Genomic DNA, 72,089 nt, shown 5'->3' with positions numbered 1-72,089 from the left:
CTTAGTGCAAGGAGGTGCACTGCCAGAGCCCTGCAAAATGACCTACAGCAGGTCACAAATGTGCATGTGTCAGCATATGGTCTCACACTATATGTGAACTGATTGCCCCCCATCTATCTTCAGAGCTCGTGCTGCTAGGCGACCTAAATTTGAACATGCTCAACACCCCAGCCACCCTACAATCTAAGCTTGATGCCCTCAATCTCACACAAATTATCAATGAACCTACCAGGTACCACCCCAATTCCGTAAACACGGGTACCCTCATAGATATCATCCTAACAAACTTGCCCTCCAAATACACCTCTGCTGTTTTCAACCAAGATCTCAGCGATCACTGCCTCATTGCCTGCATCCGTAATGGGTCAGCGGTCAAACGACCTCCACTCATCACTGTCAAACGCTCCCTGAAACACTTCAGCGAGCAGGCCTTCCTAATCGACCTGGCCGGGGTATCCTGGAAGGATATTGATCTCATCCCGTCAGTAGAGGATGCCTGGTCATTTTTTAAAAATGCCTTCCTCACCATCTTGAATAAGCATGCCCCATTCAAGAAATTTAGAACCAGGAACAGATATAGCCCTTGGTTCTCTCCTGACCTGACTGCCCTTAACCAACAGAAAAACATCCTATGGCGTTCTGCATTAGCATCGAACAGCCCCCGTGATATGCAACTTTTCAGGGAAGCCAGAAACCAATATACACAGGCAGTTAGAACAGCCAAGGCTAGCTTTTTCAAGCAGAAATTTGCTTCCTGCAACACAAATTCAAAAAAGTTCTGGGACACCGTAAAGTCCATGGAGAATAAGAACACCTCCTCCCAGCTTCCAACCGCTCTGAAGATAGGAAACACTGTCACCACCGACAAATCCACTATAATTGAGAATTTCAATAAGCATTTTTCTACGGCTGGCCATGCTTTCCACCTGGCTACCCCTACCCCGGACAACAGCACTGCCCTCCCCTCTGCTACTCGCCCAAGCCTTCCCCATTTCTCTTTCTCCCAAATACAGTCAGCTGATGTTCTTAATGAGCTGCAAAATCTGGACCCTTACAAATCAGCCGGGCTAGATAATCTGGACCCTTTCTTTCTAAAACTATCTGCTGAAATTGTTGCCACCCCTATTACTAGCCTCTTCAACCTCTCTTTCGTGTCGTCTGAGATCCCCAAAGATTGGAAAGCAGCTGCGGTTATCCCCCTCTTCAAAGGGGGGGACACCCTTGACCCTAACTGCTACAGACCTATATCTATCCTACCCTGCCTTTCTAAGGTCTTCGAAAGCCAAGTCAACAAACAGATTACCGACCATTTCGAATCACACCACACCTTCTCCGCTATGCAATCTGGTTTCAGAGCTGGTCATGGGTGCACCTCAGCCACGCTCAAGGTCATAAACGATATCGTAACCGCCATCGATAGGAAACAATACTGTGCAGCCGTATTCATTGACCTGGCCAAGGCTTTTGACTCTGTCAATCACCACATCCTCATTGGCAGACTCGACAGCCTTGGTTTCTCTAATGATTGCCTCGCCTGGTTCACCAACTACTTCTCTGATAGAGTTCAGTGTGTCAAATCGGAGGGTCTGTTGTCCGGGCCTCTGGCAGTCTCTATGGGGGTGCCACAGGGTTCAATTCTTGGACCGACTCTGTTCTCTGTTTACATCAATGATGTCGCTCTTGCTGCTGGTGATTCTCTGATCCACCTCTACGCAGACGACACTATTCTGTATACTTCTGGCCCTTCTTTTGACACTGTGTTAACAACCCTCCAGGCGAGCTTCAATGCCATACAACTCTCCTTCCGTGGCCTCCAACTGCTCTTAAATACAAGTAAAACCAAATGCATGCTCTTCAACCGATCGCTGCCTGCTCCTGCCCGCCTGTCCAACATCACTACTTTGGACGGCTCTGACTTAGAATATGTGGACAACTACAAATACCTAGGTGTCTGGTTAGACTGTAAACTCTCCTTCCAGACCCACATCAAACATCTCCAATCCAAAGTCAAATCTAGAATTGGCTTCCTATTCCGCAACAAAGCATCCTTTACTCATGCTGCCAAACATACCCTTGTAAAACTGACCATCCTACCAATCCTCGACTTCGGTGATGTCATTTACAAAATAGCCTCCAAAACCCTACTCAATAAATTGGATGCAGTCTATCACAGTGCCATCCGTTTTGTCACCAAAGCCCCATATACTACCCACCACTGCGACCTGTACACTCTCGTTGGCTGGCCCTCGCTTCATACTCGTCGCCAAACCCACTGGTTCCAGGTCATCTACAAGACCCTGCTAGGTAAAGTCCCCCCTTATCTCAGCTCGCTGGTCACCATAGCAGCACCTACCTGTAGCACGCGCTCCAGCAGGTATATCTCTCTAGTCACCCCCAAAACCAATTCTTCCTTTGGACGCCTCTCCTTCCAGTTCTCTGCTGCCAATGACTGGAACGAACTACAAAAATCTCTGAAACTGGAAACACCTATCTCCCTCACTAGCTTTAAGCACCAGCTGTCAGAGCAGCTCATAGATTACTGCACCTGTACATAACCCATCTACAATTTAGCCCAAACAACTACCTCTTTACCTACTGTATTTATTTATTAATTTATTTTGCTCCTTTGCACCCCATTATTTCTGTCTCTACTTTGCACTTTCTTCCAATGCAAACCAACCATTCCAGTGTTTTTTTAGTTTTTATTTTACTTGCTGTGTTGTACTCACTTCGCCTCCATGGCCTTTTTATATTTTTATTTATTTATACATATATCTGTTTGCCTTCACCTCCCTTATCTCACCTCACTTGCTCACATTGTATATAGACTTATTTTTTTTCACTGTATTATTGACTATATGTTTGTTTTTACTCCATGTGTAACTATGTGTTGTTGTATGTGTCGAACTGCTTTGCTTTATCTTGGCCAGGTCGCAATTGTAAATGAGAACGTGTTCTCAATTTGCCTACCTGGTTAAATAAAGGTTAAATAAAAAAAAAAAAAAAAAAAAACAAGGGGTCTGAGGATCTCATCTCGGTACCTAATGGCAGTCAGGCTACCTCTGGCGAGCACATGGAGGGCTGTGCGGCCCCACAAAGAAATGCCACCCCACACCATGACTGACCCATCGCCAAACCGGTCATGCTGGAGGATGTTGCAGGCAGCAGAACGTTCTCCACGGCGTCTCCAGACTCTGTCACGTCTGTCACATGTGCTCATGTGCTCAGTGTGAACCTGCTTTAATCTGTGAAGAGCACAGGGCGCCAGTGGCGAATTTGCCAATATTGGTGTTCTCTGGCAAATGCCAAACGTCCTGCACGGTGTTGGGCTGTAAGCACAACCCCCACCTGTGGACGTCGGGCCCTCATACCACCCTCATGGAGTCTGTTTCTGACCGTTTGAGCAGACACATGCACATTTGTGGCCTGCTGGAGGTCATTTTGCAGGGCTCTGGCAGTGCACCTCCTTGCACTGCTGGGTTGTTGCCCTCCTACGGTCTCCTCCACGTCTCCTGATGTACTGGCCTGTCTCCTGGTAGCGCCTGCATGCTCTGGACACTACGCTGACAGACACAGCAAACCTTTTTGCCACAGTTCGCATTGATGTGCCATCCTGGATGAACTGCACTACCTGAGCCACTTGTGTGGGTTGTAGACTCTGTCTCATGCTACCACTAGAGTGAGAGCACCGCCAGCATTCAAAAGTGACCAAAACATCAGCCAGGAAGCATAGGAACTGAGAAGTGGTCTGTGGTCACCACCTGCAGAATCACTCCTGTTTTGGGGGGTGTCTTGCTAATTGCCTATAATTTCCACCTTTTGTCTATTCCATTCGCACAACAGCATGTGAAATGTATTGTCAATCAGTGTTGCTTCCTAAGTGGACAGTTTGATTTCACAGAAGTGTGATTGACTTGGAGTTACATTGTGTTGTTTAAGTGTTCCCTTTATTTTTTTGAGCAGTGTATATCAAATTAACCTGAAGATTTACTCAATGTCCCCCTCTGGTGGCGAAGAAGTATAATACACCTAAACTAACAAAACCGGGCTAATAAACTGGCTGGTGTTCATGAATTTATAAAACATGTACTTTATACATTTATCATAAATGACCTGCATTAATGAGACACACAGTGTGGATGCACGATCAGTAGTAGACAGGGTAAAAATAGCACTCCTAAAGAAGATGCATTTTCCAGTTAGATACCAACTTGAAAGAGGGAACTTTAGCATATAACCCACATGGAAAACTGAGATTTGGCAAATAACATATAAAGAGAGGCTTACTTGACACTAAACCAACAACAGTAGTTCCTAAAACATAAATTGCTAATGTATGATTTAAAACGTGGATTTTATGATGTAATGTCAACTTTATACATTTCTATCCCAGGACCACATAATTTTCAAATTCTCCAAAAATCTGCTGTGGATTACCCAGAATCCAATACCTTTATCACTGAGTGTATTACACCGAGTGTAATGTAAACACACGAGCAGCTCAGCGGTCTGAGGCACTGCATCTCAGTGCTAGAGGCGTCACTACAGACCCTGGTTCAAATCCAGGCTGTATCATAACAGGCCCATAGGGCAGCTCACAATTGGCCCAGCATCGTCTGGGTTAGGGTTTGGCCGGGGTAGGCCGTCAATGTAAATAAGAATGTGTTCTTAATAACTGACTTGCCTAGTTAAATAAAGGTTAAATATATTTAAAACATGTAGCTTCATTACACTGTTACACTGGCATACAAACTCAGTAGCACAGAGTAGATCATCCATATGACCTTGGGAAATAGTGCATTGTGGGTAGTTTAGAAGATTTCCCGAAATAAGTTTTTTTTTAAATGTAATAACGCAAAAACATAACTGTTTGTACTTATAGGTAACCATATCGTGACTACAACTAGCTTACTAAGTCTTTAACCACACTGTATTGTTACACTGGTGAGTAAAAACTAATGCTCCCTACACTTTAACTTGTTGTCTGAAGATAAAATATACATTTTACTCAACTGCGTTACCCATTCCAGTCAGCAGATGGCGGTCTGCGACTTTAAGGTTATGCTGTTGGTGTGACGTATAATCTAGTGGACGGAACGCGTCTTTCAGCAGCAGCAACAATAGTTAGTCAGACACCTCGGTAGCTTGCTAGACAAAGTAGCCGGACCAATATAGCTCTTTAGACGCTTTAGTGTATATTAGCCACTGTGTTTTAAACCCACTTCTGTCGCCTAGTTAGTTATCCGATTTAATTTCACATTTACGGTGTTGTTATTAGTCAGCAAGCGGGCTTGTTAAGTTAGCATTAGCCTTGCTAGCTAACATCCCCGACCATGCGGTCACTAAACTACTCCCGTGCAAAAGGAGAGGAGGTTATCACAGTAAAACAAGAAGTAGAGGATGAGGCCGTTACTGTGAAAGAAGAGGAAGATGCGTTCAGGGTGAAAGAGGAGGAGGATGTTACAGTAAAAGAAGAGGGGGATGCAGTTTATGGAGTGAAAGAGGAGGGAGAGATGACTGTTACATCGAAAAAGGAGGAGGAGGGACCTGGATATCTGGGCCCGGTTTCCCAAACGCATCTTAAGGCATCCAATGGTTCTAACGATGAATTTAGCCATAAGATGGTTTTGGGAAACCGTTCCCTGATTAACACTAGTAAGTACTGTCTTAAAAACAGAGGCACAAACTCTGCAGTTGTTGAACTGATGTTTGGTGTTAAAGGGGAAATCTGCAATTGCTACATCCATATTGTGACTTTTAAATTATTTATTTATAGCCATTGATTCTTGAAGAATATAACACATGCCTCATGAGCTTAGTTCAACTGTTGTACCCCATCAGAACCCCAAATAAGCTTTTTTTACTCTAATGTTTAGAAACAATGTAAACCAACATATCGCCTCAACATGGTTAAAACTATAATGTTGATATCATGGATGGTCTGTCTATGAATTTGAAAGTAGTTACATTTCTCTTATTACCAAAACAGTGGTGGAATGATTTTTTAAAACCGCAACAAAATGGCTGCTCAGAAACTTGGTTTGGTAAACAGCTGAGGGATGGGGGCTGGAGAAATGTAACCAGTCTCAAATTCATAGAGAAAGCCATTGTAGCAACCTTCAGGCTATCCCCTGAATTCACTACACTATGAATACAAAGACTGGCCATCCATGAGGTCAAAATTATTGTTTTAAACAGAATTCTAGGCTATATAGTATATTCTAGAATTCATCCATGATGTCATAATGGTAGTTTAACCAGGTTTCTAGGCTATATAGTATATTCTAGAATTCATCCATTATGTCATAATGGTAGTTTAACCAGGTTTCTAGGCTATATAGTATATTCTAGAATTCATCCATGATGTCATAATGGTAGTTTAACCAGGTTTCTAGGCTATATAGTATATTCTAGAATTCATCCATTATGTCATAATGGTAGTTTAACCAGGTTACTAGGCTATATAGTATATTCTAGAATTACCAGTGTATATTTCCTGTGGGGGTCAAATTATTAGAGCTGTTGATAAGTCATTGTATAATATTCAGCTAATTTTTTTTATGCCCTTACTTTAAAGGCAAGACATACCTAGATGCAATTACATTCATGAATTGGTTTGAAACCTTTGTTTTAAACCCTTCTCAAAGTTGTTGCTTTAAGTTGTCTGATGCTTTAAGCATGCTGTTTAAGCATGCTGTTTGATTAAATAATTACAGATACACAAGTTACTCGAGGGAGCCAGTCATCAATATAACCGAGAAAAACTCTTCCCTCCCGCTGCTGCTGGACTTTGTAAATACTGTCGTTATGCTCCTGAAGTTTTCAGTAATTAACTACACCAGCGGTCGTCAAACTTTTCCATTTAGAGTGACAATGTATCTGACCATTTCTACCGATCTGCGTGCCAGTTATGATTTTCATATGCACATTTTTGTGGAACAGTTTCATTTAATTTATAATAGTATCTCAAAATCATTGTCTGTGATTAATCTACATTCTATCTAAATCTAAATGAAAATTTTACAAATCTAAAAGTAACTTTTATTGCCAACTATGTAAAAAAAATAGCCGACATAAAAAATAAAAACATTGCATTCTGCAGGTAGAAAATATCCTGATAAAAATAAATATCCTAGAAATCACATTGGCTGCTCATGGCCTGTCTACAACAAACTTGAAACATTGTATTAACTATCAACTGGGTCCCCCAAAACTTGTGATGGCAAGCTTGCGACATTGTATAAAATATTCTGGGCCCTCAGAGTTTCCCACGTCAGTGAGTTCAGGACAGACACAGCTGTAGGCTATTTGTGCAAAGGATAAGAAGTAATCAGGTATTTTATGACATTTCCACTGGATCAGAGAATTACATTTTTTCCTTTCATGCCGAGTGGAAATATTTTACGAAAATACTTGAGGAACTATTGTCGTATGCAATTGATTTTGATTAGACTTTGTTTACTTGCTGTTTGAGGTGAGGTGAAGAAAAAAAATACTTTGAGAAGCTCCACAGCTCATTAGTGGTGGTGCGTTAAGACAATGAGAAATACTATCAGACATCCTCAAATGGGCACATTTATAGGCCTACATTTGCACACAGTCCAGGTAGATTAGTCCTACTTCTATATGCGTAGTTAGGTGTGCGTCCTTACTCAACATTGACAGGAGTGTTTCAAACAAAAGACAATGAATAAATTGACTAAACTGACGCATCTTGCGGGGTCAGGTCTGGGTGATCTGCCAGGGGCCGTTTCATTTAGTATCCGTTTGGGTCGGTTGGGGAATGATTGGATTTTCCCATGGTATGTTTTACTGAAGTTGACTGACTGAAAGGGAGTGTAACTTTATGACTATTGTTGGGTTCGGGCTAAACTTTGAACATTGAGATATTAAAGACATGATAGATCAGACGCAGAGTATATAAAGGAGTGAGATCTGTAGAAAGACAGAGTGGCTGTGGAATGTGCTGGGTGGACGGGAGGAGATCACAGGATTGCTTTAGGGGAAGTGGATGAACATCTGTGGATTAGGCGAAGGAGGGGTTGAGGTCAGGTCAGATCACCTGAAGGGAGTAATAAGGGTTTAGTATCCTGTTACCCTCTTCCTGTTGAACCAGAAGATGTAAGGATTGGAGAGGAGGATTGTCCAAAGTGGGGTATATATACTTGTGATGGTGAGAACATGTTGTTGTCTGAACTACAGCTCTAACGACCCTTTGGGATGAATTAAACTTGGTTAACCTCTCTTGTGTATGTGGGACGCTAGCGTCCCAACTCGACCACAGCCATTGAAATAGCAGGGCGCCAAATTCAAAACAACAAAAATCTCATAATTCAAATTTCTCAAACATACAAGTATTATACACCATTTTAAAGATAAACTTCTCGTTAATCCAACCACAGTGTCCGATTTCAAAAAGGCTTTTCGACGAAAGCACACCATTAGATTATGCTAGGACAGTGCCAGGACAAGAAAAACCACACAGCCATTTTACAAGCAAGGAGAGGCGTCACAAAAAACAGAAATACAGCTAAAATGAATCACTAACCTTTGACGATCTGCTTCAGATGACACTCCCAGGACTCAATGTTACACATGTATGTTTTGTTCGATAAAGTTCATATTTATATCCAAAAGCCTCAGTTTAAATTGGTGCGTTATGTTCAGAAATACTTTGCCTCCAAAACTCTCCTGTGAAATTCCAGAGAGCCACATCAAATGACAGAAATACTCATCATAAACGTTGATAAAAGATATAAGTGTTTTACATGGAATTAAATATAAACTTGTTCTTAATGCATCCGCTGTGTCAGATTTCAAAAAAGCGTCGAAAGCACATTGTTCAATATTCTGAGTACAGCGCTCAGAGACAAAGCAAGCCATACAGTTACCAGCCATGTTGTGGAATCAACAAAAGTCAGAAACAGCGTTATAAATCTTCACTTACCTTTGCTGATCTTCGGTGGAATGCACTCGAAAGACTCTCAGTTCCACAAGAAATGTTAGTTTTGTTCAATAAAGTCCATATTTGTGTCCAAAATCCTCCGTTTTGTTCAGGTGTTCCCTTCACTATTCCAAATGCACCAGGCGCGCTCAGAACATCAATACGAAAAGTCAAAAAAGTACCATCAAAGTTCGTAGAAACATGTCTAACGTTGTTTACAATCAATCTTTAGGATATTTTTATCAAAAATCTTCAATAATAATCCAACCAGACAATTGCGTATTACAGAAGAATTACAGAAGAAAAAGAAAGTAGGGCGAGCATCACGGGAATTTGCGAGAGTGCACTAAGGTTCTTCAGGAAGCCCCCTCTTCAAACAGCTCTTATTCTCTCATTTTCCACAATAGAAGCCTCAAACAACGTTTTAAAGACTGTTGACATCTGCTGGAAGGCTTGGGAAGTGACCCCATAGACACAGTATATTAGTAAGTCATTCAATTGAAAAACTACAACCCTCAAAATCTCCAACTTCCTGGTTGGATTTCCTCAGGTTTTTGCCTGTCATATGAGTTGTGTTATACTCACAGACATTATTTTAACAGTTTTGGAAACTGTAGAGTGTTTTATATCAAAATCTACACGTTATATGCATATCCTAGCTTCTGCACCTGAGTAACAGGCAGTTTACTTTTTGCACGCTTTTAATCCTCTTCGAAGGGGGTGACACTCTAGACCCAAACTATTACAGACCTATATCCATCCTGCCCTGTCGTTCTAAAGTCTTTGAAAGTCAAGTTAATTATCAAACAGATCACTGACCATTTTGAATCCCACCGTACCTTCTCCGCTGTGCAATCCAGTTTCCGAGCTGGTCACAGGTGCACCTCAGCCACGCTCAAGGTACTAAAGGATATCATAACAGCCATCGATAAAAGACAGTACTGTGCAGCCGTCTTCATCAACCTGGCGAAGGCTTTCGACTTTGTCAATCACCGTATTCTTATCGGCAGACTCAACAGCCTTCGTTTCTCAAATGACTGACTCACCTGGTTCACTAAATAACAAACTAACAAACCTCCAAATGAACTTCAATGCCATACCTGGTTCATCAACTACTTCTCAAACAAGAGTTCAGTATGTCAAATCGGAGGGCCTGTTGTCCGGACCTCTGGCAGTCTCTATGGAGGTACCACAGGGTTCAATTCTCGGACCGACTCTTTTCTCTGTATATCCCAATGATGTTGCTCTTGCAGCAGCATAGCCTTTATGTCATTATTATAGATGATGTCCCACACCGTAGCAGCATAGCCTTTATGTCATTATTATAGATGACATCCCACACCGTAGCAGCATAGCCTTTATGTCATTATTATAGATGACGTCCCACACCGTAGCAGCATAGCCTTTATGTCATTATTATAGATGACGTCCCACACCGTAGCAGCATAGCCTTTATGTCAATATTATAGATGACGTCCCACACCGTAGCAACATAGCCTTTATGTCATTATTATAGATGACGTCCCACACCGTAGCAGCATAGCCTTTATGTCATTATTATAGATGACGTACAACACTCCTTCCGTGACCTCCAACTGCTCTTAAACGCTAGTAAAACTAAATGTATGCTCTTTAACCAACCGCTGCCCGTAACCACCCGTCCAGCATCACTACTCTGGACGGTTCTGACTTAGAATATGTGGACAACTATAAATACCTAGGTGTCTGGCTAGACTGTAAACTCTCCTTCCAGACTAATATTAAGCATTTCCAATCCCAAATTAAATCTAGAATCGCCTTCCTATTCCGCAGCAAAAGCCTCCGTCACTCACGCTGCCAAACATACCCTCGTAAAACTGACTATCCTACCGATCCTTGACTTCAGCGATGTCATTTTTAAAATAGCCTCCAACACTCTACTTAGCAAACTGGATGCATTCTATCACAGTACCATCCGCCAAAGCCCCATATACCACCCACCACTGCGACCTGTATGCTCTCGTCAGCAGGCCCTCGCTACATATTCGTCGCCAAACCCACTGGCTCCAGGTCATCTATAAGTCTTTGCTAGGCCGCCTTCACTCAGCTCACTGGTCACCATAGCAACACCCACCCATAACACGCGCTCCAGGAGGTATATCTCACTGGTCACCATAGCAACACCCACCCATAGCATGCACTCCAGGAGGTATATCTCACTTGTCACCATAGCAACACCCACCCATAACACGCGCTCCAGGAGGTATATCTCACTGGTCACCATAGCAACACCCACCCATAGCATGCGCTCCAGGAGGTATATCTCACTGGTCACCATAGCAACACCCACCCATAGCATGCGCTCCAGGAGGTATATCTCACTGGTCACCATAGCAACACCCACCCATAGCATGCGCTCCAGGAGGTATATCTCACTGGTCACCATAGCAACACCCACCCATAACACGCGCTCCAGGAGGTATATCTCACTGGTCACCATAGCAACACTCACCCATAACACACGCTCCAGGAGGTCTATCTCACTGGTCACCATAGCAACACCCACCCATAGCACGTGCTCCAGGAGGTATATCTCACTGGTCACCATAGCAACACTCACCCATAACACGCGCTCCAGGAACTATATCTCACTGGTCACCATAGCAACACTCACCCATAGCATGCACTCCAGGAGGTATATCTCACTGGTCACCATAGCAACATCCACCCATAGCACGTGCTCCAGGAGGTATATCTCACTGGTCACCATAGCAACACCCACCCATAGCACGCGCTCCAGGAGGTATATCTCACTGATCATCCCCAAAACCAACACCTCTTTGGCCACCTTTCCTTCCAGTTCTCTGCTGCCAATGACTGGAACGAATTGCAAAAATCGCTGAAGTTGGAGACTTATATGTCCCTCACTAACTTTAAGCATCAGCTATCTGAGCAGTTTACCGATCGCTGCAGCTGTACACAGCCCATCTGTAAATAGCCCATCCAACTGCCTACCTCATCCCCATGCTTTTATTTACTTTTTTTCTATTTTGCACACCAGTATTTCTACTTGCACATCATAATCTGCACATCTATCACTCCAGTGTTAATTTGCTAAATTGTAGTTACTTCGCTATTTTGGCCTATTTATTTCCTTACCTCCCTACTCCATTTGCACACACTGTATATAGATTTTCCTGTTGTGTTATTGACTCTACTTTTGTTTATCCCAAGTGTAACTCTGTTGTTTTTGTCGCACTTCTTTATCTTGGTCAGGTCGCAGTTGTAAATAAGAACTTGTTCTCAACTGGCCTACCTGGTTAAATAAAGGTGAAATATATATAATTTTTAATCTTAGCTTTATTGACAACACTCAAATTGATATTGTCATTAACGCGGTTCTTCAATAATTACACATCATTCTTAATACTGTAGCTGTTTAATTAGTCACATGTTCAACTATCATCAGCTGATCCAGGAAATCATTTTCTGAATGACAGTCACATGACAAACATCACCACATGCAACAACAACCAAAGTGCTTCTTCATTCATTACTCTGGTAAAGACAGTTATGCCGTGCTCCACGTTGGATCCAACATCCCTAACAAATTTGTGTTTATAATGTTATTGTCTGCTTGATTTACAGTAGGGTCTCGTTAGTCTGTTTGGACACAGATACTTAGCTCATAATGTGTAGAGAACTGTTCCTTGATGGATAGGCTGTTGTCCAACACACAGAGCTATTTTCCTTTATTTGTTGTTTGATGACATTATGGGTCCTACAGTAGGTCTATGTTATTGTTAGGTGAAGTTATGGGCCAATTTGGCAAACCCTCATTGTCAGGCTGATGAACATTTTACTGGTTGAAGTGTTTTTTAAGTACAAAGCGGTTGATTTGCGATGATGACATAAACATTATATTAAACAGGACATTCAAACGAGCGTTACAATTATAATCCAAAGTAGTGTGAAATGCACTCATAAGCAACCTGGAAATGGAGGTTACTTCCCTGAGTTTTCCCATATTCACATTCAGATTACATTGTGAGAAACTAAAATCTTTGCTCACCAGTTTTGCTCCAGGCAGATATACTACATCCATAACTATCGGTTTCCTCATTACCAGATATACTACATACAATTTTATTAAACACAGAAAGGGGCCTATATTGGAGACCAAAAGTCGTCTGGCACACTGCTTAGAGTTTCAACAACATGAATAACTTATTTCTAGTCTACAATCTTAGTTGTTACTACTAATGTGAAAACAAGACAAAATATGACTATTGTTGCTCATTTTAAGACAAATGTCAAATCATTACATTCATTACAGACATCAATTGTTGTACAACATCATGGCTACGCTGTTGGCATCACCTTTTACAGTGGATTTCTGCTGTTGTGGGCCCTTAATCATCTGACTTTGTTGTTCACACAGGAGAGATACGGGACTATTGTGGGTCCTCTGGGAAGCCTCAACAACCTCATGATGCTGACAAGGCAGAGAAGAGTCTCTCCAGATCAGGACTCCTCAAGAAACACCAGCGGAGACCCACAGGGAAGAGAACTCACTACTGCTCTGACTGTGGGAAGAGATTCACCTCATCAGGCTTTAAAATTCATCAGAGAACACACACAGGAGAGAAACCTTATAGCTGTGGTCAATGTGGGAAGAGTTTTATTACATCTGGCCATCTTATTGTACACCAGAGAATACACACAGGAGAGAAATCTTATAGCTGTGATCACTGTGGGAAGAGTTTTGGTCAATCTAGTACTCTGACTCTACACCAGAGAACACACACAGGAGAGAAACCTTATAGCTGTGATCACTGTGGGAAGAGTTTTGGTCGATCTTACCATCTGACTCTACACCAGAGAACACACACAGGAGAGAAACCTCTCAAGAAACACCTGCAGACACCCACAGGGAAGAGAACTCACTACTGCTCTGACTGTGGGAAGAGATTCACCTCATCAGGCTTTAAAATTCATCAGAGAACACACACAGGAGAGAAACCTTATAGCTGTGGTCAATGTGGGAAGAGTTTTATTACATCTGGCCATCTTATTGTACACCAGAGAATACACACAGGAGAGAAATCTTATAGCTGTGATCACTGTGGGAAGAGTTTTGGTCAATCTAGCACTCTGACTCTACACCAGAGAACACACACAGGAGAGAAACCTTATAGCTGTGATCACTGTGGGAAGAGTTTTGGTCGATCTTACCATCTGACTCTACACCAGAGAACACACACAGGAGAGAAACCTTATAGCTGTGATCACTGTGGGAAGAGTTTTATTACATCTGGCCATCTTATTGTACACCAGAGAATACACACAGGAGAGAAACCTTATAGCTGTGATCACTGTGGGAAGAGTTTTATTACATCTGGCCATCTTATTGTACACCAGAGAATACACACAGGAGAGAAACCTTATAGCTGTGATCAATGTGGGAAGAGTTTTATTCAGCTAAGCAACCTGATATCACACCAGAGAATACACACAGGAGAGAAACCTTGTTGCTGTACTCAATGTGGGACACCAGAGAATACACACAGGAGAGAAATCTTATAGCTGTGGTCAATGTGGGAAGAGGTTTGTTAGGTCTGACCAGCTGACTCAACACCAGAGAACACACACAGGAGAGAAATCTTATAGCTTTGGTCAATGTGGGAAAAGTTTTAGTCAATCTGGAGATCTGACAGTGCACCAGAGAATACACACAGGAGAGAAAACTTATAGCTGTGGTCAATTTGGGAAGAGTTTTTCTTCTTCTAGCTATCTAACTATACACCATAGAACACACACACAGGAGAGAAACCTCTTAGCTGTGACCAGAGATAATCTGATAAAAGATCTCTGATCAAATATCAGAAAATGTATATATGGAGTTGTTTCATGATATCAATGAAATAATGTCACAATGTAGAATGTTTTTACATTGTAGTAGGAGTATTTTAATGTCTCAATGTAGAATGTTTTAATATATAGTATATTAATATACTCTGCAGTCAGAATGTCACAATGTAGAACCCTAAACATTTTCCCCCTTATCAATTGGTTTCAACATGATATGGATATTAGGCTCATTGGGGGAAATCCAGGCTCTGAATTGAAAGAGTACTATTTATGTGATTCAACACAAAGTGACTAACAAAAAAAGAGTTGTCCTCTAACCAGTGATGTACACATTATTTCCAGAATCAACTGATTTCAACATGATATCGATGAGTTATGACAAATAAGTGTTGTGTTCCTTTGTTTAGTGACCCCTACATTTCAATGCATCACTCCAATATGTAGCTGACTGTCTTCTGCAGGTTGTCCTCTAACCAGTGAGGTAAAAGATATCTCCCATTTCCATGTTATTTAGTTGTTGTTAGTTTCAACAGCACCTACAACCTGATTTCCCCCCTAATCGATATCTGTGATTTATTGCTACTTGTCAAAACAACAGTGTTTCTGGTGCTTGTGCAGTTTATAAGGAGCTTGTTTTAAAAAAGACAATTATTGTGGCAGATGTTTGTGTATATACCACATGTTAGGTTTTCAATTTATCCCAAACTGTTTCTGCATATTAGTTATTGATTTGGACACGTTAAAACTGTGTTTTGACATTTGGGCTATCCCACCTAGCAAAATGTAATTGAAAAGCTGTTGAAAATAATACTATGCAATCAAATATTTCATATTTACATTTAGTAATGAAAATTATTCATGCAACCAACTGACAATTTTTTGGTACAATTATATTGACATTGTTGCCCTGTTTTTAGAAAATCAAGGGTCATTTTCACATGTGCCAAACCAAATGTACTAGAGCATGACATTGGGTACTGGGCCCCGATCCAACAACATGCCTATCTAGTGAACCCTGAGAAGAGAGAGAAGCTCCACAGTGAGGTGGAAAGTTACTACGGATATTGCAGGAGTTTCCTCTTGAAATCAGACATGTCCGTGGTGAGGACAACCTGGTTGCTGATTGTCTCAAGGGGGGCAGTCAAAATGTTTTGTGTTTTGCGTTTAGCCAGTGCATTGCCATGGATCACAGTTTATTTTTACTGCACGTTTTTCCGTATTGGAGACGAGTTTTGTTTGGGATCGTTCCAAGGGGACGAGAGTTCTAGAAGCTGGTGAGTTTTAGGAAGACGAGTTCTAGAAGCTAGTGAGTTTTAGAGAGAAGAGAGTTCTAGAAGCTAGTGAGTTTTAGGAAGAGGAGAGTTCTAGAAGCTAGTGAGTTTTAGGAAGAGGAGAGTTCTAGAAGCTAGTGGGTTTTAGGAAGATGAGAGTTCTAGAAGCTATAGAAAGAAAAATCTTTGTGGGAATAATAAAAAATAAATATTGTTTTTAATTGTTGTTTGCCAGTAGACAGACACCATGTTTATATTGGTGACGGTGAAGCATTGTAGTTGATTATAATGTGAAATGGAAGTTGTTTTCTGTTGTTGGTGAGCAAACTCTTAAGGTGTTAGTTAGTCTTTGGTTTTTCCATTTATGTTTTGAGGTTGGACTTTAGCACGTCTAGCTCGTTAGCACGTAGGACGCACTGATTGGTGTCACCTCGTTAGTCAGTATGTGTTACACCTGTGCTGGCTTGTCCATCTCGTTAGTGGGAAGGTGTTTCACCTGAGCTGGTCCAGGTTCTATTTAAGAGTGTCTGGCCCAGTGCTCCAGTTGTCTTGATAGATGTGGAGAGGCAACACCTTTAGTTGTGTCACCTTTTTGGTTTGCTTCCTGTCTTTAAGTTTGGTGTGGGTTTTTCTCTTGTTTTCCTCTTCTTGGGCAGATTTAGTGGGTCTCATGGTGTGTGTCTTTTATGTCCCAGTTGTTGTTACTAGTCAACTTTCAGTGACACCCCCATAGTATCTTTCAGAACCACTCCTAAAAAACAAGCTTGTATTTTGGGTTGGGTTGGATATAGCCTCATATTGTTTATATTTTAATCATTTCCTTGCAATGTTCATTAGTCTTTCAGTTGTTATTCTTCTGTTTTTTATCCTCTTATGTTTGTTGTGTACTAAATATTTCATTTTTTTTCTTAGTTTTTTCCTGTGAAGCCATTGTGTTGCATCCATGTCTGACATGTGCTATATAAATAAAGCTTGATTTGAACAAATTAACCCAATGACTGACCAATCAACAGACTCTTGGTCCATCTTAGTATGAAAATCAGTATCAATCCCACTTTTCAAGCCTGCTGAAGGTGTGGTGGAGTGGTAAACACCACCCCCGGCTCTACCAGGGGCTTGAGGTGGTCTCCCACAGCTCTGCTTATGTCATGTTCTGTGGCCTTGCTGTTCCATTTCTTGACTGCCCCTGCAACACAGAAACACATTTAGTCATATTATATAAAACACTCAAAGTAATGGATATGGAGCATCTATGGCCTCAGTTACACCTGGCACCTAAATGTGACTAATGCCATCTGATCACTCCAAGCTGCATTCGGTTCAGATCTACCAGGATGGGCCTTTGACACAGTCTGGATGCAGTCAGGCCACCGAATATAAATAAGCAATATACAGAGATGGGGTGAATGAGTGGGGAAAAGTACATTCTACACAAATGACCTTCATAATATCAAAGAACAAATGTGGACAATTTGCACTAATGTAAATAAACACAGATGATGGAACATATTCTCTTTTGCTTAGGTGATGAACCACTAAGGGGACATAAATATTTACCATCTAAACCATGTGTGACCTCTCACCTCTCTGGCTGTAGAAGTGTTCTTCCTAACCAGTCCCTCAACAGCTCTCCGACTGGGCTCCACCCTCACTGGGTCTTCAGAGGAGAGGAAGGCTGAGGAGGGATGGAAGGATGACTGGATCAGTCAGTCAATAAAGCGTAGAGCTGCTGTCTGACAAAATCACTATTTTAGTAGTTCATTAAAGTAAATAAGGCTTTATGACTGCTGAATACCAACTATCAAACACTTAGATCATGTATTTTCAGGTAGCGATACATCTTTGGGACGTCCCTAGCCCGTTGAAGTTGACATTTAAAATGGTTAAGTTAGGGGTCAGGGTTTAGGGTAGGGATGTCTCAAGAATCCCTAGAGGATACCCTAGAGTTAACTTGTCTGAAAATAAAATCTACATTTTACTCAACTGCGTCCAGTCAGCAGATGGACTAGATGCCGCTTAGGCCGCCCGTTGTGACTCCGTCAAGAATTCAGCAGAGCAAGTTTGTATGAAGGTCTGGTTATTAAATGGGTACATAGTTCAATAGTAATATCCTCTAAAACTCTCTTGGGACAAACTTTGCTGCCCTGTTTCCAGTTGTCCACATGGCTGGGAGAACCTATTCAAGTAAGTAAATAGATTTGGAAAATGTAAAAACAACGATGTATAATTAGCTAACTAGCTACAGTGCAGGCTAACTCAAATAAGCTGCTAAATGAGCTAGCTAGTTGGCTAGCTAGTTATCTAACCAACTTCAAATACTGTATAGATAGATAGCTAGCTAAGTGAATTAAATATCATCAGCTACCTAACTTCATATTAGCTATCTAACTTGATGTATTTATCACTGTAAAAAACAAACTCCAAATGCATTTGTAGGTAGCTAGTTAACAGCCATGGAGGAGGGTGAAAGGATAGCAGCCCCAACTGTCAGTGAGAGAGGAGGCTATTCTGGATAGGGCAGGTACTTTTGTGTAGTTCCTGTCCCTAGAAGTGAGGACGGAGATAATAGTAACATAATATTCAGTGTGGTGTAATTTGACTATAATGAAGTGTGTTTCTTGTGAGGTATTCTGTCCTCAGATAAAGAGCGCTATGAAAGCCAGTCTACATATGAAGAGGTCCCAATGAAGAGCAGTGGTTCTCAGTCCTGGGGACTCAAAGAGGTACATTGTTGTTTTTGCTTCAGCACTGCACAGCTGATTCAAATGATCAATTCATCATCAAGCTTCAAGTGGTATTTATGTATTCATTTGTGATGCCATCCTTGATATGATCCTGTTATTGTCACCCTGCTACACATGTACATATGTGTGCCCATGCATCTATCAATCCAATGTTATCATGATTTGTTATCAGGGATATTATACTTTAGTAATCCACAATGACCTGGTGATGTAACAGTCTAATAATTACATTGTCTTCCATATTCCTACAGATACCTTGTAACTGGAGATTCCTTCAAAACATTTGCCTACAGTTACCGTGTAGGGCACTGCAAGGTTGGGTGACCAGGGTCATCTGGGACTGCCTCCTGGAGGAATTGAGGCGTGTGAAGGCTACCTGTGTCCTGCGTAACTTCATGAGGATGGACACGAGGACCAGGAGGGGATCTGCAGCTCGCCGCCGTGTGCCAGAGGAGGAGTCTGCTGCTCTGCAGGATGTTTCAAGGATGGGGTCCAACAACGCTGCAAGAGAGGCAATCCGTGTGCAGGAGATCTTCACCTCCTACTTCTTTAAAGAGGGTGCTGTTCCCTGGCAACACCATAGACTACACTATGCTCAACCAAAGGCTCATTTAAGAGGGTGCTGTTCCCTGGCAACACCATAGACTACACTATGCACAACCAAAGGCTCATTTAAGAGGGTGCTGTTCCCTAGCAACACCATAGACTACACTATGCACAACCAAAGGCTTTTTTAAGAGGGTGCTGTTCCCTGGCAACACCATAGACTACACTATGCACAACCAAAGACTCTTTTAAGAGGGTGCTGTTCCCTGGCATCACCATAGACTACACTATGCACAACCAAAGGCTCTTTTAAGAGGGTGCTGTTCCCTGGCATCACCATAGACTACACTATGCACAACCAAAGGCTCTTTTAAGAGGGTGCTGTTCCCTGGCAACACCATAGACTACACTATGCACAACCAAAGACTCTTTTAAGAGGGTGCTGTTCCCTGGCATCACCATAGACTACACTATGCTCAACCAAAGGCTCTTTTAAGAGCCATTCACATTGCAATAGGAGTATTCTTCCATTTACCTAGCTATGTCAACTGCAGTTATTCAATTCACAGTTTCTCTCCCTTTGATTTCTACTTCTCAGGTGAGGGTGCTGTTTAGGTAAGGGTGTGATGTCTGTGCAAAAACAAAACAGGCTATTTTAAATCACCCATATTGAAAAAATGTAGAGCAATTAGACACTCTATAACCCACACCTACACACTCATGTATCAATCTGATTGATGGATTGTGTTGTGCAGTAAGCAGGCTCAGGTGTATAACTGTGGCTCCTTCCACCTTCAAAGAATAGGCAAGAGGGCCAACCATGGAGAATAGTAAGACACTTCATTATTTCTATAACTACGCTATATTGTTTGTCCTTGTGTGTCCGTTCATGTTTTTCAGCATAAACTACTCTGCAGCCACTTAGTGTGGTGTGGACACCAGGTGAGGCCACACACAGATTCCTGTTGAACACTGTGGCTTTAACTACCTTATTTTCTCAATAACAGTCTCTCTCCTTCACTTCATCCCTCTCTCCGCTTCTCCCTAAATCCTCTAGGTTATATCAGCTGTGTCGGTGAACCCCTCCTGCATCTGAACTGGCTACATAGAGGGCATAGCATGGTCAGAGGTGAGAGGTCACTTGGTCAGGTCAACAGGAAGAATTATTAAAGATATGCTTTACATTGAAATACAGATGGATGTAGTAGTCCCAGAGTTAATGATCCAAGGTCAGTTTATATTATACAGGAAGCATTATTAAAGAGATGCTTTACATTGAAATACAGATAGATGCAGTAGTCCCAGAGTTAATGATCCCAGGTCATTTTATATTATACAGGAAGTATTATTAAAGAGATGCTTTACATTGAAATACAGATAGATGCAGTAGTCCCAGAGTTAATGATCCAAGGTCAGTTTTGCATTTCACCTCCTGATTGATGACTAACAATGTTAGAATAAAAACTAAAAACACAAGGCTTAAACATGCTCTCTCTCTCCATCTGTCTCTCGTCTGCAGATATGTTTTGATGTGAGAGGATGCCAACCCCCAGTCCCATCATCACCACCTCACCTGCTTTTAAGATAACCTTTAGGCCGACTAGAGACACTGTTATGTAATTGTGATGAACTGAGAGAATATTTATGTAGCACTGTGATTCATTAATCATGTGCTGCCTTCCCTGCTCCTATGTGCTTACCTCTTTCCCTTTCTGTCTTTTACACCTCTCTCTCCACCTCCTCTTTCTTCCTCTGTTTTTATAATTCACAACAGATGTGCATTGAAGTACAGATTGAACTTGTATTTATAACACTTGGATAATGAGCTTTTCAATAAAGCGTTTCACATTCTCTACTGATTGAAATGAAGTGTAATGTGATGAAATACTCCACCTATCCTGTGTTTATCAGATCAATGCAGATGAAGGGCATTAGATGTTGAGATGAACCGGTGTTGGAGTATTTACATGATGCATAGGAAGTGTAGTGTACTGTTTTTTAAAAATTATATTTCTGTATATATGAATTAACTAGTTAAATCCTGTTTCTAGTCTATTAGTTACAATGTGTAACCATTGATGTCCCAGGACCAAGATTGGTAAACACTGTTGAAGTGTATAATTGTAATACATACATGCAGACACAGCGTCATTCAAAGACTGGAATTTGATTCTCCTGGTATTGGATATGACTGAAAAATAATCTCAAAGACATTCATACCTAAACTGCACCTTTATTTGCCAAGGTAGAGTACATGATCAGTGAATATATTAAATGTACAGGCTACAATGTGGGGATCTCATGCATGGTAATAACTACATGTATATACGACTTGCATCCTTGGCACAACATGATATTATAATCTACTCAATCCATAGGCTTCATTAATGTCATTCAGGCTGTTTTGAAGTTGATACAACTGGCTATGATAGCTGAGGTTCATAGCTAGGTTCTGAACTAATATGTATACCAAACGTTTGGGTCCATACACAGATCGGCTAGATAGCTAGCTACACATCCATGGGCATACAGGGATTTTAATCATCCACTGCACAATAAGCAAGAACATAGTTAGCTACGTTATTTCATCTATCTGCATGGCAAATATCAGCAAGGAAAGCTTACAAAATTGTACATTAAATTTGCAGTAAATTCTTCAGCTAGCTAGATTCTTTACATCCACTGTTTTCCAAAACGACAGTCTGGTTTGCTGGTTGTTTCAGGAGTCCCTAAAACAACCAGAATTACAATTTCATACTCATGTCACAACACCCATAAAGCTAGCCAGCTAGCTGGCTAATGTTAGCTAGTCAGCTAGCTGGCTAATGTTAGCTAGTCAGCTAGTTGGCTAATGTTAGCTAGTCAGCTAGCTGGCTAATGTTAGCTAGTCTGCTAGCTTGCTAAATCACGATTTTTGGAAATGAACTTTATGATAAAAAAATGCATAATCGTTTGTCTCTACATTAACTAACATTCCTGTCAACTGTGCATGTTTTTGCATGATTCGTTTTGACGTTATAATCCCTTACATTTGCTTCCATCTTAGTACTGTTGTCCACCATCTTTGATCCAGTTCAGTTTTGTGTAGGAGTACCCCTCTCTCCTAGTATTTCTGTCCACCATCTTTGATCCAGTTCAGTTCTGTGTAGTGGTACCCCTCTCTCGAAGTATTTCTTTCAGCCATCTTTGCTGAAGAAAGTCTAACAATCACTAGTGCGGCAGCCTCCCCCGGTCCTAGTGCCGGCCCGGTAAGAAGTTTAAGATGCGATGGAATGGTTGACGAAAAAAATAAATCACAGAAAAAATATATAGACTGATATTGATTTATTCAGGGGGGGCTAATTAATATTTTAGTTCTAGAGACGTCTCTAGTTCCTACCCTTTAACTTTTTGTCTGAAAATTAAATATACATTTTACTCAACTACCCAATCCAGTCAGCAGTGTGGCAATTTAAGGCGACGCTGTTGGTGTGACGTATAATTTAGTGGACGGAACGCTTCTTTCAGCAGCAGCAATAGTTAGTCAGACACCTCGGTAGCTTGCTGGACACAATAGCCGAACCAATAAAGCTCTTTAGATGCTTTCGTTTTTTTATTAGCCACTGTGTTTTAAAACCACTTCTGTTGTCTAGTTAGTTATCCGATTTAATTTAATATTTACGGTGTTGTTGTTATTAGTCAGCTGGCGGGCTGGTTAAGTTAGCATTAGCCTAGCTAGCTAACATCCCGACCATGCGGTCACTAAGCTACTCTTCTCCTGCTAAAGATAATATCTGCTGGATGGAGAAAGAAGCTCTGATCTTTCTGGTGAAAGAGGAGAAGGAAGAGGAGGATATCACAGTAAAACAAGAAGTAGAGGATGAGGCTGTTACAGTGAAGGAGAAATACGTTTCAGTAAAAGAAGAGGAAGAGAAAGGGGAGGATGCCGTATTTGGAGTGAAAGAGGAGGAAGGGGAGATGACTGTCACATCGAAAAAGGAGGACGAGGAGGAAACTGGATGTCTGAGGCCGGTTTCCCAAACGCATCTTAAGGCATCCAACGATGAAATTAGCCGTAAGATGGTTTTGAGAAACAGCGTCCTGATTAATACTAGTAAGTACTGTCTTAAATACCAAACTCGGCAGTTGTTGAACTGATGTGTGGCGTTAAAGGGGAAATCTGCAATTGCTACATCAATTTTTGGACTTTTAAATTATTTATATATAGCCATTGATTCTTGAAGAATATAACACATGCCTCATGAGCTTAGTTCAACTGTTGTACCCCATCAGAACCCCAAATAAGCTTTTTTTACTCTAATGTTTAGAAACAATGTAAACCAACATATCGCCTCAACATGGTTAAAACTATAATGTTGATATCATGGATGGTCTGTCTATGAATTTGAAAGTAGTTACATTTCTCTTATTACCAAAACAGTGGTGGAACGATTTTTTAAACCGCAACAAAATGGCTGCTCAGAAACTTGGTTTGGTAAACAGATGGGGGATGGGGGCTGGAGAAATGTAACCACTCTCAAATTCATAGAGAAAGCCATTGTAGCAACCTTCAGGCTATCCCCTGAATTCACTACACTATGAATACAAAGACTGGCCATCCATGAGGTCAAAATTATTGTTTTAAACATAATTCTAGGATATATAGTGTATATTCTAGAATTCATCCATGATGTCATAAGGCTAGTTTAACCAGGTTTCTAGGCTATATAGTATATTCTAGAATTCATCCATGATGTCATAATGATAGTTTAACCAGGTTACTAGGCTATATAGTATATTCTAGAATTACCATTGTAGATTTCCTGTGGGGGTCAAATTATTAGAGCTGTTGATAAGTCATTGTATAATATTCAGCAATTTTTTTTCATGCCCTTACATTAAAGGCAAGACATACCTAAGAAGCAATTACATTCATGAATTGGTTTGAAACCTTTGTTTTAAACCCTTCTCAAAGTTGTTGCTTTAAGTTGTCTGATGCTCTAAGCATGCTGTTTGATTAAATAATTACAGATACACAAGTTACTCGAGGGAGCCAGTCATCAATATAACCGAGAAAAACTCCCGCTGTTGCTGGACTTTGTAAATTCTGTCGTTATGCTCCTGTAGTTTTCAGTAATTAACTGCACCAGCGGTCGTCAAACGTTTCCATTTAGAGTGACAATGTATCTGACCATTTCTACCGATCTGCGTGCCAGTTATGATTTTCATATGCACATTTTTGTGGAACAGTTTCATTTAATTTATAATAGTATCTCAAAATCATTGTCTGTGATTAATCTACATTCTATCTAAATCTAAATGAAAATTTTACAAATCTAAAAGTAACTTTTATTGCCAACTATGTAAAAAAAATAGCCGACATAACAAATAAAAACATTGCATTCTGCAGGTAGAAAATATCCTGATAAAAATAAATATCCTAGAAATCACATTGGCTGCTCATGGCCTGTCTACAACAAACTTGAAACATTGTATCAACTATCAACTGGGTCAGGAAACTCGGATAGCAAGCTTGCAACATTGTATAAAATATTCTAGGCCCTCCGAGTTTCCCGCGCCAGTGTGTTCGGGACAGACACAGCTGTCGGCTATTTGTGCAAAGGATAAGAAGTAATCAGATATTTTTATGACATTTCCACTGGATCAGAGAATTACATTTTTTCATTTCATGCTGAGTGGAAATATTTTACGAAAATAATTTGAGGAACTATTGTCGTACGCAATTGATTTGACTTAGTTTACTTGCTGTTTGCGGTGAAGAAAACGTTTTATTTGAGAAGCTCCACCGCTCATTAGTGGTGGTGCGTTAAGACAATGAGAAATACTCAGACATCCCCAAATGGGCACATTTATAGGCCTTCATTTGCGCTCAGGCCAGGTAGACTAGTCCTACTTCTATATGTGTAATCAGGTGTGCGTCCTTACTCAACATTGACAGGAGTGTTTCAAACAAAAGACAATGAATAAATTGACAAAACTGACGCATCTTGCGGGGTCAGGTCTGGGTGGTCTGCCAGGGGCCGTTTCATTTAGTATCCGTTTGGGTCGGCTTTGGGGAATGATTGTATTTCCCATAGTATGTTTTACTGAAGTTGACCGACTGAAAGGGAGGTTAACTTTATGACTATTGTTGGGTTCGGGCTAAACTTTGAACATTGAGATATTAAAGACATGATAGATCAGACGCAGAGTATATAAAGGAGTGAGATCTGTAGAAAGACAGAGTGGTTGTGGAATGTGCTGGGTGAACGGGAGGAGATCACAGGATTGCTATAGGGGAAGCGGATGGACATCTGTGGATTAGGCGAAGGAGGGGTTGAGGTCAGGTCAGATCCCCTGAAGGGAGTAATAAGGGTTTAGTATCCTGTTACCCTCTTCCTGTGGAACCAGAAGATGTAAGGATTGGAGAGAAGGAGGATTGTCCAAAGTGGGGTATATATACTTGTGATGGTGAGAACATGTTGTTGTCTGAATTACAGCTCTAACGACCCTTTGGGATGAATTAAACTTGGTTAACCTCTCTTGTGTATGTGGGATGCTAGCGTCCCAACTCGACCACGGCCATTGAAATAGCAAGGCGCCAAATTCAAAACAACAAAAATCTCATAATTCAAATTTCTCAAACATACAAGTATTATACACCATTTTAAAGATAAACTTCTCGTTAATCCAACCACAGTGTCCCATTTCAAAAAGGCTTTTCGACGAAAGCACACCATTAGATTATGCTAGGACAGTGCCAGGACAAGAAAAACCACACAGCCATTTTACAAGCAAGGAGAGGCGTCACAAAAAACAGAAATACAGCTAAAATGAATCACTAACCTTTGACGATCTGCTTCAGATGACACTCCCAGGACTCAATGTTACACATGTATGTTTTGTTCGATAAAGTTCATATTTATATCCAAAAGCCTCAGTTTAAATTGGTGCGTTATGTTCAGAAATACTTTGCCTCCAAAACTCTCCTGTGAAATTCCAGAGAGCCACATCAAATGACAGAAATACTCATCATAAACGTTGATAAAAGATATAAGTGTTTTACATGGAATTAAATATAAACTTGTTCTTAATGCATCCGCTGTGTCAGATTTCAAAAAAGCGTCGAAAGCACATTGTTCAATATTCTGAGTACAGCGCTCAGAGACAAAGCAAGCCATACAGTTACCAGCCATGTTGTGGAATCAACAAAAGTCAGAAACAGCGTTATAAATCTTCACTTACCTTTGCTGATCTTCGGTGGAATGCACTCGAAAGACTCTCAGTCCCACAAGAAATGTTAGTTTTGTTCGATAAAGTCCATATTTGTGTCCAAAATCCTCCGTTTTGTTCAGGTGTTCCCTTCACTATTCCAAATGCACCAGGCGCGCTCAGAACATCAATACGAAAAGTCAAAAAAGTACCATCAAAGTTCGTAGAATCATGTCAAACGTTGTTTACAATCAATCTTAAGGATATTTTTATCAAAAATCTTCAATAATAATCCAACCGGTCAATTGCGTATTACAGAAGAAAAAGAAAGTAAGGCGAGCATCACGGGAATGCGCGAGAGTGCACTAAGGTTCTTCAGGAAGCCCCCTCGTCAAACAGCTCTTATTCTCTCATTTTCCACAATAGAAGCCTCAAACAACGTTTTAAAGACTGTTGACATCTGCTGGAAGGCTTGGGAAGTGACCCTATAGACACAGTATATTAGTAAGTCATTCAATTGAAAAACTACAACCCTCAAAATCTCCAACTTCCTGGTTGGATTTCCTCAGGTTTTTGCCTGCCATATGAGTTCTGTTATACTCACAGACATTATTTTAACAGTTTTGGAAACTGTAGAGTGTTTTATATCAAAATCTACACGTTATATGCATATCCTAGCTTCTGCGCCTGAGTAACAGGCAGTTTACTTTTTGCACGCTTTTAATCCTCTTCGAAGGGGGTGACACTCTAGACCCAAACTATTACAGACCTATATCCATCCTGCCCTGCCGTTCTAAAGTCTTTGAAAGTCAAGTTAATTATCAAACAGATCACTGACCATTTTGAATCCCACCGTACCTTCTCCGCTGTGCAATCCAGTTTCCGAGCTGGTCACGGGTGCACCTCAGCCACGCTCAAGGTACTAAAGGATATCATAACAGCCATCGATAAAAGACAGTACTGTGCAGGCGTCTTCATCAACCTAGCCAAGGCTTTCGACTTTGTCACTCACCGTATTCTTATCGGCAGACTCAACAGCCTTCATTTCTCAAATGACTGACTCGCTTGGTTCACCAACTACTTCTCAAACAGAGTTCAGTATGTCAAATCGGATGGCCTGTTGTCCGGACCTCTGGCAGTCTCTATGGAGGTACCACAGGGTTCAATTATCGGACCGACTCTTTTCTCTGTATATACCAATGATGTTGCTCTTGCTGCGGGTGATTGCTTGATCCAGCTCTATGCAGACGACACCATTCTGTATACATCTGGCCCTTCTTTGGACACTGTGTTAAACAGGACATTCACATTAGCCTTACAAGTATAATCCAAAGTAGTGTGAAATGCACTAATATTACCAGATACACTACATCCATAACTAGTGGTTTCCTCATTACCAGATATACTACATCCATAACTAGTGGTTTCCTCATTAACAGATCTACTACATCCATAACTATCGGTTTCCTCATTAGCAGGGAGGAGTTTCTACAATCAAATTGTATGTGCTTTGCCCTCGTGCCGCAATTTTATTAAACACAGAAAGGGGCCTATATTGGAGACCAAAAGTCGTCTGGCACACTGCTTAGAGTTTCAACAACATGAATAACTTATTTCTAGCCTACAATCATCGATATAACTACTAATGTGAAAACAAGACAAAATATGATTATTGTTGCTCATTTTAAGACAATTGTCAAATAACTTTAACATTCATTACAGACGTCAATTGTTGTACAACATCATGGCTACGCTTCGATTACACCCTGATGAAGACAGCTTGGCTGTCAACGTTGGTAATTACATTTTTGCATCTGAGCAACTAGAGTGTGCGTCTCCTTTATTTGTACGCTTTTGGCTATCATGGCTATGCTGTTGGCATCACCTTTTACAATGGATTTCCGCTGTTGTGGGCCTTTAATCATCTGTCTGACTTTGTTGTTCGCACAGGAGAGAGACGGGACAGTCGTGGATCCTCTGGGGAGCCTCAACAACCTCATGATGCTGACGAGGCAGAGAAGAGTCTCTCCACATCAGAACACCTCGAGAAATACCAGCAGAGATCCACAGGGAAGAGAACTCACTGCTGCTCTGACTGTGGGAAGAGATTCACCTCATCAGGCATTAAAATTCATCAGAGAACACACACAGGAGAGAAACCTTATAGCTGTGTTCAATGTGGGAAGAGTTTTTTTACATCTAGCAATCTGACTATACACCAGAGAACACACACAGGAGAGAAACCTTATAGCTGTTATCAATGTGGGAAGAGTTTTACTACATCTGGCTCTCTGACTTTACACCAAAGAACACACACAGGAGAGAAACCTTATAGCTGTGGTCAATGTTGGAAGAGTTTTACTACATCTGTCTCTCTGACTTTACACCAGAGAACACACACAGGAGAGAAACCTTATAGCTGTGGTCAATGTGGGAAGAGTTTTAGTCAATCTAGCTCTCTGACAGTGCACCAGAGAACACACACAGGAGAGAATCCTTATAGCTGTGGTCAATGTGGGAAGAGTTTTACTACATCTGTCTCTCTGACTTTACACCAAAGAACACACACAGGAGAGAAACCTTATAGCTGTGATCAATGTGGGAAGAGTTTTTGTCAATCTGGCCAACTGACAGTGCACCAGAGAACACACACAGGAGAGAAACCTTATAGCTGTGATCAATGTGGGAAGAGTTTTTGTCAATCTGGCTATCTGACAGTGCACCAGAGAACACACACAGGAGAGAAACCTTATAGCTGTGATCAATGTGGGAAGAGTTTTACTACATCTGGCTCTCTGACTTTACACCAGAGAACACACACAGGAGAGAAACCTTATAGCTGTGGTCAATGTGGGAAGAGTTTTACTACATTTGGCTCTCTGACTTTACACCAGAGAACACACACAGGAGAGAAAATATATAGCTGTGATCAATGTGGGAAGAGTTTTACTAGATCTGGCCATCTGACATTACACCAGAGAACACACACAGGAGAGAAACTTTATAGCTGTGGTCAATGTGGGAAGAGTTTTTGTCAATCTAGGGATCTGACAGTGCACCAGAGAACACACACAGGAGAGAAACCTTATAGCTGTGATCAATGTGGTAAGAGTTTTATTCAATCTAGCCAGCTGACTGCACACCAGAGAACACACACAGGAGAGAAACCTTATAGCTGTGATCAATGTGGGAAGAGTTTTTGTCAATCTGGCCAACTGACAGTGCACCAGAGAACACACACAGGAGAGAAACCTTATCGCTGTGATCAATGTGGGAAGAGTTTTGTTCAATCTAGCTATCTGACAGTGCACAAGAGAACACACACAGGAGAGCCAAAGTATAGCTGTGACCAGAGATAATCTGATAAAAGATCTCTGACTAATCATCAGAAAATACATGAAGGAGTTGTTTCATGATATCAGTGAAATTATGTCACAATTTAGAATGTTTTAACATTGTAGGAGGAGTATTTAAATGATGTCACAATGTAGAACCCTAAACGTTTGTCCCCTGTTCTATTGATTTCAACATGATATGGATATTAGCCTCAGGGGGAAAATCCAGGCTCTGAATTGGAAGAGTACTATTTATGAGATTTAGTAAGGACACATTATTCCCAGATTCCGTGTGGTTTTTGAGCTGTTAGTTTTAACAGGACGTGCAACCTCATCTCCTTCCTGTCGCACAAATGATTTTAGCATGAAATTGATTAGTTATGACAAATAAGTGTTGCGTTCCTTTGTTTAGCGACCCCTACATTTAAATGCATTCCAACATCACGTACAACCTGATTTCCCCCCTAATTGATATCAGTGATTTATTGCTACTTGTCAAAACAACGTTTCTGGAAATATGATTATTGTGGCAGATGTTTGTGTAAATAGCACATGTTATGTTTAGGTTTTCAATTTATCCCAAACTGTTTCTGCATATTGGTTATTGATTTGGACACGTTAAAACTGTGTTTTGACATTGAGGCTATCCCACCTAGCAAAATGTAATTGAAAAGTCGTTGAAAATAAGACTATGCAATCAAAAAAAAAATGTATATATTTTTTTATTATACCATGCCTTACCATTAAGTTAATTATTGACAATACATATTAACAAAGGGGTGTCCATTTGGTTTTGATCATTCATATTTACAATTCATGTAACTTTTAGTAATCATAATTATTTATGCAATCAACTGACAATTTACGGGTATAATTATATTGACATTGTTGCCCTTCTTTTAGAATAGCAGGTTTAATTCTCAGATGTGCCAACCCAAATGTACTAGAGCATGACATTGGGGACTGGGCCCCGATCCAACAACATGCCTATCGAGTGAACTCTGAAAAGAGAGAGAAGCTCCGCAGTGATTTGGAAAGTTACTATGGTTATTGCAGGAGTTGCCTCTTGAAATCAGACATGTCTGTGGTAAGAACAACTTGGTTGCTGATTGTTTCAAGGGTGGGCAGTCATAGTTTTGCGTTTAGCCATTGCGTTGCCATGGATCACAATTTATTTTGACTGCACGGTTTTCCGTATTGGAGATGAGTTTTGTTTGGGCTCATTCCAAGGGGACGAGAGTTCTAGAAGCTAGTGAGTTTTAGGAAGATGAGAGTTCTAGAAGCTAGTGAGTTTTAGGATTCTATAGAATGAAAAAGGAGAAAAAAATAATACGATTGTATATTATTATTTAGAAATACGTGTTTTTTCTTGTTTTTAATTGTTGACAGCCAGTAGACACTATGTTTATATTGTAGAAGGTGAAGCATTGTAGTTGATTATAATGTGAAATGGAAGTTGTTTTCTGTTGGTGGTGAGCAAACTTGTCCAACAAAAATTATAGGATTTATTTGTTGTCTTAAGGGGAAAGGTGTTCCAGGCTTTCGTTTTTCCATTTATGTTTTGAGGTTGGACTTTAGCACGTATAGCTCGTTAACACGTATAGCTCGTTAGCACGTATAGCTCGTTAGCACGTATCAAAAAAACACCAGTTCTTTTGTTTGCCTCTTCTTGGGCAGATTTAGTGGGTCTCATAGTGGGTGTCTTTTATGTCCCAGTTGTTGTTACTCGTCAACTTTCAGTGGACACTGAGAGCAAAACTGCAACATTATGTTATAATACTTTTATTGCATCAAATGGTTGTTTTATGCAACAGAATAGAGGGTTCTTAGAACTATTGTGTCTGTGTGTTCTACTGAGGATGGGCCTCTGGGAGAAAACACTGACAGGAGATTTACAATGTCTTTTGGGTGATTAAACCTAAAGAGACCGCATTCCAGAGCATGAGTTAATGTTTCTGTTCTATATGGTACCAGGGAGAGATGACCCCAGGGCCAGACCCTGGTCTCTACACAAAGAGTACTGTTTTTACAGCAGATACTGTCTGCTGAGAATTATAAGTATCTTTCATACAAATCTTAACCTTGTGACCCGTTCTATACATCTGTTGTTGGTCATGTAGGTTGAAAAGGGTGTATCTTGGCTGTAAAAGACCTTTGTACTTTTGTCTCGTGGCTCTCAACAAATCATCTGGGGGTGATTTGTCGACCAGCCATCATTATTGTAGAACACTCAATTGATTCACTTTATATGTGTGCGTTGTATTGACCTGCTCCCTTATTAAGTGAATAAAGATTTAGTTTAAGAATAACTGACTTGTGTGATAAGTTTGTCTCATTTGATATGAAAGAAATTAACCACATTTGGGGATGTTAATCTTCACTTGGTGACTGCTCCTGATGACCTGGGTAAATGGTGCACCAGGGATCCCTCAAACTTGGGATCTCAGGGAGACCACACTTTGGGAATGGAGCAGATGGACCCACCTTTGATCTGAGAGGCAGCAAGCCGAGTGGATACCAAATCACAAACCTAGTTTGAAAAAAAAGAGGTGAGCGAACCACGCAAATTGTAGTTTTTAGAAAATCCTCGTAGGCTCTAAGTGTGTATTCCTGTGTGAGGGGGGAACCTTGGAGGTGTAAACAGGGCCGAGTCAGGAGGCTCTGAGTGTGTATTCCTGTGTGGAGGTGTAAACAGGGCCCAGTGAGGAGGCTCTGAGTGTGTATTCCTGTGTGGAGGTGTAAACAGGGCCCAGTGAGGAGGCTCTGAGTGTATTCCTGTGTGGAGGTGTAAACAGGGCCCAGTGAGGAGGCTCTGAGTGTGTATTCCTGTGTGGAGGTGTAAACAGGGCCCAGTCAGGAGGCTCTGAGTGTGTATTCCTGTGTGGAGGTGTAAACAGGGCCCAGTCAGGAGGCTCTGAGTGTGTATTCCTGTGTGGGGGGGGCACCTTGGAGGTGTAAACAGGGCCCAGTCAGGAGGCTCTGAGTGTGTATTCCTGTATTTTCCCAGTATGAGAGGAGTTGCTAGATTTATTGAATAAGCCTTTTTCCATAAAGTTAGTGAACCAAGGTGGCTGACTAGCTGTTGATGTTGAAGAAGCGTCCCGTCCACTAGATTATACGTCACAGTGGCAGAATCACCTGAAAGACGCACTTCGCCATCTGCTGACTGGAGTTGGTATCGCAGTTGAGAAAATACTTTCAGACAAAAAGCGACTGCCTCTAAAAACCAACGACTCCCTTTTAAAACTGGCGATGTGGAGTCAGAAACATTTATTATAGTGTAAAAATGTACTACAAAGTGTAGCTAAATAGAATAACTTTGGTCATACCCACTCAGCACGTGACGTCGAATTATGGGCCATATCAGGTCTGTCTGTTGTGGCCGCTATTTCGCCCCAAAATACTAATCCCAAATTTGGCTGTGTGTAACTATGTAAATGTCTCTCAGACAAGGTGAGTTTTATCAATATACACTCTAAAAAGTAAAGGTTCCTCGAGTATCCTTTAGGGGTTCTTCAAATGGAAACTGTGAGGGAACCCCTAAATGTTACTTGAAGAACCTTTTGTGGGAACGCCCATAAGTTATTTGAAGAACCCATTATCATGGTTCCTCGAAGAACCTTTTGGGGTAAATTTTTTAAACTCCCTGTCCACCCTCCCTCCATTATAAAAACATATTTTAATAATAATAATATTGATTTAAATAATTAATTAATTGTATATTAAATTTACCAAACAATTTACCAAAAAAAAACACATTACAAAATTGCAACATTTCTGCAGACATGTCAGACCATAATAAATAATACATTTACTTTGTATAGTGCTTTTAATGACATTTAAAAATACATAAATAATGATGTACAATAAAAACAACATACATTAAAAATGAATCATAGGTAAACTAACAATATTGTAGACTTGATGCTAAATACAGATATTTCAGCTTTAGTGTGTATATCATATCCACTTAGTTATGTTAGGAAGTTTGCCATCTTTATGACCGGCCCTGGTAACTTCACCCCAACTTCTCTTATCCGAACACAGTAACTTAACAACATAAGCGTTTTTCTGACATTTTTGGGGAAATTGAAGGAAAATAAAAAATACAGCCCTAGCAGAGCCCCAAGTCCCATGGGGACGTCCTCGAGGGCGTGGATGTTCTCCCCCATCAAAGGCCAGCGGGATTTTACTCTCATGGTGAAATGGATTTCCACCGATGTGCAGTAAAGGAGTGAAGAGCCGTGAAATCTGTGTCAACAAAAGTAAGAAAAGATTAACATACAAAGAACATAAATGTTCAGCTGTAGTTTTATATAAGTATGCACACCTATGTTTATGAAGAAACAGATGATTGGTGCATAGGCATACCTTGTCACGGACATAAAGGCCACTCAGGTTCTCATTGAAGAGGTAGGGTAAGAGCAGAATCACTGCTGTGGTCTCCAGTCCTCGTAAAGTAAAGCAATGATCTTACTACACTTGCTAATTTTATTACAAAATACATAAGAGAAAGGGAAGGAATAAGAGCAAATCCTTCAGGGACTGTCAAAATAGCAGGATGATGTCCTCACCCCTGCCTCACCTCTCCACCTCTGATAGTCCTTGAATTCTCTTTTTGTCTATATCCATTCCATGGACTTGAATCATTTCTGAGAAGATCTGAAAAGATCATTTGCACACATTTGTGAACTAATAGATTTCAGTTTGTATTGACTGCTATGTAGGTTAAATGTACACCTCAAATGCAGCTGTCCTACAACATATCTGTACCTTCTTCTTGATCCCAATTGCATTGTGTCCATGTTCTGTCCTATAAGAATTTCAAAGGAAGAGAAAATGTGTCAAAGAATAGTCTTACAAGCATTTAAATATATATATATATATTAAATAAATATTGAAAAATAAATGGCATCGACATACAATTGAAAGTAAAATAGAAGAACATATTGGAGAAAGCACTAGCCAATACAGTACTGCCATACAGTAACAGTACTGCCATACAGGCCTAATATCACATTTCAAGATATCTTTGTACACAAATTGTTCAATATTTTATCAGGCTGACTTGAAAGATTATACAAAACATTTTGCTGCTTGGCAATACTGTGTTTGGATTCTGAAGGGCATTTATACAAAATAGGTAGTCTAGACACTGTATTAATACTATTATGCATTTGAATCCCATCTACAGCTACCATCTAAGATATTAATTTCCCTCCAAAAGGGGGCGTACATGTAACGTTTCCAAAATGGGATAGTATTGTCCATGTAACGTTATGCCCCCTTGTGAGTTAATAGTATTGCATGCTGTAGCAGGCTATATAAAGAGGAAGACCTCCATTGACGATTCAGTTCGTTGTAACATCTCGTCTGGACAGGTCACCGTCCTTAGTTAGTTAGTTAACGTTAGCTAGTTCATTATCACAAAAGTATCACAAAAGTGAGAACTGCTATAGATTGGAAACTTACGTTAATGGGTGTAAAGCCATGTTGGCTTTATGGAAACGATATACAATATATGGGAAAGAATATAGTTGAGGGAAATAATCCAAACCTAGTTGTGCCTAGTTAGGACATAACGTTAGCTAGCTAGATAACGGTACTGTACTGTAGCTCATACAACGTCGACGGTCAAACCCGGCTTTCTAATATCTACGGTAATTAACTATAGTAACGTTATGGAAGCTTTTCACAGAAAACCATCATTGTCTTCGTTATTCATTATTAGTATGTTATATTATTATAATAAATTATTTCGAGACATATTCAGAGCCAAACATCAACCCAACTTAACCTTTTTAACTGTTGTCGCATCCAAACTTGTCACCATCGTTTTCAGTTGTAATTGCGAAGTTCCCGGAAGAAGTCCAGCAACAACGGAGGTTCCTCGATGAACCCACCTTCTAACAAGTTCTTTGAAGAACCTTTTGGGGCTGTTTTTCATTGACCAAGAACCCTACGGTTCTTAGGGGATCTGAGAACAACTCCAGTTGAACCCTTCATTTTTAGAGTTGTAGTCGGCTCTATTTACTCTCAGATTCAAACATGATGATTAGCATCAACGATCAAGTCAGCTGCTGCTGCTCCAATACAGTATGAGGTGAGACGGTGAACTGATGTTAAACTGATGTTGAACTGGGCAGTCAGCTGCTGCTGCTCCAGTACAGTATGAGGTGAGACGGTGAACTGACGTTGAACTGGGCAGTCAGCTGCTGCTGCTCCAATACAGTATGAGGTGAGACGGTGAACTGACGTTGAACTGGGCAGTCAGCTGCTGCTGCTCCAATACAGTATGAGGTGAGACGGTGAACTGATGTTGAACTGGGCAGTCAGCTGCTGCTGCTCCTGTACAGTATGAGGTGAGACGGTGAACTGACGTTGAACTGGGCAGTCAGCTGCTGCTGCTCCAATACAGTATGAGATGAGACGGTGAACTGACGTTGAACTGGGCAGTCAGCTGCTGCTGCTCCAATACAGTATGAACACACAACACTATGTGTGGAGACCAAAAGGCACAGCACACCAACATCAAAACCTCGTCCCAACTGTAAAGTCTGGTGGAGGGAGCGTCATGGTTTGGGGCTGCTTTGCTGCCTCAGGGTCTGGACAGCTTGCTGTCATCGACGGAAACATGAATTCCCAAGTATATCAAGACATTTTGCAGGAGAATGTTAGGCTGTCTGTCCGCCAGTTGAAGAGAATGTACGGCTGTCTGTCCGCCAATTGAAGCTCAACAGAAGTTGGGTGATGCAACAGGACAACGACTCAAAACACAGAAGTAAATCAACAACAGAATGGATGTAGTTTATCATTGTTGGCATTGAAAAAGCCAATTGCACATTGTGGTGGAGATTCTAACCAATCAGGAGAGACTTTGTCATTTCTTCAAACAATCAACCTTTATTTGATAAGAATTGCAATAATGTAGCTGGTCAGCCCTACACTCTGAGGTGGAAGGCCGAGAGCTCGATGACACAAGGAGTTCAGAAGCCTTATACAGTCAAACTATCTTGTGCATATAGAAAACACGTGATCTTGGTATGTGTCCGTGTGTGGAGAACGAGACACAGACTAACTGTGAATTGGTCGTCTCGTTCTGTAGCAACAGCTAGTTATTCTAGTTTTCCAGTGAGGTGTCAAAACAACAGGAAGTCACTCTAGACACAGTTCCTCTGAAGTAGATCACTGGTTCCCTGAATTGGTCCGAGCGCCTTTGGCCTGTCTGTCGAGAGGGTGTGTGGTTACAGACCCACACAAACATACACATAAACGTCTCAACCTTAAAGAGATCCTTCAACACATTAGAAGTCGTATAAAGTTAAAGAGGTTAACATAGATTTTTCCCTCACAACACAGAGATAAATCAAACCCAGCCTGAACTGTGATGTAGTAGGGAGTTGTAGTTTCTCTGGAGATAAATCAAAACCAGCCTGAACTGTGATGTAATAGGGAGTTGTAGTTTCTCTGGAGATAAATCAGATCCAGCCTGAACTGTGTGATGTAGTAAGGAGTTGTAGTTTCTCTAGAGATAAATCAGATCCAGACTGAACTGTGTGATGTAGTAGGGAGTTGTAGTTTCTCGAGAGATAAATCAGATCCAGACTGAACTGTGTGATGTAGTAGGGAGTTGTAGTTTCTCTAGAGATAAATCTGACCCAGACTGAACTGTGTGATGTAGTAGGGAGTTGTAGTTTCCAATATTCAACATATTTTAGCGCATAAAACGTAATTAACTACAATGACCATAATCCATTGCCTTGTCTGTGTTTCTTTTACACCTGCTATGTAAGAGAGACAGAAGAATGCACAATGGTCATTGCAATCTGGTATCCTTGGGACATCCCAATCCTAACCCCTAACCTTAACCCCTGACCTTAACCATTTTAAATGTCAACTTTAATGGGCTAGGGACGTCCCAAAGATGTATCTCTACCTGAAAAATACATGATCTAAGTGATTGATAGTTGGTATTCAGCAGTCATAAAGCCTTATTTACTTTAATGAACTACTAAAATAGTGATTTTGTCAGACAGCATAGACAGCAGCTCTACACTTTATTGACTGACTGATCCATTCATCCTTCCATCCCTCCTCAGCCTTCCTCTCCTCTGAAGACCCAGTGAGGGTGGAGCTCAGTCAGAGAGCTGTTGAGGGACTGGTTAGGAAGAACACTTCTACAGCCAGAGGTGAGAGGTCACATGGTTTAGATGGTAAATATTTATGTCCCTTAGCAGTTCATCACGTAAGCAAAAGGGAATATGTTCCATCATCTATGTTTATTTACATTAGTGCAAATTGTCCACTGATATTGGAGTAATTTCTCACCCCTTTTGGCTGTATGAAAGTTAATTTCCCCTCAGACACACACATTTGTTCTTTGTTATTACCCGAGCCACTGCCTGTTCACCCCGCTATCATCCAGAAGGTGAGGTCAGTACAGGTGCATCAAAGCCTGTTCAGTCCACTATCATCCAGAAGGCGAGGTCAGTACAGGTGCATCAAAGCTGGGGCCGAGAGACAGAAGCTGTTTTTCCATCACTAACACAGAGAGGCTGCTGCCTACATACACAGACTTGAAATCATTGGCCACTTCAAGGAATGGAACACTAGTCACTTTAATAATGTTTACATATCTGGCATTACTCATCTCATATGTATATACTGTATTCTATTCTACTGTATCTTAGTCTATGTATTACTCATCTCATATGTATATACTGTATTCTATCTTATTCTACTGTATCTTAGCCTATGCATTACTCATCTCATATGTATACACTGTATTCTATCCTATTCTACTGTATCTTAGTCTATGTATTACTCATCTCATATGTATATACTGTATTCTATCCTATTCTACTGTATCTGTCTATGTATTACTCATCTCATATGTATATACTGTATTCTATACTATTCTACTGTATCTGTCTATGCCGCTCTGACATTGCTTGTCCATATATTTATATATATATGAGTCACTGGCTTACTGGTCCTCTTCCATGCCGTCCCTAGGAGGGGTGCGTCACTTGAGTGGGTTGAGTCACTGACGTGGTCTTCCTGTCTGGGTTGGCGCCTTGTCTCAGGATGGTAAGTTGGTGGTTGAAGATATCCCTCTAGTGGTGTGGGGACTGTGCTTTGGCAAAGTGGGTGGGGTTATATCCTGCCTGTTTGGCCCTGTCTGGGGGTATCATCGGATGGGGCCACAGTGTCTCCTGAACCCTCCTGTCTCAGCCTCTGGTATTTATGCTGCATTAGTTTGTGTAGGGTCAGTTTGTTATATCTGGACTATTTCTACTGTCTTATCCGGTGTCCTGTGTGAATTTAAGTATGCTCTCTCTAATTCTCTCTTTCTTTCTCTCTCTCGGAGGACCTGAGCCCTAGGACCATGCCTCAGGACTACCTGGCATGATGACTCCTTGCTGTCCCCTGGCTGTGCTGCTGCTCCAGTTTCAACTGTTCTATGGAAACCTGACCTGTTCACCGGACGTGCTACCTATCCCAGACCTGCTGTTTTCAACTCTCTAGAGACAGCAGGAGCGGTAGAGATACTCAATGATCGGCTATGAAAACCAACTGACATTTACTCCTAAGGTGCTGACCTGTTGCACACTCGACAACTACTGTGATTATTATTATTTGACCATGCTAGTCATTTATGAACATCTTGGTCATGTTCTGTTATAATCTCCACCCGGCACAGCCAGAAGAGGACTGGCCACCCCTCAGAGCCTGGTTTCTTCCTAGGTTTTGGCCTTTCTAGGGAGTTTTTCCTAGCCACCGTGCTTCTACACCTGCATTGCTTGCTGTTTGAGGTTTAAGGCTGGGTTTCTGTACAGCACTTCGAGATATCAGCTGATGTAAGAAGGGCTACATAAATACATTTGATTTGATATATTCTTATTCCATTACTTAGATTTGTGTGTATTAGGTATTTGTTGTGAATATGTTAGATATTACTGGACTGTTGGAGCTAGAAACACAAGCATTTAGTTAGGTATTACTGCACTGTTGGAGCTAGAAACACAAGCATTTAGTTAGATATTACTGCACTGTTGGATCTAGAAACACAAGCATTTAGTTAGATATTACTGCACTGTTGGAGCTAGGAACACAAGCATTTAGTTAGATACTACTGCACTGTTGGAGCTAGGAACACAAGCATTTAGTTAGATATTACTGCACTGTTGGAGCTAGAAACACAAGCATTTAGTTAGATATTACTGCACTGTTGGAGCTAGGAACACAAGCATTTAGTTAGATACTACTGCACTGTTGGAGCTAGGAACCCAAGCATTTAGTTAGGTATTACTGCACTGTTGGAGCTAGAAACACAAGCATTTAGGTAGATATTACTGCACTGTTGGAGCTAGGAACACAAGCATTTAGTTAGATACTACTGCACTGTTGGAGCTAGGAACACAAGCATTTAGTTAGATATTACTGCACTGTTGGAGCTAGGAACACAAGCATTTAGTTAGATATTACTGCACTGTTGGAGCTAGAAACACAAGCATTTAGGTAGATATTACTGCACTGTTGGAGCTAGGAACACAAGCATTTAGTTAGATATTACTGCACTGTTGGAGCTAGAAACACAAGCATTTAACTACACCCGCAATAACATACATATGTGACAAATAACATTTAAATTATTATGAAGGTCACTTGTGTAAAATGTACTTTTCCCCACTCATCTTTTGACATTACTTATGCATATTCGGTGGCCTGACTGCGTCCAGACTATGTCAAAGGCCCATCCTGGTAGATCTGAACCTAATGCAGCTTGGAGTGATCAGATGACAGAAGTCACATTTAGGTGCCAGGTGTAACTGAGGCCATAGATGCTCCATATCATTTACTGTGTTTGAGTGTTTTATATAATATGACTAAATGTGTTTCTTTCTGTGTTACAGGGGCAGTCAAGAAATGGAACGGCAAGGCCACAGAACATGACATAAGCAGAGCTGTGGGAGACCACCTCAAGCCCCTGGTAGAGCCGGGGGTGGTGTTTACCACTCCACCAGCAGAGCTGTGGGAGACCACCTCAAGCCCCTGGTAGAGCCGGGGGTGGTGTTTACCACTCCACCAGCAGAGCTGTGGGAGACCACCTCAAGCCCCTGGTAGAGCCGGGGGTGGTGTTTACCACTCCACCACGCCTTCAGCAGGCTTGAAAAGTGGGATTGAGACAATGACAAACACCTGCCTCTGATTGAGAACCATATTAGGCCAAACAACAAACCCAACATAGAAACACAAAACAGAATGCCCACCCAGCTCACGTCCTGACCAACTAAACAAAGACTAAACAAAGGAAATAAGGTCAGGAACGTGACAGTACCTGTCAGCTCCTGTCTGGCGAATCCTCTCTGGCGGCTCCTGTCTGTCTGGCGGGCGGCTCTGGCGGCTCCTGACAGACGGGCGGCTTTGAAGGCTCAGGAGAGACGGGCGGCTTTGAAGGCTCAGGACAGACGGGTTCTGAAAGACACTATGGAGCTGTTCACTGAAAATTGACTAGTAACAACAACTGGGACCTAAAAGACAACCACCATGAGACCCACTAAATCTGCCCAAGAAGAGGCAAACAAAATTAAAACCCACAACAAACTTAAATGACAGGAAGCAAACCAAAAAGGTGGAGCAACTAAAGGTGTTGACTCTCCACATCTATCAAGACAACTGGAGCACTGGACCAGACACTCTTAAATAGAACCCGGACCAGCTCAGGTGAAACACCTTCCCACTAACGAGATGGACAAGCCAGCACAGGTGTAACACATACTGACTAACGAGGTGACACCAATCAGTGCGTCCTACGTGCTAACGAGCTAGACGTGCTATACGTGCTAACGAGCTATACATGCTAATGAGCTAGACGTGCTAACGAGCTATACGTGCTAAAGTCCAACCTCAAAACATAAATGGAAAAACCAAAGCCTGTAACACTTTCCCCCTTAAGGAAACAAATATATGTTTTTGTTGGACAAGTTTGCTCACCACCGACAGAAAACAACTTTCATTTCACATAATCAACTACAATGCTTCTACAATATAAACATAGTGTCTACTGGCTGTCAACAATTAAAATCAAGAAAAAACACGTATTTCTAAATAATAATATACTATCGTATTATTTTTTAAATCCTTTTTCTTTCAATAGAATCCTAAAACTAACTAGCTTCTAGAACTCTCGTCCCCTTGGAACGAGCCCCCCGAAACTCGTCTCCAATACGGAAAAACGTGCAGTCAAAATAAAGTCAGAGAGAGAGCAAGATGTAGTAAAACTCTTCTCACATTGATCACAGCTATAAGGTTTCACACCAGAGAACACACACAGGAGATAAATCTCATAGCTGTGATCAATGTGACAAGAGATACTCTGATAAAAGATCTCTGATCAAACATCAGAAAATACATGAAGGAGTTGTTTCATGATATCAATGAAATAATGTCACAATGTAGAATGTTTTAACATTGTAGTAGGAGTATTTTAATGATGTCACAATGTAGAATGTTTTAACATTGTAGAAGGAGTATTTTAATGATGTCACAATGTAGAATGTTTTAACATTGTAGAAGGAGTATTTTAATGATGTCACAATGTAGAATGTTTTAACATTGTAGTAGGAGTATTTTAATGATGTCACAATGTAGAATGTTTTAACATTGTAGTAGGAGTATTTTAATGATGTCACAATGTAGAATGTTTTAACATTGTAGAAGGAGTATTTTAATGATGTCACAATGTAGACCCCCTAATCGTTCGCTCCCTGTTAAATTGATTTCAGGATATGGATATTAGCCTCATCAATGGAAATTGTTTTGTACTTAGCTCCGTTCATCTTTCCCTCGATTCTGACTAGTCTGCCAGTCCCTACCACCTAAAACATCCCCACAGCATGATGCTGCCACCACCGTGCTTCACCGTAGGGATGGTGTCTGGTTTACTCCAGACGTGATGCTTGGTTTTCAGGCTAAAGAGTTCAATCTTGGTTTTATCAGACCAGAGAATCTTGTTTATTTTTTTTGTTAAAAAAAAGTTGGAGATACATCTCAACGATGATTAATGGAAACAGGATGCACCTGAACTCAAGGGTCTAAATACTTATGTAATTAAGGTATTTCTGTTTTTCACTTTGTCATTATGGGGTATTATGTCATTATGGGGTATTATGTCATTATGGGGTATTGTGTGTAGATTGATGAGGAAAATATTATTTAATCCATTTTAGAATAAGGCTGTAACATATCAAAATGTGTAAAAAGTCAAGGGGTCTGAATACTTTCTAAATGCTCTGAATATGCTGTTGGTTAGAATAAATTGTATGACTACACCAATACTGTTAAAGCAACGATGCATAGACCTAGAAAATGGATGGCCAACCTTGCTGCTAGAGATCTAGCTACTGGGTGTGCAGGTTTCTGTTCCAGCCCTGCACTAACACCTGCCACTGTGCTGATTATTTGGATTAGACACTATTCAACTATTCAGTCCTGTCTTGTTTTGGAGTCAGATGGATGTCTAAATCCAGGGCCCATTTCCACAGGTGTTCTTTATGATAGGAAATAAAAGGCTGATTCACACAATGAAGTGTAGTGTCTTTTTGGGTCAATGAACATTTCCTGTTTGTCTGTTTTATTTGGTTGTTACTCTAATTTAGTCTGATGAAATTGATGCACAATCACTGTCTGGCTGACAGTCTGTGAACTGAGTCATTCTAGTACCACAGAATCAATGTTGTGGGTATTTAATTCTGCTACATTTTAAAATTATTTTATTAACTTAAGCTTCATTTAACTAGACAAGACAGTTAAGAACAAATTCTTATTTACAGTGACGGCCTACCGGGGAACAGTGGGTTTACTGCCTTGTTCAGGGGCAGAACGACAGATTTTTATCTTGTCAGCTCGGGAAACCTTTTGGTTTCTGGCCCAATGCTCTAACCACTAGGCTACCTGCCGGCCCATAGGCGTGTCCAATGCAGACATGATGGATTAGTATTGGCTTATATTACAGACTCATAATGAGGCTAGACTCACCATGTTGAAGGAGACCAGATTAGGATCATAATGAGGCTCACCATGTTGAAGGAGACCAGATTAGACTCATAATGAAGCTGACCATGTTGAAGGAGAACAGATTAGACTCATAATGAGGCTGACCATGTTGAAGGAGACCAGATTAGACTCATAATGAGGCTGATCATGTTGAAGTAGAACAGATTAGACTCATAATGAGGCTGACCATGTTGAAGGAGACCAGATTAGACTCATAATGAGGCTGACCATGTTGAAGGAGACCAGATTAGACTCATAATGAGGCTGATCATGTTGAAGGAGACCAGATTAGACTCATCATGAGGCTAACCATGTTGAAGGAGACCAGTTTAGACTCATAATGAGGCTGACCATGTTGAAGGAGACCAGATTAGACTTATAATGAGAATCACCATGTCGAAGGAGACCAGATTAGGATCATAATGAGGCTAACCATGTTGAAGGAGACCAGATTAGACTCATAATGAGAATCACCATGTCGAAGGAGACCAGATTAGGATCATAATGAGGCTAACCATGTTGAAGAAGACCAGATTAGACTCATAATGAAGCTGACCATGTTGAAGGAGACCAGATTAGACTCATAATGAGGCTGACCATGTTGAAGGAGACCAGATTAGACTCATAATAAAGCTCACCATGTTGAAGGAGACCAGATTAGACTCATAATGAGGCTGACCATGTTGAAGGAGAACAGATTAGACTCATAATGAGGCTCGCCATGTTGAAGGAGACCAGTTTAGACTCATAATGAGGCTGACCATGTTGAAGGAGAACAGATTAGACTCATAATGAGGCTGACCATGTTGAAGGAGACCAGATTAGACTTATAATGAGAATCACCATGTCGAAGGAGACCAGATTAGGATCATAATGAGGCTAACCATGTTGAAGAAGACCAGATTAGACTCATAATGAGGCTGACCATGTTGAAGGAGAACAGATTAGACTCATAATGAGGCTCACCATGTTGAAGGAGACAAGATTAGACTCATAATGAGGCTGACCATGTTGAAGGAGAACAGATTAGACTCATAATGAGGCTGACCATGTTGAAGGAGAACAGATTAGACTCATAATGAGGCTGACCATGTTGAAGGAGACCAGATTAGACTCATGATCAGTGGTGGAAAAAGTACCCAATTGTCATATTTGAGTAAAAGTATAGAAACCTTAATAGAAAGTTACCCAGTAAAATACTACTTGAGTAAAAGTTTTAAAGTATTTGGTTTTAAATATACTTAAGTATCAAAAGTAAAAGTATGAATAATTTCAAATTCCTTATATTAAGCAAACCAGATGGCACCATTTTCTTGTTTTTTTATTTACGGATAGCCAGACTCCAACACTCAGACATCATTTACAAATGAAGCATTTGTGTTTAGTGAGTCCGTCAGACCACAGGCAGTAGGGACAACCAGGGATGTTCTCTGTTTAGTGAGTCGGAAGGAAGGCTATCACTCCATTTTGCAATGCCATACCCTGTGGACGGCGCTTAATTGGAGCCAATTTCATCCTACAACAGGACAATGACCCAAAACTATGCAAGAACTATTTAGGGAAGAAGCAGTCAGCTGGTATTCTGTCTATAATGGAGTGGTCAGCAGTCACCGGATCTCAACCCTATTGAGCTGTTGTGAGAGCAGCTTGACTGTATGGTACGTAAGAAGTGCCCATCAAGCCATTCCAACTTGTGGGAGATGCTTCAGGAAGCATGGGGTGAAATCAGATTACCTCAACAAATTGACAACTAGAATGCCAAAGGTCTGCAAGGCTGTTATTGCTGCAGATGGAGGATTCTTTGATGAAAGCAAAGTTTGAAGGACACAATTATTCCAATTGTAAATACTTATTTATAACCATGTCAAAGTCTTGACTATATTTCCTATTCATTTTGCAACTCATTTCGTGAATGTTTTCACGGAAAACAAGGACATTTCTAATTGACCCGTAATGTAGGTTCAACAGGTTTGAGCAACACAGAATTTAGAACAGCCAAATTATTATAGATGATGTCCCACACGCCGTAGAGCGTCATCTACTTTGAGGGGCCATGTTCGAGAGCATGAAATCCATGCTGCATTGTGTGTAAATGGTCACTGGCTGACTGATTTATAAATAATAATGAGTAGTTATTTATGATGTAAGGTGATTTGTAGATCAGTCAGTTGGCAGTCGCCTGCAGTGTCGAACAAGCCCAATACCAAACCAATCAGGTGGTTGTTCGATGAAATGAATCTCCAGACACCATTGATGACGTGCTGCTGATAAAGTGATACAGGCATCAGCACACTGCTTTGAAGTTTACTGCTTTCAAGGCCTCGTACCTCCGGTATCAAACATAACATCCCCATCGAAAAGTTGACAAAACAAAAAGGAGCAAGCAGGTTGATTTCCTCTTTTGATTTGAGCCCACGGCAAGAAGTCACCAGAGCCTACCGTGTTCCCACTTGATAACACAACCACACAGTTAATGAAAAGCATGAGGTGAAGCTTGAGCTAGATATCAACCTATCGAGCTAGTGTGACCTTCCTGGTCTCTCAAGTCAGTGAGTCAACACAGGAAGGAGCAATGGATGGATAGTTCATTTATTTCCAAAGATGCAATGATGGGACACACACAGTCTTGATGAATGATCAGTAGTGACGGGATATAAATAGCACTCCCACAGCAATTCTACATTAATCTGCCCTATAATATACTAACAAAAAAACTATTGAAGTGTCTACCAAAGTTATTGTGATCGTATAGTGGATTTAACAATTCCTACTAATTCCTAATTTACTATAATAAATGAATCAATTGTTTCCATGTGTCTCATATTCACTACATCAGAATAAACTGTCATCCATTTTACTATCAAAATATATCAAATTAACCTGGAAAATGACTAAATGTCCCCCTCTGGTGGCGAAGAAGTATAATACACCTAAACTAACAAAACCGGGCTAATAAACTGGCTGGTGTTCATGAGTTTATAAAACATATACTTTATACATTTGTCATAAATGACCTGCATTGATGAGACACACAGTGTGGATGAACGATCAGTAGTCGACAGGGTAAAAATAGCACTCCTAAAGAAGATGCATTTTCCAGTTAGATACCAACTTGAAAGAGGGAACTTTAGCATAAAACCCACATGGAAAACGGAGATTTGGCAAATAACATATAAAGAGAGGCTTATTTGACGCCAAACCAACAACAGTAGTTACTAAAACATAAATTGCTAATGTATGATTTAAAAGGTGGATTTTATGATGTAATGTCAACTGTGCCAGTTATGATTTTCATATGCACATTTTCGTGGAACAGTTTAATTTAATTTATAATAGTATCTCAAAATTATTGTCTGTGATTAATCTACATTCTATCTAAATCTAAATGAAAATTATACAAATCTAAGAGTAACTTTTATTGCCATTGCCAACTATGTAAAAAAATAGCCTACATAAAGCCAACAAATAAAAACATTGCATTCTGCAGGTAGAAAATATCCTGATAAAAATAAATAACCTAGAAATCACATTGGCTGCACATGGCCTGTCTACAACAAACTTGAAACATTGTATCAACTATCAACTGGGTCAGGAAACTCTGATAGCAAGCTTGCAACATTATATAAAATATTCTAGGCCCTCAGATCATAGAATTACGTTTTTCCCTTTAATGCTGAGTGGTTATCGAAAGGGTGCGAGCTGGAAATATTTTACGAAAATACTTTGAGGAACTATTGTCATTCGCAATTGATTTTTATTTTTATGCATTTGATTGTGATTTTTACTTGCTGTTTGGAGGTGGAGAAAAAGTTACTTTGAGAAGCTCCACAACTAATTAGTGGTGCAGCGTTAAGACAATGAGAAATACTATCAGACATTCCCAAATGGGCACATTTATAGGCCTATATTTGTGTGCAGGCCAGGTAGATTAATCCTACTTCTATATGCGTAATCAGGTGTGCGTCCTTACTCAACATTGACAGGAGTGTTTCAAACAAAAGACAATGAATAAATTGACAAAACTGACGCATCTTGTAGGAACAAGTCTGGGTGGTCTGCTGTTTCATTTAGTATCCGTTTGGTTTCGGTTTAGGTTTGAATTTATTTCCCCATAGTATGTTGTACCGAAGTTGAATGACTGAAAGGGAGTGTAACTTTGATTATAATTACTGTTTCCTGAAGGAGGGAAACGAGGTACAACACCTGTTTGTTCCCGCCCTTTCCTGGGTCGGTGAAGAGCGGTATTAAAGCGCAGAATAAATCCAAGCCTCACTCTCATCATCCGTGGGTGGCGGGGCTTCCAGCGAGGCGTGGATTTGATAGTATGTTGTACCTAGTTTCCCTCCTTCAGGGAACAGCAGTAATAGTCATAATGTGTGGATTTAATAGTATGTTGTACCTAGTTTCCCCGCTTCAGGGAACAGTAGTTATGGTCATAACGTTACGCTTGTCATATGATGAACTTAAATACGGATCTTGCTGTCGGACAATTTTTTTTGTATTCTGAAATGCACTCGACCTACTTATCATTTAGTGGCTCCTTATGTTACGCTGGGATAACAGTTTTCATGGGCACAGAAATACTAAATAATTTCAGAGTTTGCTAAATCCAATGTTTTTTAACTGAGTCATCTTGTAATCCAAGATGGCGTAGCAGTAAGACGTGTTTGTTGTTGTAAAATTTATGTTTGTTATCTTTTTTTGTATATATTTCAATCCCTTTTTCCATTTTTTAATTACATATACCTTCCGGCAACCCGCCTTACCCAATCTGATACGGATCTGCTATTTTTTAGACCTCATAGCTAGAACCTCCATCAGAAGCTAGCCATCAGAAGCTAACCAGCTAATTAGCTACTAGCTATTTAGTCATTGTTAGCCCCTGCTAGCGGCCCTTCTCTTTTTTTAGCTCAGACACCAGCCGCTTTTAGCCTGGATAATACCTGCCAGTCTGCACAGCGCGATATCAACCCTGAGCATATCGGACTGTTTTTCTCCACTACATCACCGTATTCCTGCCGTAAACTCTGGACCATTACACCAGAGTTTATAATAATCGCAGCTGGCTAGCTGCTACCGAGTGGCCCAGCCTAGACGCTAGCCTTGAGCCAGGCCCATCTCCCGGCCTGCTTAGTGGACCCTATGATCACTCGGCTACTCAGCTGATGCCTCCCAGACTCTTCACTAAGACAACTAGAAGCCACTACATCCCCGGATTCCTGCCGTAAGCTCTGGACCTTTGCACCGGATTGGCTATAGTGGCTAACACCCTTGTCCCGGAGCTAGCACCAGTTAGCCTCGAGCCAGGTGCATCTCCCGGCTAACAAACAAATAACTCCAGCTACAATACCTCTTTTGCCAATTGGCCTGGACTCTTTGTCGACACGGAGCACCGCCGATCCATCACGACTAGTCTGCCGACTCAATTCCGTCAGATGTGCCCTCAACCGGCCTTTGCCAGACGTCGGTGACGCCCTTGTCCCGAAGCTAGCACCAGTTATCCTCGAGCCAGGCGCGGCTCCCGGCTCGCATAGTAACGACTACCTAACGGCTTCCCTGGTTCATATATTGCTGTTCACTGGACCCTATGATTACTTTGCTTCATAACTGATGCCTGCTGGACTGTTCATTAGTCATGGTTCTCCACTTTGTTTATCTGTCGGCCCCAGCCTCGAACTCAGGCCCTGTGTGTAGTTAACTGACCCTCTCTGCCCATTCATTGCCATTTTACGTGTTGTTGTTGTCTTAGCTGATTAACTGTTGTCTTACCCGTTGTTGTCTTAGCTAGCTCTCCCAATCAACACCTTTGATTGCTTTATGCCTCGCTTTATGTCTCTCTAATGTCAATATGCCTTGTATACTGTTGTTTAGTTATCATTGTTTTATTTTACTGCGGAGCCCCTAGTCCCACTCAACATGCCTCAGAGAACTCTTTTGTCACACCTCCCACACGTGCGGTGACCTCACCTAGCATTACTGGTGCCTCCAGAGATGCAACCTCTCTTATCGTCACTCAATGCCTAGGTTTACCTCTACTGTACCAACACTCTACCATACCCCTGTCTGTACATTATGCCTTGAATCTATCCTACCACGCCCAGAAATCTGCTCCTTTTATTCTCTGTTCCCAACGCACTAGACAACCAGTTCTGATAGCCTTTAGCCGTACCCTCATCCTACTCCTCTGTTCCTCGGGTGATGTAGAGGTTAACCCAGGCCCTGTGTGTCCCCAGGCACTCTCATTTGTTGACTTCTGTAACCATAAAAGCCTTGGTTTCATGCATGTTAACATCAAAAGCCTCCTCCCTAAGTTTGTTTTACTCACTGCTTTAGCACACTCCGCCAACCTTGATGTCCTTGCCGTGTCTGAATCCTGGCTTTGGAAGGCTATCAAAAATTCGGAAATGTCCATCCCGAACGACAACATTTTCCGTCAAGATAGAACTGCCAAAGGGGGAGGAGTTGCAATCTACTGCAGAGATGGCCTGTAGAGTTCTTTCATACTTTCCAGGTCTATGCCCAAACAGTTCGAGCTTCTAATTTAACAAATGAATCTCTCCTGAAATGTTTCTCACTTGCCGCCTGTTGTAGACCCCCCTCAGCTCTCAGCTGTGCCCTGGACACCATATGTGAATTGATTGCCCCCCCATCTATCTTCAGAGTTAGTTCTGTTAGGTGACCTAAACTGGGATATGCTTAACACCCGGCCTTCCTACAATCCAAGCTAGATGCCCTCAATCTCACACAAATTATCAAGGAACCCACCAGGTACAACCCTAAATCTGTAAACATGGGCACCCTCACCTCATAGATATTATCCTGACCAACTTGCCCTCCAAATACACCTCTGCTGTTTTCAATCAGGATCTCAAAGATCACTGCCTCATTGTCTGCATCCGTTATGGGTTCGCGGTCAAAAGACCACCCCTCATCACTGTCAAACGCTCCCTAAAACACTTCTGCGAGCAGGCCTTTCTAATCGACCTGGCCCGGGTATCCTGGAAGGATATTGACCTCATCCCGTCAGTAGAGGATATCTGGTTGTTCTTTAAAAGTGATTTCCTCACCACCTTAAATGAGCATGCCCCTTTCAAAAAATGTAGAACTAAGAACAGATATAGCCCTTGGTTCACTCCAGACCTGACTGCCCAGACCTGACTGCCCTGACTGCACAAAAACATACTGCACTAGCATCGAATAGTCCCCGCGATATGCAACTTTTCAGAGAAGTCAGGAACCAATACACACAGTCAGTCCAAAAAGTTCCGGGACACTGTAAAGTCCATGGAGAATAAGAGCACCTCCTCCCAGCTGCCCACTGCACTGAGGCTAGGAAACACTGTCACCACCGATAAATCCACGATAATTTCAATAAGCATTTCTCTACGGCTGGCCATGCTTTCCTCCTGGCTACCCCAACCCCGGCCAACAGCTCCCCACCCCCCGCAGCTACTTGCCCAAGCCTCCCCAGCTTCTCCTTCACCCAAATCCAGATAGCTGATGTTCTGAAAGAGCTGCAAAACCTGGACCCGTACAAATCAGTTGGGCTAGACAATCTGGACCCTCTTTCTAAAATTATCCGCCGCCTTTGTTGCAACACCCCTATTACTAGTCTGTTCAACCTCTCTTTCGTATCGTCCAAGATTCCTAAAGATTGGAAAGCTTCCGCGGTCATCCCCCTCTTCAAAGGGGGTGACACTCTATACCCAAACTGTTACATACCTATATCCATCCTGTCCTTCCTTTCTAAAGTCTCCGAAAGCCAAGTTAACAAACAGATCACTGACCATTTCGAATCCGTCCGTACCTTCTCCGCTGTGCAATCCGGTTTCCGAGCTGGTCACGGGTGCACCTCATCCACACTCAAGGTACTAAACAATATCATAACCGCCATCGATAAAAGACAGTACTCTGTCGCTATCTTCATCAACCTGGCCAAGGCTTTCGACTCTGTCAATCACCGTATTCTTATCGGCAGACTCAATAGCCTTGGTTTCTCAAATGACTGACTCGCCTGGTTCACCAACTGCTTCTCAGATAGAGTTCAGTGTGTCAAATCGGAGGGATGAAGAATGGACTTCTGGCAGTCTCTATGGGGGTACCACAGGGTTCAATTCTCGGGCTAACTCTTTTCTCTGTATATACCAACGATGTTGCTCTTGCTGCGGGTGATTCCTTGATCCACCTTTATGCAGACGACACCATTCTGTATACATCTGGCCCTTCTTTGGACACTTAACTTCTTGGTGACAGGAGGGCAGTATTGAGTAGCTTGGATGAATAAGGTGCCCAGAGTAAACTGTCTGCTACTCTGTCCCAGATGCTAATATATGCATATTATTACTAGTATTGGATAGAAAACACTCTGAAGTTTCTAAAACGGTTTGAATGATGTCTGTGAGTATAACAGAACTCATATGGCAGGCAAAAACCTGAGACAAATCCAACCAGGAAGTGGGAAATCTGAGGTTTGTAGTTTTTTAAAGCTTGGCTTACTGAATACACATTGAGATATGGATAAAGTTGCACTTCCTACGGCTTCCTCTAGATGTCAACCGTCTTTAGAAACTTGAATGTGGCTTCTACTATAAAGGAGGGGCTCATGAGACCTCTTTGAGTCAGTGGTCTGGCAGAGTGCATTGGTCTCATGACGCGCGCTCCCGACAGAGTTACCTCTAGTTCCAGTGCTTTTCTTCAGACAAAGGAATTCTCCGGTTGGAACATTATTGATGTTTTATGTTAAAAACATCCTAAAGATTGATTCCATACATCGTTTGACATGTTTCTAAAGGACTGTAACGGAACTTCTCGAGTTTTTGTCTGGACGAAGTGCCTGCGCCTCATGAAGGTGGATTACTGGGCTGAACACGCTAACAACAAGTGGCTATTTGGACATATGAGTGTTTTCTATCCAATACTAATAATAATATGCATATATTAGCATCTGGGACAGAGTAGGAGGCAGTTCACTCTGGGCACGCTATTCATCCAAAAGTGAAAATGCTGCCCCCTATCCCATAAAGGTAATTGCAAAATAGGAAGCCGATTCTAGATTTAATTTTGGATTGGAGATGCTTAATGTGAGTCTGGAAGGAGAGTTTACAGTCTAGCCAGACACATAGGTATTTATAGTTCACATATTCTAAGTCAGAATCGTAGTGATGCTGGACGGGGGGAGGCAGCGATAGGTTGAAGAGCATACATTTAGTTTTACTAGCGTTTAAGAGCAGTTGGAGGCCACGGATGGAGTGTTGTATGGCATTGAAGCACGTTTGGAGAAGGGCCAGATGTATACAGAATGGTGTCGTCAGCGTAGAGGTGGATCAAGGAATCACCCGCAGCAAGAGCAATATCGTTGGTATTTACAGAGAAAGGAGTCGGTCCGAGAATTGAACCCTGTGGTACCCCCATAGAGACTGCCAGAGGTACAGACAACAGGTCCTCCGATTTGACACGCTGAACTCTGTCTGAGACGTAGTTGGTAAACCAGGCGAGTCAGTCATTTTAGAAACCAAGGCTATTGAGTCTGCCGATAAGAATACGGTGATTGACAGAGTCGAAAGCCTTGGCCAGGTCGATGAAGACGGCTGCACAGTACTGCCTTTTATCAATGGCGGTTATGATATCGTTTAGTACCTTGAGCGTGGCTGAGGTGCACCCGTGACCAGCTCGGAAACTGGATTGCACAGCGGAGAAGGTACGGTGGGATTCAAAATGGTCAGTGATCTGTTTGTTAACTTGACTTTCGAAGACTTTAGAACGGCAGGGCAGGATGGATATAGGTCTGTAATAGTTTGGGTCTAGAGCACAGGTGTCAAACTCATTCCACGGGGGGCCGAGTGTCTGCGGGTTTTCGCTCCTCCCTTGTACTTGATTGATGAATTAACATCACTAATTAGTTAGGAACTCCCCACACCTGGTTGTCTAGGGCTTTATTGAAAGGAAAAACCAAAAACCTGCAGACACTAGGCCCTCCGTGGAATGAGTTTGACACCCCTGGTCTAGAGTGTCACCCCCTTTGAAGAGGGGGATGACCGCGGCAGCTTTCCAATCTTTAGGAATCTTGTTCTCCATGGACTTTACAGTGTCCCAAAACTTTTTGGAGTTAGAGCTACAGGATGCAAATTTCTGTTTGAAAAAGCTAGCCTTTGCTTTCCTAACTGACTGTGTGTATTGGTTCCTGACTTCTCTGAAAAGTTGCATATCTCGGGGACTATTCGATGTTAGTGCAGTACGCCACAGGATGTTTTTGTGCTGGTCGAGGGCAGTCAGGTCTGGAGTGAACCAAGGGCTATATCTGTTCTTAGTTCTACATTTTTTGAAGGGGCATGCTTATTTAAGGTGGTGAGGAAATTACAATTAAAAAACAACCAGGCATCCCCTACTGACAGGATGAGGTCAATATCCTTCCAGGATACCCGGGCCAGGTCGATTAGAAATGCCTGCTTGCACAAGTGTTTTAGGGAGCGTTTGACAGTGATGAGAGGTGGTCGTTTGACCGCGGACCCATAACGGATGCAGGCAATGAGGCAGTGATCGCTGAGATCCTGATTGAAAACAGCAGAGGTGTATTTGGAGGGCAAGTTGGTAAGGATAATATCTATGAGGGTGCCCATGTTAACGGATTTAGGGTTGTACCTGGTGGGTTCCTTGATCATTTGTGTGAGATTGAGGGCATCTAGCTTGGATTGTAGGACGGCGGGGGTGTTAACCTCACTAGGGTAGGGGGCACTATTTTCACCTCCGGATGAAAAGCGTGCCCAAAGTAAACTTGGTAGATTTGGACAGAAAACACTCTAAAGTTTCCAAAACTGTTAAAATAATGTCTGTGAGTATAACAAAACTGATATGACAGGCGAAAACCTGAGAAACATCCATCCAGGAAGTGGGATTTTTATATTTTTGTAGTTTTCCCATTGACTGCCTATACAGATTCCATTGACTTAGGACTCAAATTGCACTTCCTATGGCTTCCACTAGATGTCAACGGTCTTTAAAAATTGTTTCAGGCTTGTATTCTGAAAATTGAGAGAGTAAGACCACTCTGAATGAGTGAACCATTCAGTGTCCCAGAATGCGCCGTTCTTGTTTACCTTTGAAATGTTATCTATTATTTAGGCTAAAAACAACCTGAGGATTGATTATAAACATCGTTTGACATGTTTCTACAAACTTTACTGATACTATTCGGATTTTTCGTCTGGATGTTGTGATTGCCTTTGAGCCTGTGGATTACTGAACAAAACTGAGGTTTTTGGATATAAAGAGAGACTTTATCGAACAAAACTAACATTTATTGAGTAAATGGGAGTCTTGTGAGTGGAACGATATGAAGATCATCAAAGGTAAGTGATTAGTTTTATCGCTATTTCTGACTTGTGTAACTCCTCTACTTGGCTGGTAACTTAATTTTTAAACTGATGTATAACACTTGTATGTTTTATGAATTTTTATAATGAGTATTTCTGTTTTTGAATTTGGCGCTCTGCAATTTCACTGGATGTTGGCCAGGTGGGACGGTAGCGTCCCACACCTCCTAGAGAGGTTAACTTCTTATGGCTGCAAGGCAAAGTGTTGAGTAGCCAGTGAAATCGTGCCCATTTCAAACGGCCTCCTACTCAAATCTTGCTCGTACAATATGAATATTATTATTCTTTTTGGATAGAAAACACTTTCTAGTTTCTAAAACAGTTGGAATTATTTCTCTGAGTGAAACAGAAGTCCTTCTGCAGCACTTTTCCTGACCAGGAAGTGAAATGTCAGAAATCTATGCTCTTTTCAACTTGATGCCTATACATGGTCTTGACACTTAGGAGTCTGCTGACACTCTATACGCCTTCCTATTGGTGTAAAGAGGATGTCAGAGAAGAAATTTTTGTGCTCATCTTGTTCTGTGGTGGAAAAAAACCTATTTCTTTGACGTGACCGTCCACTTCCGGTACTCTGAAGGAAGTGGGATTGACTTCTGTTTTGCCTTGGTAACGAACGGCTAACATCTCCGGCTCGAATTTTTTTTGATACATGTGACCATATCATCGTAATGTATGTTTTTTCAATATAGTTTAATCAGATTATTGAAATTTTTTCGGGAGTTTTGCCGTGTTCCGTCCTCTGACTGTGTTTACGTTGGAGAAATTTATGCCACTCGGCTAGTGCCAATGCTAATTGAAGAGGGAAATTTGCCATTCTGAATCGAAACAACGACTCATCTGGACAGAGGACACCTTCTTCAACATTCTGATGAAAGATCAGCAAAAGTAAGACCCATTTTATGATGTTATTTCATATATCTGTCGTGCATGTGAACTGGCCGTGGGCGCCCAATTGTGTCTGTCTATTGTAGCTACGCTAATATAGCGATACATTTTGTTTTCGCTGTAAAACATTTAATAAATCGGAAATATTGTTTGGAATCACAAGATGCCTGTCTTTCAATTGCTGAAGACTATGTATTTTTCAGAAATGTTTTATGATGAGTAATTAGCTATTTGACGTTGGTGTCTGTAAATATTATGGCTGCTTTCGGTGCAATTTCGGATTGTAGCTGAAATGTAAACTATGGTTTATACATGAAATATGCAAATTTTTCGAACAAAACATATGCTATACAATAAATATGTTATCAGACTGTCATCTGATGAATTTGTTTCTTGGTTAGTGGCTATTTATATCTTTATTTGGTCGAATTTGTGATAGCACCTGATGGAGTAAGAAACTGATGGAGTTAGAAAAGTTGTGTCTTTTGCTAACGTGGTTAGCTAATAGATTTACATATTTTGTCTTCCCTGTAAAACATTTTAAAAATCGGACATGTTGGCTTGATTCACAAGATGTGCACCTTTCATCTGGTGTCTTGGACTTGTTAATGTGTGAAAGTTAAATATTTTTAAAAAATAGATTTTGAATTTCGCGCCCTGCACTTTGAGCTGGATGTTGTCATAAGTGTACCGGTGTCGGGCTGCCCCCGTAAAAGGTTAAGCATATCCCAGTTTAGGTCACCTAACAGAACAAACTGAAGATAGATGGGGCCAACCAATTCACATATGGTGTCCAGGGCACAGCTGGGAACTGAGGGGGGTCTATAACAGGCGGCAACATTGAGAGACTTATTTATGGAGAGATTCATTTTTAAAATTAGAAGCTCGAACTGTTTGGGTTTAGACCTGGAAAGCATAATACAACTTTGCAGGCCATCTCTGCAGTAGATTGCAACTCCTCCCCCTTTGGCAGTTCTATCTTGACGGAAAATGTTGTAGATGGGGCTGGAAATTTCTGAATTTTTGGTGGCCTTCCAAAGCCAGGATTCAGACACGGCACGGACATCAAGGTTGGAGTGTGCTAAAGCAGTGAGTATAACAAACTTAGGGAGGAGGCTTCTGATGTTAACATGCATGAAACCAAGGCTTTTATGGTTACAGAAAGTCAACAAATGAAAGTGCCTGGGGACACACAGGGCCTGGGTTAACCTCTACATGACCCGAGGAACAGAGGAGTAGGATGAGGGTACGGCTAAAGGCTATCAGTACTGGTCGTCTAGTGCTTTGGGAACAGAGAATAAAAGGAGCAGATTTCTGGGTGTGGTAGGATAGATTCAAGGCATAATGTACAGACAGGGGTATGGTAGAGTGTGGGTACAGTAGAGGTAAACCTAGGCACTGAGTGACGATAAGAGGTTGCATCTCTGGAGGCACCAGTTATGCTAGGTGAGGGAAGTGGGACAAAAGAGTTCTCTGAGGCATGTTGAGTGGGACTAGGGGCTACGCAGTAAAACAAAACAATGATAACTACCCTAAACAACAGTATACAAGGCATATTGACATTAGAGAGACATAAAGCGAGGCATAAAGCAATCACAGGTGTTGATTGGGAGAGCTAGCTAAGACAACAGTTAATCAGCTAAGACAACAAAAACACGTAAAATGGCGATGAATGGGCTGAGAGGGTCAGTTAACTACACACAGGGCCTGAGTTCGAGGCTGGGGCCAACAGAAACAAAATAAACAAAATGGAGTACCGTGATTAATGAACAGTCCAGCAGGCATCAGCTATGTAGCCAAGTGATCATAGGGTCCAGTGAACAGCAATATATGAACCAGGGAAGCCGCTAGGTAGTCATTACTATGCTAGCCGGGAGCCGCGCCTGGCTCGAGGCTAACTGGTGCTAGCTTCGGGACAAGGGCGTCACCGACGTCTGGCAAAGGCCGGTTGAGGGCACATCGGACGGAATTGCGTCGGCAGACCAGTCGTGATGGATCGGCGGTGCTCCGTGTCGACAAAGGGTCCAGGCCAACTGGCAAAAGAGGTATTGTAGCTGGAGTAATTTTGTTTGCTAGCCGGGAGATGCACCTGGCTCGAGGCTAACTGGTGCTAGCTTCGGGACAAGGGTGTTAGCCACTGTAGCCAATCCGGTGCAAAGGTCCAGAACTTACGGCAGGAATCCGGTGATGTAGAGGCTTCTAGTCGTCTTAGTGAAGAGTCTGGGAGGCATCAGCTGTGTAGCCAAGTGATCATAGGGTCCACTGAGAAGGCCGGGAGATGGGCCTGGCTCAAGGCTAGCTTCGGGGCTGGGCCACTCGGTAGCAGCTAGCCAGCTGCGATTATCTGGTGTAAAGGTCCAGAGCTTACGGCAGGAATACGGTGATGTAGTGGAGAAAAACAGTCTGATATGCTCAGGGTTGATATCGCGCAGTGCAGACTGGCAGGTATTATCCAGGCTAAAAGCGGCTGGTGTCTGAGCTAAAAAGGTAAAGGCCGCTAGCAGTGGCTAACAATGACTAAATATCTAGTAGCTAATTAGCTGGTTAGCTTCTGATGGCTAGCTGCTGATGGAGGTTCTAGCTATAAGGTCAAAAAAAAAAAAATGCTGATCCGTATCATATTGGGTGAGGCGGGTTGCCGGAAGGTATATTTAATTTAAAAATGGAAAAAGATTTAAATATATTGCAATATATACAAAAAAAGACGAAAAATACATACCATTTACAACAAACAGGTCTTAATGCTACACCATCTTGGATTACAAGATGACTCAGTTAAAAACCATTGGATTTAGCAAACTCTGAAATGATTTAGTATTTCTGTGCCCATGAAAACTGTTGCTTTTCAGAATACAAAAAAACTGTCCGACTGCAAGATCCAGTATTTAAGTTGAAGTTCATCATATGACAACCTTAACGTTATGACTATAACTACTGTTCCCTGAAGGAGGGAAACTAGGTACAACATACTATTAAATCCACGCCTCGCTGGAAGCACCACCGTCCACAGGTGATGAGAGTGAGGCTTGGATTTATTCCTTAAAATGTAATGCCGCTCTTCACCAACCCAGGAAAGGGCGGGGACAAACAGGTGTTGAACCTCGATTCCCTCCTTAATGGAAGAGTAATTATAATCAAAGTTACACTCCCTTTCAGTTGGTCAACTTCGGAACAACATACTATGGGGAAATACAATCATTCCCCAGCCGACCCAAACGGATACTAAATGAAACGGCCCCTGGCAGACCACCCAGACCTGACCCCGCAAGATGCGTCAGTTTTGTCAATTTATTAATTGTCTTTTGTTTGAAACACTCCTGTCAATGTTGAGTAAGGACGTACACCTGATTACACATATAGAAGTAGGACTAGTCTACCTGGCCTGCACACAAATGTAGGCCTATAAATGTGCCCATTTGGGGATGTCTGATAGTATTTCTGATTGTCTTAATGCACCACCACTAATGAGTTGTGGTGCTTCTCAAAGTAACTTTTTCTTCACCTCCAAACAGCAAGTAAACAAAGTCTAATCAAAATCAATTGCAAATTACAATAGTTCCTCAAAGTATTTTCGTAAAATATTTACAGCTCTTGCCCTTCCGATAACCACTCGGCACAAAAGGGAAAAATGTAATGCTCTGATCCAGTGGAAATGTCATAAAATACCTGATTACTTCTTATCCCTTACACAAATAGCCTACAGCTGTGTCTGTCCAGAACTCACTGGAGCAGGAAACTGAGGGCCTAGAATATTTCATACAATGTTGCAAGCTTGCTATCCGAGTTTCCTGACCCAGTTGATAGTTGATACAATGTTTCAAGTTTGTCGTAGACAGGCCATGTGCAGCCAATGTGATTTCTAGGATATTTATTTTTATCAGGATATTTTCTACCTGCAGAATGCCATGTTTTTATTTGTTGGCTTTATGTAGGCTATCTTTACATAGTTGGCAATGGCAATAAAAGTTACTTTTAGATTTGTATAATTTTCATTTAGAATGTAGATTAATCACAGACAAAGATTTTAAGATACTATTATAATTTAAATGAAACTGTTCCACGAAAATGTGCATATGAAAATCATAACTGGCACACAGATTTGCAGAAACGGTCAGATAAATTGGCACTCCAACTGGAAAAGGTTGCAGACTGATGGTGTAGTCAATTACTAGTCTATTAGTCTATCTATCTGTAGTCTATTAGTCTATTACTGAAAACTTCAGGAGCAAAACGGCAGAATTTACGAAGTCCAGCAACGGAGGGGGGACTCCCTCTGGTCGGGTTATGTTGACGAGCGGCTCCCTCTGGTCGGGTTATGTTGACGACCGGCTCCCCCCGGGTCGGGTTATGTTGACGACCGGCTCCCCCCGGGTCGGGTTATGTTGACGACCGGCTCCCCCCGGGTCGGGTTATGTTGACGACCGGCTCCCCCCGGGTCGGGTTATGTTGACGACCGGCTCCCCCCGGGTCGGGTTATGTTGACGACCGGCTCCCCCCGGGTCGGGTTATGTTGACGACCGGCTCCCCCCGGGTCGGGTTATGTTGACGACCGGCTCCCCCCGGGTCGGGTTATGTTGACGACCGGCTCCCCCCGGGTCGGGTTATGTTGACGACCGGCTCCCCCCGGGTCGGGTTATGTTGACGACCGGCTCCCCCCGGGTCGGGTTATGTTGACGACCGGCTCCCCCCGGGTCGGGTTATGTTGACGACCGGCTCCCCCCGGGTCGGGTTATGTTGACGACCGGCTCCCCCCGGGTCGGGTTATGTTGACGACCGGCTCCCCCCGGGTCGGGTTATGTTGACGACCGGCTCCCCCCGGGTCGGGTTATGTTGACGACCGGCTCCCCCCGGGTCGGGTTATGTTGACGACCGGCTCCCCCCGGGTCGGGTTATGTTGACGACCGGCTCCCCCCGGGTCGGGTTATGTTGACGACCGGCTCCCCCCGGGTCGGGTTATGTTGACGACCGGCTCCCCCCGGGTCGGGTTATGTTGACGACCGGCTCCCCCCGGGTCGGGTTATGTTGACGACCGGCTCCCCCTGGTCGGGTTATGTTGACGACCGGCTCCCCCTGGTCGGGTTATGCTGACGACCGGCTCCCTCTGGTCGGGTTATGTTGACGAGCGGCTCCCTCTGGTCGGGTTATGTTGACGAGCGGCTCCCTCTGGTCGGGTTATGTTGACGAGCGGCTCCCTCTGGTCGGGTTATGTTGACGAGCGGCTCCCTCTGGTCAGGTTATGTTGACGACCGTCTCCCTCTGGTCAAGTTATGTTGACGACCGGCTCCCTCTGGTCAGGTTATGTTGACGACCGGCTCCCTCTGGTCAGGTTATGTTGACGACCGGCTCCCCCTAGTTATGACTTCGAGTCATTTGTGTGTCTAAATTATTTGATCAGAATGCTTAAAGCACCAGACAAATTCAGTACGTATATTTGATTTTATAAAAACACATGGGGCGATTGGTAGAAAGAACAGATGACTCTTGGTTGACCAAGATGTATTTTAGTTGGGGACAGCACTAGAACATGATTTTGGGGCTCCCGAGTGGCGCAGCGGACACTGCATCTCAGTGCTTGAGGCGCCACTACAGACACCCTGGATCAAATCCAGACTGTATCACAACCGGCTTTGATTGGGAGTCCCATAGGGCGGCACACAATTGGCCCAGCATCGTCCGGGGTAGGCAGTCATTGTAAATAAGAATTTGTTCTTAACTGACTTGCCTAGTTAAATAAAGGTTACATTTAAATAAAAATAAAAAAGTGATTCATGATAAACCATTTTTTACAAATCCGTCAAGGCACCAACTTTGAGAAGGGTTTAAAACAAAGGTTTCAAACCAATTCATGAATGTAATTGCATCTAGGTATGTCTTGCCATTAATGTAAAGGCATGAAAAAAAATTGGCTGAATATTATACAATGACTTATCAACAGCTCTAATAATTAGCCTCCACAGGAAATCTTCACTGGCAATTCTAGAATATACTATATATCCTAGAAACCTGGTTAAACTATCATTATGAGAACATGGATGAATTCTAGAATATACTATATATCCTAGAAACCTGGTTAAACTATCATTATGACATCATGGATGAATTCTAGAATATACTATATAGCCCAGAAACCTGGTTAAACTATCATTATGACATCATGGATGAAGTCTAGAATATACTATATAGCCTAGAAACCTGGTTAAACTATCATTATGACATCATGGATGGCCAGTCCTTGTATTCATAGTGTAGTGAATTCAGGGGGTTGCCCTGAGCTGAACTCAAACCTGGGTCCAGTGACTCTCAAGTTAACACCTTATAACTGTTACACCAAGATGTCTGAACTTCTTGACGAGATCGCTAGGTGTTGGGTTAGGGTTGCTACAATAGCTTTCTCTATGAATTTGAGAGTGGTTACATTTCTCCAGCCCCCATCCCTCAGCTGTTTACCAAACCAAGTCTCTTGGCAGCCATTTTGTTTCTGTTTAAATCCTAGGTTGCCCTTTTAAAAAAAGCCACACAACAAACAACCAATCTGCAGTTCAACCAATAACAAAGCAGTCATTCCACAACTGTTTTGGTAATAAGATGATGATGGGCCTGGAGACATTTAACTACTCTCAAATTCATAGACAGACCTATGGATGCAAGGACTGACCATCCATGATATCAACATTATAATTTTAACCATGTTGAGGCTATACAGTGTTGATTTACATTGTTTCTAAACATTGGAGTAAAAAGAGCTTATTTGGGGTTCTGATGGGGCAAACAGTTGAACTAAGCTCATGAGGCATGTGTTATATTCTTCAAGAATCATTGGCTATAAATAAAACATTTAAAAGTCAAAATATGGATGTAGCAATTGCAGATTTCCCCTTTAACACCAAACATCAGTTCAACAACTGCAGAGTTTGTACCTCTGTATTTAAGACAGTACTTACCAGTGGTAATCACGGCCCGGTTTCTCAAAACCATCTTATGGCTAAGTTCATCTTTAGAACCACTGGATGCCTTAAATTGCGTTTGGGAAATCGGGCCCAGATATCCAGTTTCCTCATCCTCTTCTTCCGATGAGACCGTAATCTCACCCTCCTCCGCTTTCACTTTAAAAACTGAATCCTCCTCATCTTTAACTGTAACACCCTCTTCCTCTTTCACTCTGAACGCCTCTTTTTTCACTGTAACGTCTTTCTCTTCTTCTTTCCCTGTAACAGCCTCACCCTCTACTTGTATTTGTATTGTAACATCCTTCTCTTCGTCCTCCTCTTTGACGAAAGCTTCTTTCTCCGTCCAGCAGACCGTCTCTTCTTCAGCAGGAAGAGAGTAATTTAGTGAACTCATGGTCGGAGATGTTAGCTAGCTAGGCTAATGCTAACTTAACCAGCCCGCCAGCTGAATAATAACAACACCGTAAATATGAAATGAAATAGGATAACTAACTAACTAGACGACAGACGAGGGTTTAAAATACAGTGGCTAATATACACTAAAGCGTCTAAAGAGCTTTATTGGTTCGTCTATCTTGTCTAGCAAGCTACCGAGGTGGCTGAATAACTGTTGCTCCTGTTGAAAGAAGCGTTACGTCCACTAGATTATACGTCACACTAACAGCATTGCGTTCCGTCCACTAGATTATACGTCACACTAAACGCATTGCCTTAAAATCGCACACCGCCATCTGCTGACTGGAGTGGGTAACGCTCAGTCTGAACCTCTGACTGCGATGGAGATGTGCGACTTTAAGACAATGACGCTAGTGTGACGTAAAATATATATTATAATGTTCAGACAAAAAGTTAGTGTAGGAAGCATGAGTTTTTACTCACCAGTGTAACAATACAGTGTGGTTAAAGACTTAGTAACTTAGTTGTGTTCACGATCTGGTTCCCTATAAGCACAACCAGTTATGTTTTTGAATTATCACATATGTATTAATTTATTTCGGGATTCTGGGTAATCCACAGCAGATTTATGGAGAATTGCTGTGGGTGAGTTCAAAATTGAATTGTCCCGGGATAGAAATATAAAAAGTTGACATTACATCATAAAATCCACCTTTTAAATCATACAATAGCAATTTATGTTTTAGTAACTACTGTTGTTGGTTTGGCGTCAAATAAGCCTCTCTTTATATGTTATTTGCCAAATCTCAGTTTCCATGTGGGTTTTATGCTAAAGTTCCCTCTTTCAAGTTGGTATCTAACTGGAAAATGCATCTTCTTTAGGAGTGCTATTTTTACCCTGTCGACTACTGATCATTCATCCACACTGTGTGTCTCATCAATGCAGGTCATTTATGACAAATGTATGAAGTACATGTTCTCTAAACCCATGAACACCTGCCAGTTTATTAGCCCGGTTTTGTTAGTTTAGGTGTGTTATACTTCTTCACCACCAGAGGGGGACATTTAGTCATTTTCCAGGTTAATTTGATATATTTTGATACTAAAATGGATGACAGTTTATTCTCATGTAGTGAATATGAGATACATGGAAACAATTGATTCATTTATTATAGTAAATTATGAATTAGTAGGAATTGTTAAATCCACTATACGATCACAATTACTTTGATAGACATTTCAATAGTTTTTTTTGTTAGTATATTATAGGGCAGATTTATGGAGAATTGCTGTGGGAGTGCTATTTATATCCCGTCACTACTGATCATTCATCCTTACTGTGTGTGTCCCATCATTGCAGCTTTGGAAATAAATGAACTATCCATCCATTGCTCCTTCCTGTGTTGACTCACTGACTTGAGAGACCAGGAAGGTCACACTAGCTCGATAGGTTGATATCTAGCTCAATAGCTCATCCTTTATGTTGTGTCAACTTGTCGATATGTTACGTACCGGAGCTACGAGCCGTGTCCAAATCACTAAACAATCATTCAAAGCAGTGTGCTGATGCCTGTATCAGTTTATCAGCAGCACGTGAAGCTTCATTTCGTCGAACAACCACCTGATTAGTTTGGTAATGGGCTTGTTCGACATTGCAGGCGACTGATTGATCTACAAATCACTACTACATCAATAACTACATCACACCTGCCCAGATCCACTAGAACACAGCCCCATCTCCATTAACTACATCACACCTGCCCAGACCCACTAGAACACACCTCCATCTCCATTAACTACATCACACCTGTCCAGATCCACTGGAACACACCTCCATCTCCATTAACTACATCACACCTGCCCAGATCCACTGGAACACACCTCCATCTCCATTAACTACATCACACCTGTCCAGACCCACTAGAACACACCTCCATCTCCATTAACTACATCACACCTGCCCAGACCCACTAGAACACAGCCCCATCTCAAGTGGCCGCATCAGCACCATTTTATTTCTCTCCGTCACTTTAAACTTTTAGATAACAAAGCATTTGACCTTTCTATTGAATTAACAACAGAGGATTGGTTGATTTCCAGGTTTTAATTAAGTATAATATTTAAGATGATTTATGAGAAAAGTATCGTCCAACTCTGGGGTATCTCACTGCACCCTCAAATGCCATGTTTTGAAATATACAGACAGACACATTAAAAGTAATTTTACATTTTATAACTGTTTTTCTGACAGCCAACTTTCTAACTCCGCCCATAACTTTATGACATCATAACATTCCCAGAAGGATTATTGAGTCATTGTTAGTTTTACACTGAAGACGTGACTCTGCCGTTGTGCTGTAGAATTTGTGAATTTTGTCTCTTGTATAATTTTTGTATTTTTTTATTTCACCTTTATTTAACCAGGTAGGCTAGTTGAGAACAAGTTCTCATTTGCAACTGCGACCTGGCCAAGATAAAGCATAGCAGTGTGAACAGACAACAACACAGAGTTACACATGGAGTAAACAATAGACAAGTCAATAACATGGTAGAAAAAAGAGAATCTATATACAATGTGTGCAAAAGGCATGAGGTAGGCAATAAATCGACTGGAGTGATAAATCATCAGATGATCATGTGCAAGAAGAGATACTGGTGTGCAAAAGAGCAGAAAAGTAAATAAATAAAAGCAGTATGGGGGTGAGGTAGGTAAATTGGGTGGGTAGTTTACAGATGGACTATGTACAGCTGCAGCGATCGGTTAGCTGCTCGGATAGCAGATTTTTAAAGTTGTTGAGGGAGATAAGAGTCTCCAACTTCAGAGATTTTTGCAATTCGTTCCAGTCGCAGGCAGCAGAGAACTGGAAGGAAAGGCGTCCAAATGAGGTTTTGGCTTTAGGGATGATCAGTCAGATACACCTGCTGGAGCGCGTGCTACGGGTGGGTGTAGCCATCGTGACCAGTGAACTGAGATAATGCGGCACTTTGCCTAGCATAGCCTTGTAGATGACCTGGAGCCAGTGGGTCTGACGACGAACATGTAGCGAGGGCCAGCCGACTAGGGCATACAGGTCGCAGTGGTGGGTCGTATAAGGTGCTTTAGTAACAAAACGGATGGCACTGTGATAAACTGCATCCAGTTTGCTGAGTAGAGTATTGGAAGCTATTTTGTAGATGACATCGCCGAAGTCGAGGATCGGTAGGATAGTCAGTTTTACTAGGGTAAGTTTGGCGGCGTGAGTGAAGGAGGCTTTGTTCCGGAATAGAAAGCCGACTCTAGATTTGATTTTGGATTGGAGATGTTTGATATGAGTCTGGAAGGAGAGTTTGCAGTCTAGCCAGACACCTAGGTACTTATAGATGTCCACATATTCTAGGTCGGAACCGTCCAGGGTGGTGATGCTAGTCGGGCGTGCGGGTGCAGGCAGCGAACGGTTGAAAAGCATGCATTTGGTTTTACTAGCGTTTAAGAGCAGTTGGAGGCCACGGAAGGAGTGTTGTATGGCATTGAAGCTCGTTTGGAGGTTAGATAGCACAGTGTCCAGGGAAGGGCCGGAAGTATACAGAATGGTGTCGTCTGCGTAGAGGTGGATCAGGGAATCGCCCGCAGCAAGAGCAACATCATTGATGTATACAGAGAAAAGAGTCGGCCCGAGAATTGAACCCTGTGGTACCCCCATAGAGACTGCCAGAGGACCGGACAACATGCCCTCCGATTTGACACACTGAACTCTGTCTGCAAAGTAGTTGGTGAACCAGGCAAGGCAGTCATTAGAAAAACCGAGGCTATTGAGTCTGCCGATAAGAATATGGTGATTGACAGAGTCGAAAGCCTTGGCCAGGTCGATGAAGACGGCTGCACAGTAATGTCTTTTATCGATGGCGGTTATGATATCGTTTAGTACCTTGAGCGTGGCTGAGGTGCACCCGTGACCGGCTCGGAAACCGGATTGCACAGCGGAGAAGGTACGGTGGGATTCGAGATGGTCAGTGATCTGTTTGTTGACTTGGCTTTCGAAGACCTTAGGGACTATCATTTGTCCCAACATCACAGGCCACAGACTTTGATGCAGTTAAAGACTTCCAAAAGTGTTTCCGCAGTTTAAGACCAACTGAGTTTTTTTAATGGGGTTTCTCCCTGTGCACCTGCCAATGTAAATCCTTTGAACGAAAGACAAGTTACCAGACAGAACATATTGCTAATGTTCTTCCCATTAATAACCTGAATGACAATTAACTTGTGGGCGGTTGTGGTGATGACGTCCTATTCGATGACATCGTCCATCAGGATTCCCCAAAAAAGAAGACGCTCTGGATTGATCACTGGAGTCAGATGTGAAGGAGGAGGTTGATCATCAGGAGTCAGATATGAAGGAGGAGGTTGATCATCAGGAGTCAGATGTGAAGGAGGAGGTTGATCATCAGGAGTCAGATGTGAAGGAGGAGGGTGATCATCAGGAGTCAGATGTGAAGGAGGAGGTTGATCATCAGGAGTCAGATGTGAAGGAGGAGGTTGATCATCAGTGAACCTCTAGGATTGTGGCTGGGCTGGCGTTTCCTCTTCCAGCTTGATCATATATTTGGATACATTGAATGTTGATATTGTGAATCTATGTTATATATTTGTACCTCCTGTTTCATGAAGTGATGTCACTAAGTACTGCCCCTATATATAAAATGCATTCTGAAAGCATTCAGACCCCTTCACTTTTTCCACATTTTGTTACGTTACAGCCTTATTCTAAAATTGCTTAAATCTTTTTCCCCTCATCAATCTACACAATAACCAATAATGACATCACAATACCCCATAAGACATCACATTGCCCCATAATGACATCACAATACCCCATAATGACAAAGCAAAAACAGGTAAATAAATGAAAAAATTAGATTCTAAAAAACAAGGACCCCAAACTTTTGAACGGTAGTGTACATCTCCATGATGTATTGTTAAACCATGTAGGAGCAGTATAGACCTAGTCTGTTCATTATATACATCTACATGATGTATTGTTACACCATGTAGGAGCAGTATAGACCTAGTCTGTTCATTATATACATCTCCATGATCTATTGTTACACCATGTAGGAGCAGTATAGACCTAGTCTGTTCATTATATACATCTCCATGATGTATTGTTAAACCATGTAGGAGCAGTATAGACCTAGTCTGTTCATTATATACATCTACATGATGTATTGTTACACCGTGTAGGAGCAGTATAGACCTAGTCTGTTCATTATATACATCTACATGATGTATTGTTACACCATGTAAGAGCAGTATAGACTTAGTCTGGTCATTATATACATCTATATGATGTATTGTTACACCGTGTAGGAGCAGTATAGACCTAGTCTGTTCATTATATACATCTACATGATGTATTGTTACACCATGTTGGAGCAGTATAGACCTAGTCTGTTCATTATATACATCTACATGATGTATTGTTACACCATGTAGGAGCAGTATAGACCTAGTCTGTTCATTATATACATCTACATGATGTATTGTTACACCATGTAGGAGCAGTATAGACCTACAGTAGCTAGCTGCTAATTTAGATGTAGTATAACTTAATGAAACTGCCTTAAATATGCTGTGGTAAACATTTTTTATTCGCACTAATCAATCAACACATTCCTGTCTTTGTATGTCTCAATATAATGGTATTATTTAATTAAATCCATTTAAAATAATCTTTGTCTGAAAATAAAATATGATCCTCAACTGCGTTTCCCCTCCAGTCAGCAGACGGCGATGTGCGTCTTTCAGGCGTCGCTGCCAGCGTGACGTATAATCTAGTGGACGGTTCTTCATAAACAGCTCGTCAACCACCTCGGTAGCTTGCTAGCCAACATAGCCTAAAGATTCAAGCTATTTAGACGCTTTCGGTGTATATTAGCTACTGTGTTTTAGCCACACTTCTGTCGTATCTACTTGTTAACCGATTTAATTTAATATTACGTTATTTGTTATTAGTCAGCTATAGTAGCTGGCTGGTTAAGTTAGCACTAGGCTAGTCGCTAATGATAGCTAGCTAGCTAACATCCCCGAACATGAGCTCCCTAAACTACTCCCCTCTTGTTAAAGAAGAGGAGGTCTGCTGGACGGAGAAAGGAGGTCTGTGGATGAACGTTGTCGTGAAAGAGGAGGAGGAAGAGGAGGATGTCACAGTAAAACAAGAAGTAGTGGGTGAGGCTGTTACAGTGAAAGAAGAAGAGAAAGACGTTTCAGTGAAAGAAGAGGAAGACGCGTTCAGAGTGAAAGAGGAGGAGGAGGTTACAGTGAAAGAAGAGGAGGATGCCGTTTTTGAAGTGAAGAAGGAAGGGGAGATTACTGTCACATTGGAAGATGAAGAGGAGATAGGAGATCTGATTAACACCAGTAAGTACCGCCTTAAATTCGTTTTTTACTTTGGATATTCGGAGTTGGCTCGTCAATACCTCTTCAACGGAGGGCCCAGGATGATGACTGATATGTCTAGAATCAGACGACGTAGAGAACAAGCTACCCCTTGTTTTCTCCGTTCCGTTTCCAAAAAGTGACTTAACATATATATTTGAGAAGGGTCTATCTGCTGACCGCAGACTGGGGACCACGGCATGTTGTGATTGTCATGTAGTGATGTTTTACTACACACCGTGCCCCCCAATAGTGCCATGTGAGAGTTGGGTTGGCTACACCAAAGATTATGGATATACTGACAAGATGTCTCTCCGCCCTAACAAGGGGAGTCGTTGTCCACAAAGCGGCACTGTGGGTTGTCTAGGTCCCGTCTATCCTTCCTTTGGATTGGTGGATTCATCTTATTATTGTAATCTATTGTTTATATTCTATGAGGGTGGTTGACGTCAACCGCCTGTATTCAATGGAGAGAGATGCTAAGCTACTAGCATGAATATGTACCGCCTGTATTCAATGGAGAGGGATGCTAAGCTACTAGCATGAATATGCACCGCCTGTATTCAATGGAGAGAGATGCTAAGCTACTAGCATGAATATGCATAGCGATCTGGAGACAAGTCCTATAGGGTTTTTATCAAAGTTGTCGGTATGTCACGTGTCCACATAACAACTTAATCATTACAAAACTTCTGTTGGATCAAGTAAACCTCACGTAGCAAATAAGCTATTCATTTTGTTGTTGACCAAATTCGACACTTTCCACATTGCATTGACAATTGTTTCTACTTGGATACAACCTACTGTAGCCTACTGGCATGACCTAGAGAGATACAACCTACTGTAGCCTACTGGCATGACCTAGAGAGTTAGAATCTACTGTAACCTACTGGCATGAACTAGAGAGATACATCCTACTGTAACCTACTGGCATGACCTAGAGAGCTACAACCTACTGTAGCCTACTGGCATGACCTAGAGAGTTAGAATCTACTGTAACCTACTGGCATGAACTAGAGAGATACATCCTACTGTAACCTACTGGCATGACCTAGAGAGATACAACCTACTGTAACCTACTGGCATGACCTAGAGAGATACAACCTACTGTAACCTACTGGCATGACCTAGAGAGATACAACCTACTGTAGTCTACTAGCATGACCTAGAGAGATACAACCTACTGTAGCCTACTGGCATGACCTAGAGAGTTATAACCTATCGTAACCTACTGGCTTGACCTAGAGAGTTACAACCTACTGTAACCTACTGGCATGACCTAGAGAGATACAACCTACTGTAGCCTACTGGCATGACCTAGAGAGTTATAACCTATCGTAACCTACTGGCATGACCTAGAGAGTTACAATCTACTGTAGCCTACTGGCATGACCTAGAGAGATACAACCTACTGTAGCCTACTGGCATGACCTAGAGAGATACAATCTACTGTAGCCTACTGGCATGACCTAGAGAGATACAACCTACTGTAGCCTACTGGCATGACCTAGAGAGATACAACCTACTGTAGCCTACTGGCATGACCTAGAGAGATACAACCTACTGTAGCCTACTGGCATGACCTACAGAGATACAACCTACTGTAACCTACTGGCATGACCTAGAGAGATAAAACCTACTGTAATCTACTGGCATGACCTAGAGCGTTACAACCTACTGTAGCCTACTGGCATGACCTAGAGAGATACAACCTACTGTAACCTACTGGCATGACCTAGAGAGTTACAACCTACTGGCATGACCTAGAGCGTTACAACCTACTGTAGCCTACTGGCATGACCTAGAGAGATACAACCTACTGTAACCTACTGGCTTGACCTAGAGAGCTAAAGTTGTAAAATTCCTGGATTTTAAATGAATATTTTCCAGTAATAATGATAATTTGTGTCTTCCTATCCACATGTGGGATCCCTCTCCTTTGTCGTCCTCTCTACACCAATAACAGACAGCTACTGTGGGACTCCCAATCACGGCCGGATGTGATACAGCCTGGATTCGGACCAGGGACTGTAGTGACACCTCTTGCACTGAGATGCAGTGGCTTAGACCGCTGCGTCCGTGTGTGTTTAACTTTATAACTGTACTAGAATGTTAAAAGGCCGCTAAAATTTTAAATA

Source organism: Salvelinus namaycush, unplaced genomic scaffold, assembly GCF_016432855.1.
Source record: "Salvelinus namaycush isolate Seneca unplaced genomic scaffold, SaNama_1.0 Scaffold93, whole genome shotgun sequence".
Lineage (NCBI taxonomy): Eukaryota > Metazoa > Chordata > Actinopteri > Salmoniformes > Salmonidae > Salvelinus > Salvelinus namaycush.
This window is presented reverse-complemented; position numbering follows the sequence as displayed.